Source organism: Phyllobates terribilis, unplaced genomic scaffold (genome assembly GCF_046119375.1).
Source record: "Phyllobates terribilis strain yellow unplaced genomic scaffold, ASM4611937v1 Scaffold_3__8_contigs__length_932513732, whole genome shotgun sequence".
NCBI lineage: Eukaryota > Metazoa > Chordata > Amphibia > Anura > Dendrobatidae > Phyllobates > Phyllobates terribilis.
In genome coordinates, this window is record NW_027362763.1 from 263,430,766 (window position 1) to 263,502,854 (window position 72,089).

Below are 72,089 nucleotides of genomic sequence, written 5' to 3' on the forward strand. Positions count from 1 at the left end.
TACCAGAAAGGGGCCCAGGATGGGGAACAGTATACCAGAAAGGGGCCCAGGATGGGGAACAGTATACCAGAAAGGGGCCCAGGATGGGGAACAGTATACCAGAAAGGGGCCCAGGATGGGGGACAGTATACCAGGATGGGGAACAGTATACCAGAAAGGGATCCAGGATGGGGAACAGTATACCAGAAAGGGACCCAGGATCAGGACATTATACCAGGAAGCGGCCCATAAAAGGGGAAATTATTATTAGGAGGGGCCCAGGATGGGAAACATTGCTATAGGATGGAGGACATAAGTAAATAAAGGGACCAAGATGGAGGATATTATACTAGGAAGGGGACCAGGATGGAGAACATTATACCAGGGTAGGGGACATTATTACTGGAAGGGGGCCAGAATAGGGAACATTATACCTGGAAGGAACATACTATAGCAGGAAGGGCGTCCAGGAGGGGGGACATTATTACTGGATGGAGCCCAGGATGGAGGACATTATTATAGGAAGGGGCCCAGGATGAGTAACTGTCAAGCGTTTGGGTTAGAACCCTTGAGCTTGTGCTTTGTGGCCAGCTTTTCTGTCCGCCGATCCACAGCAGATACACATTTTCTCTGCATTTTTAGTTTGTTATCCTTGCTTCAGTCTTTTTAGGGTAACAGGTGTTTTCATTTACTCATTTGTCTGCCCTATCACCTTTCAGGTGTTGCTTTATATACTTTCCCCCCTGCTGGTATTTCCTGCTGGTGATAGTCTCATTTGGATGTCGAGCCATACTGCTGTAGTTTAAGTCAGGTAGTTAAAGACCAGCTAGGGGTTTTCTCTCTGCTGTTTATGTTCCTTACCCTGCACCTATATTTTGTTTATTTTTAGGATGTAGGTGACACATTCTCTAACATTACATACTTAATCCTTTATTTAGTATTTCATGGTTTGTTTAACTCACTCTGGGATCTTTCTATTTCAGCACCCTTTCTCTTCTGTAAGTAATTTGCACTCTGCTCTGCCCTCCGGGTCATTAGAAGGAACGTGAAGCACTTGACGGCCTTTCAGGCAGCATAGGTCTAAGTGGTTAGGGCTATCTCAACTCACGCAGGAACCACTAGTGACTGTGGGGTCAAGATCTCTAGTCTGTACAGCAGTGTTCCCCAACTCCCATCCTCAAGGCCCACCAACATATCATGTTTTCAGGATTTCCTTAGTATTGCACAGCTGATTGAATTATTGCCTGTGCAGGTGATGTAATTATCACCTGTGTAATACTAAGGGAATCCTGAAAACATAGCCTGTTGGTGGGCCTTGAGGACTGGAGTTGGAGAACCCTGCTCTACAGGAACCAACAGTGTCAGTTGCAGTTTACAGTGTGCTACCTATTTTCCCGAGTGAGTTGCTACACTATCATAACAGCAACATTATTACTGGAAGGGGTCCAGAATGGGGGACATTATTTAATAAAACGGGCAAAGATGGAAGACATTATTATAGGATGGGGGACATTGCTATAGGTCGGGGGCCAGGATGGGAGACATTTTAACTGGAAGGGGCCCAGTATGAGGGACATTATACAGGAAGGGACCCAGGATGGAGACATTATTACAAGAAGAGGACCAGGATGGTGGACATTATTTAAAAAAAGGGGCTATGATGGAGAACATTATTATAGGAAGGGGGGCAGCTTGAGGGACATTATTACTGGAAGGGGTCAAGGATTAGGGACATTATAACAAGAAGGTGTTTCTGCTGTCATCACTGGTTGGGCTATTCACTATATAAACCCATAAGAGCCATTTCCCACAGCCAGTCAATGTTTGTGCTATTTGGCTTTACCTGTGCTCTGTGCATCTGGTTTTTCATCCCCATAGGTTCTGTTCCTTGACATTTTCCCTGCTTGACAATTTTGTACCTCCTGGATCTGACCTGGCTACCTGACTATTCTTATTGTCAGCTTGCCTTGCACCACCAAACAGCTGACTCTTTGGTCCTAGCCAAGGGACCCCTGTTTACGTCCAGATACCTATACAGGGGTTAAAGGGTGAAGCCCAGAGCAACCCCTGGGTTCTGGGAAACAGAATAGCTTGCACCAGACCATTTTGTGGTAGCCATATTGGAGTTGACAGATGATCACGAACAATGCCTGCGTGACAGAAGGGAGTCCAGGATGTGACACATTATTACTGGAAAGGGCCAAGAATGGGGAACATTGTTAAATAAAGGGGCCAGGATGCGGACATTATTACATGGAGCAAACACGCAAGTCTTTATAAGCTGTAGAACACCACAAGGGCCCAAACATCTGACCAACATGCAGTTGGGGGTCCAGACTCAAATTTTGTATCGGGGCCCATCGGACTCTTGTTATGCCACTGGTAGTAACCAGTCCATATAAGTTGTGAGACAGGGCCTCTATAAATACGACTTGTTTCTCCAGAACATCCCATAGATGCTCGATTGGATTGAGTAAATTTTGAGACCAATGTTTGTCAAGGAGCATGCAGTGTGGCAGGCTGTATTTACCTGCTGAAACAGGTACTGACCTTGGGAAATGCAAAAACACAGTAAGTATAATGCATTTTTATGTAGCATGCTTTGAGTATGGAGGACTATACAAAAAAAAATGCTACTAAATTTTGTGGGAATGAGACTTAACCCCTGATATATGACATGCATTTACATTATATGCTAGCTCAGAGTCTGACAATGTATCTTTGCTGGCAGATGATGACTGTTATTCAGCCATCATCTACCTCTAAACATCCTTGAGTGGAAGAGAGCTCTGCCCGTGCTGTTAACCTGTTAAATGTAACTGTCAATCTGTAACCGCAGCATTTACAGTGAGCAGGCCAGGGGGTGCGCGCTAATTTAACTGACCATCAGCATACCTGCAATGCTATGGCGGTATAATGAATGGTGCCATTCAAAACTTAATTTCCACAAAACAAAAGCCTTCATATGTGTAAGTGTACAGAAAAAGTTAAGGCTACTGGAAGAATAGGATAAAATGAAAGCACAAAAAAAGTAAAATTGCCTGGTCCTGAAGGGGTTAAACAAAGACGACGCTCACATTTTTTTTAAGTCAAAATGCTGACTAAAAGCTTGAAAAGACACCAAGGCATCTTTTTAACCTCCGAAATGACTTCAATTGTAAAGTATGGTGTGTTTTTGGAGACCTGAAGCAATTAAAACATGCTTAATAGCCTGAACAAATGAACAGCAAGTCTTATTAACAGACATTATTAAGAAAACTTGAGCGTTTTCCATGTGTTTTTTAAGGCAGTCGGCGGAGCGGTGTGAACATACCCACACACAGGTGTCAGTTCTCAGAGTTAGCTGCCCTCCCTGCATTTCTTTGTACCTCAAGGGAAGGTTGTACATATCTAAGAAGTTCCTTGAAAGGTCATATACATGATGGGGAGTTCAGCTCAGATTACACTGCACATGTGCTAGTTTCCCATGTGTGGTGAATTTACATAGGGGCTGCTGAGGAAGCGTCAGGTCACATTCCCTTCCATCCACAACCTTACTTACATTTTTGGATGGAACTGCGCAGTGAAGATAAATGTGACTGAAGAAAAAGTCGGCACTCTGTCTTCCAGGGTGAACTCTTGTTCTTTATTAAAAAAAAAAAAAAAAATCTTGTGCAGCAACGTTTCAAAAAAAATGATAATTACTTACCGGTAACTTGGTTTTCCTAAAACCAATGACAGCACATATGAGAGTAGGATCCCCCCCTATTACTGGGCAGGCAGGAGGCCCCAAGGACAACATAAAAAGGCAACGCCCACTTCCTCCTTCAATGTTGTTTCTAAGGAGTCAAGTAAGAGTCACCCAAATTATCATCAGTTATTATACATTCACTCAAGCCCATTCTTCATTGTGAGAAGATTGAGAACCATCATCAACCAAAAGCCAGAGGGAGGGAAAATTAGGGTGCTGTCAGGTTTCAGGAAAATCAAATTACCGGTAAGTAATTATCATTTTTCCCCTCACCCATGACAGCACACGAGAGACGATAACAAAGGAATCCTCTAATAGGGAGGGAGCACCCCTGTAGGAGCACCTGAAGAAAGATCCCCAGAATATACTAGTTCAAAGGATAGAGCTTCAAGAAGGAAGATTGAATGATATCTAAAACTTTCACAATCAAGATAATGTATCTATCAATTTGAAGCTTTAACAAAAAGCGCCAACAAGAGTAAACAAGAATTTTTGCTGTTTACAACTTTTTCCTCCTTCTCCCAGAGAAGGTCTATATTTACAGACTTCACTTATATGTATGGTTGAATATCTTCCTGAGATTTGATTATAAATTCTGTTCTCATCAAATCACCTAACCAACAACTGAAGTATTTAGGAACTGGTACTAAGACTCGGCATGTTAATGGAAGCAGAAGTTAATCGATTCAAAGAACCGGATAACCTTAACAAGGCTTTGACTAGGGTTTCTACCCTAATATTGTTGACATTATTAAATGAAGGACCCCCCCTTAAGGCCAAGATCTGGACTGTAAGAACCCTTTCTAGGGTCAATGATCACATAATTGTTCAAAATCTACTCAACTCAATGCTTTCAGTGTAGATTGAGCATCGCAGTATGCCAAAAGGGGTTCCAGAAACATTTAATACTTTATTATAACCCTTATGGTGTAACGTTAAGTCCCCCCAAGAAATGTATTTAAGCCAAATGGACACACAGTTTGAGATTTTCATCCTGGGGAGTTTCTGGTTACCACATCCTAGCCAAGTACTAAAGAGCTGATACAACTAAAATGGGCAAAACACAGATCTGAGCTATTCCAATAAAGAAAAGCCACAATCCACCATTCATGCAGAGATGATTGTATTTACGCTATTCTCAATAATGGCATCAATTCTGCAACTTAAATGGATGTGAATACAATCCAACCACGAAGATGGTTAGTTGAAATGAGTTCCAATGCAAAAGTTTGATTGAAAACTAATCTAAGAAACCCGAGTGATAACCATCACCTTTGATACACCACTTTTTTTTCTCTTCCCCATGGAAGTGACTCAGTCAGAAAGATATAGACCTCATATGGTATTGGCCAAACCTCAAATGGTCTTAAGCTAAGGTGCTAGTATTCCGTCCCGTTAAACATGTACCTATGTACCTTAAGAACGTATCTTCTTGTGCTTGAGAAATAATCAGAACGGTCTTACCTCAGTGTGAAGACATTCATCTTAACTAGCAAAGGAGCTTCTCCTTCTCCACCGGAGTCTTACAGGTACGGGGACATTTTAACTTATCCATCAATTCCTCCCTTTATAGGTTTATTGCAGTGTTGCCGCCTTATCACTCAAAGAGCGCACAAACTGGAAATTTAACCAACTTGCCACTTAGTTGAATGTATCAGTTTATGACTTCAAACCCAAAAATACTTACTTGGTATAATGGCTCCACTGACTTAATTTCCAATTAGTCGATTTTACCACTTTTCACTGGGAGGATACACTGGTCTTGAAATATTTTTACCAGATCCGGTATAACCATGTCTGTCGTGCAACTTCATTTATCAGAAGGATAGACAGGGATATTGCTGGTTCGTCACCCCCATACCAGCGAGTCCAGCTCGTACCTTCTTTAGGAGGGCAGACAAGTAGTGCTACCTAACTAGTCACAATCAAAATTTATCTTACCATTCCATACCAGAAGTGTAGATTGGTGGTTTATCAGCCCCCAATACCAGCAAGTCCAACTCACACCTCTCTTAAGAGGTCAGACCGGTATAGTGCCGCCCCCTTGGCACGATCAGCCCCCCTACCGGTGAGTCCACTCGCAGCTCCGTTAGGAGGGCAGACTGGTATAGTGCTGTTCACGGAGCAACGAAAACGTAACCCCCGAGCACGCTGAAAATAACAGATGCTCGCCCGAGCATGCTCATAAATCTCGAGCAACGAGCATGCTCGATCATCACTAGTAGTGAAGCTTTGAGTCCTTAGTGAAAACAGATCTACAAGCCGCAAGTTGGCTGGTTCACCAGGCAAAAGCCATAGCTGTACATACCACTGAAAGTCCTACTCCACCGAAGGCCCCATCAAGTCCCACCATGAGGCAGACAGCCAAGTAAAATCCTAGACGTAATGTAGCAGGCTCTTTCACAACTATGAAGTGGCCTGAAAACCTTCAGGCAATCCAACACGAGACCTGAGGTGGCACGTCAACCATGAGACATAAAAGCCCAGACTTGAATTGGCTGGCCAAACACTAGGCTCAATGCACGAGGCGAACCCTGAGGCTCAATGCACAAGGCGAGCCCTGAGGCTCAATGCACAAGGCGAGCCCTGAGGCTCAATGCACAAGGCACTAGGCGAGCCCTGAGGCTCAATGCACAAGGCACGAGGCGAGCCCTGAGGCTCAATGCACAAGGCACGAGGCGAGCCCTGAGGCTCAATGCACGAGGCGAGCCCTGAGGCTCAATGCACGAGGCGAGCCCTGAGGCTCAATGCACAAGGCACGAGGCGAGCCCTGAGGCTCAATGCACAAGGCACGAGGCGAGCCCTGAGGCTCAATGCACAAGGCACGAGGCGAGCCCTGAGGCTCAATGCACAAGCCACGAGGCGAGCCCTGAGGCTCAATGCACAAGCCATTACTAAGAATCAAACACAGGATCTGTTGACCAGACAGACTTTCTTGGCCAACTAAGCCACAGCACCTAAGCGTCAGGCTGCGTTACCAAACCACAAAGTCCAAGGCCAAACATCAAACATAAGTAGGTACTGAATCATTAAATGTAGATTCTCACAGACTGATATTAGCATTTCAGAGCCCAACTTGACCACTGTACTCACTGCCATTCTTACTAGAGGTTGCTATAGAACACAGCATGGTGTTCCATGATTCACGGTGGCTCCAGCCACGTGCTCAAGGCTCCTACATCCTGAGGACGGGAAACCACATTGAAGGAGGAAGTGGGAGTTGCCTTTTTATTTTGCGCTAGGGGCTTCCTGTCCAGTAATAGGGGCAGATCCTACTCTCTCATGTGTGCTGTCATGGGTGAGGGGAAAATACGCATCGGAACATCTTATGCGTTTCGGAATATAATTCCTTAATCATAGCTGTTCAATACATGTTACCGTCACCATTAAAAAGTTGTCACAACCCTCATCTTTAACATTTCTCAAATCAGGTCACAGTTAATAGGTGTGCATTCTCCACATGGAGATAATCTATATGTATAAACCACAAACTCAAAAAATACAGACAGAAAACACAAACTTCATTAAAAATTACTAAAAACAGATGCCTGGATCAACCCATCAATAACAGTAAATAAGACCTTGTCTCAACTTTAATACATGAGGCTGTCTAGTCTGTGAAACAAATATCCAGTGGGCTTCTCTGTTTAATAGCAGTCGCCTACAAATCTCAGGGCTGTGGAGTCGGTGCTCATTTTGGTGGAGTCGGTATAAAATGGACGACTCCGAAAATATATAATAAATTGGGTGCAGTAGATCAATGCAGTTTGTGGGGAATATTTTTTCATAGGAATTTGGGAAAGTTATGAAATGTCCTATAAATGGCTGTTCTATTCCTGATCTAAGGCTACATTCACACACAGCGTTTTTTTTGAGGATACGTTTTTCAGCTGCAAAAGCAGATCAGCTTTTTAAAAAAAAGCATCACCTTAAAGGTTTTTGAGCTCATAGATAATGTTTACAATAGCAAAAGCAGATTAGAAAAACGCCAAACTGACATGCTTATTCTTTGTGAGGATCCGTTTTTGAGCCCAAAAACGGATCCTCAAAAAACGATGAGTCTGAATGTCATATCTTGAAACCCATTGACTTTGCTGGGATGCCCAGAGACACTGCATTTTACTGCAAAAAACGGATCCGCAAAAACGCTGTGTGTGAATCATGGCCGTAGCCAGCGAGGGGCAGCTGCCTCCCCCCCTCCCTAGAAGCAGGGGCACGCACCTATCAAAACTCACTTGTATGCTGCAGTGCTCCCGTCCTGCACTGGCTCCAGACTGCAGGGGGCAATCTCCCCTCCTCTGTCCTGTCTTCTGCAGTCTTCACCACAGAGAGGAGGGGGTGGGGTGCTTGCCCTGCACAGGATCCGATTCCTGGGCCCCGAGCTGGAGAAAGTGAAAGTACTACTGCTCATCTCTGTCACAGGAAGGTAACTAATGCTAATATTGTAGGTGATTATTATGTGCTCTCTGTACAATGTGTGTGAACTATATGTGCGATATGTGCAATGTACTATTTGACGTCTGTAGCCGTCATCTGTCTATCACACTCTATCCCTCCATCTATCCATCATTATATTCTATCTAAATATCTTGATTATTGTATCATAAAAATGATTAAATGTATGATGTTCACATTGTACTACAATAAATTTTTCACTTAAATATAAGCAATATATGTGGGAGTCGGAGTCGTGGAGTCGGTGTAAGGGAAATTGAGGAGTCGGAGTCGCAGATTTGGCTTACCGACTCCACAGCCCTGCCTACGATCTCTCACATCCATTTTAACCCTTTCTATAACGTCCATGCCACAGACCTCTCCTGTGAGAACAAGGGAAAAATGCCAGTAAATTGAAGAAACACTCTTAAGATTTTTTTTTGTCACTGTCCAAAATATGCCTATAAATTTTAACTTTAAGAGGGTCTGTGGTACAACCAACATACTGTACTTTGCACTTATTGCAGTTTATTAAAATACAAAATTGCGGTTACCTCATTAAATCTTGTATCAATTGTATGTCTGACCCGTTTTGACAAATATTTTAGATACAGAAAAAATCCTGCATAACTTACACATATTATGCCCACATTTATAGCAACCTATGGTTTTAAGCCAGGAATCTCCTGTTTTATCTGAATTCTGAAACAGACTGGGAGACAATTTTTGTGATAAATTAGGAGCTTAGTTTGGAATAACACTCCTTTAGCAATGATCATACTCAACATTACACCTTGTTTCAGGATAGATAACCTGTTGCAAAAGGTGTTTTTGAGGTCATTAAATTCATTACTGAACCTGGCAGAAAAGAAAATTTCCCCAACGTTGTTACCCAGAGCAGATTGATCAATTTAATTTTTTCTTCTTTCTATATGTAAATAGTGGAACGAAAAAAAATAGGACGGACCTATTTTAATCGCTTTATCAATTGACCAAGCAGGGTAACCACTAGTCTAGTGCAAACTTTATAACGCTCCCTATACCAGATATCAGGAGCATAGCGATTTCTTTTAGCATTTGTTTTTATTAATTTTTGATGTTTTTATGCTGTCTGTATTATTTGTCCTTTGAGTTTGTAGTTTATACATATAGGTTCTCTCATTGTGGAGAATGCACACTCAATTACCTGTGTCCTGATTTGAGAAATGTTAAAAGGTGAAAAGTGTGATATAACCTTTTTAAGTGGTGGTAGTAACATGTATTGAACAACTATGATTAAGGAATTTTATTCCAAAACACGCAAGGTGATGTTCTGATATGTTGTTTTTTTTTAACGTAGTCTGGACATTATTTTTTGAATAAACAACAAGAGATCATCCTGAAGGACGGACTGACGACTTTATCTTCAGTTACATTAATCTTCCGCCTGCTCAGGCTGCCGAGCACCCGGAAGGTTATTGATTCAGGTGCGGCGCGCTGTTCTGTTTGCTTGTGAATTGCGCTGTGACTTACAAGATGGGAAGCTGTATGCATTATGTAAGTTACACTGGGCCGGGGAGTAAATCATCTTGGCGACAATAAGTGCGGGAGCTGGCATAATTTGTTATGCTGATAGTCGCCTGTGCCCAGCTGATGACCTAGTCTTCATTAAAGTAAGGCGAGGTGTCATACGAGGTAGAACATTTCGAAGGCTAATATGGAATACTAGTTACTGACACTGGCAGTGTACCACCCTGTTAAGGGCATTACTTTTCCTCAGTAAATTCAGTGTTCACCCATTACAGTTGCTCTTTCTAGAAAGAAGGCACTCACCTTGACCCCCAAAGTTGGTGCCATTAATCCAACCTGGCGTTTACAATACCCATTAGTGGGCTTACTTTGTGCAAGAAATTGGCACCAAAATTCTGGAAATTTTGGGGTAAATTAGGCTATGACCTTTTTTCAGTGATGCGTAGTCTCCTTGTTAGACAAGGTGTAGAAAGTGTTTAAAAGACAACCATGGTGCAAGTCACGACAGTGTGGCATAAAATACACCAGCGCTCTTCCACATAGCAGAATATATAGTCTGCTAATTTGCCTCATATATAGCCTGATACATACACCTCTTATACAGCCTGACATATTCCCCTCATTTTGTTAATTTGTTTTCCCAGCATGCAGTAGACCGTATTAATGGTGACAAAACCATTAACAATTAAAATATATTTATTTTGTCTGAAAAATATTCAATGACTAATAATCTCAAAAGAAAGCCGCAAACGTACTATGTATGTATGAACGTACGTAGCAGGGAACATTACACACAATTCATACAAGTAGTGCAGCACAGATTTGACTTTTCTAATTTATTTCCTAATAAAATACCATTTGTATACATGCAGACTAAAACCAATATGAAAGATTTCACACGTCTTTAAATAATCTTTAAATATACCAGTGTCTGCAGTCAGTTTATATAAAAAAAAATAAGACCTTTTACAGCAAACCATTCACATAAGCTGTGTTCATACAACTCAAGATCAATGTCCTCTGACTATGGTTCTTTAATGTCATACTGTGAAGGTATAATGTGCAAAAAGATAATACACTGAAAGAAAACAAAAAATATTTGATGAATGTCCATTTTTTGAAGTCAAATGTTTTATAGTTACAAAAACCTACTTACAAAGTCCTTACAAACACGTTTTCCTTCTGATCTTGGCATTCAGCGCCTGTGCCTGCCATGTCCAGAGTGACCACTACCATGATGTTTAGTTTTGTGTGACCTTTCAAATGAACGAGACCTCTCTCTCCTATCCCTGTGGTGGCCACGGTCATGTCTGTGCTTTTTGGAAGGATCACTGTGTTCCCTGGATTTGCCTGGGGTAGGCGAATGTGACTTTTTCCGTTTATGGGCATGTCTGTTTGAGCCCCGCAAATCATCCCCACGATGCTTTAGTTTGAGATGTGGAGATGCATGATTGTGATGTCTTCGTGGGCTTTCACTGTGACTACGAGATCTGCTTCTTGATCTTGAGCTGTAAGTTCCAGATCGACTTCGTCTATTGTTATAGCTAAAAAATATAGAAATGCAATGTTAGAAAATACCCTACATCAATAACGTAAGCCTGCATATAGTACTGGCACAACACTGCAGCATTACCGGAAGTATTGTTGTACACGGGCTGCCATCTTTACTCATTAGAGTCCTATTTTTCAAAGCTTTAAAAGGGAATGTGTCAAATTTTTTTTAAATGTTTTGAATTTATTATTAATAGGTGTATAAATTTACCTTTGTAATTTTTTTTTACTTTTTAAACTCAGCCACAAGGGGCAGCCATTTATAGTTGGTGGTGTGGAAAAAAAGAACACGATTCTTACAGCAAATGCGGCAACCCCAAGCAATATAATGATCTCCTATGCTGTGACTGCTTCAAACGTTAACTAGTCACATCCGCTGGGCTGCCCAGCGCCATTTTATTGCAGCCCAGCGCACAATCCCCACCACTTGTAATCGCTGATCTGAGCGGAGCCATCACGTCATTGGAGTGCCTCAGATCACAACAACTACAGCTGCACAATGAGCACAGTCCAGGCACCAGCACTGTGGAGAGGATTTCATTCAGTGATGGGTACTCACTGCTGGATGAACCTACTGCCATGGCGCTGGTGAGCACTTAACGGTAATTTCTGTCATCTGAGTGATGCACCCGCAATGATATGACTGCACCACTCAGATCCCAGTAATTGTCCACTGAGCCGTATATCTAATCCACTCATGTGAGATACAGTCCACTGAGCCATGTTTCTAATCCTATTATGTATGATACTGACTGCTGAACTGTCTAATTATTGTGATTTGAGAGCTGCAATGATATGGCTACTCCGCTCAGATCTTTGTAAAGACCGGTGAGCAGTGCAGCACTGACTAACTGCTCCCTTCCCCAAAGCCTCCATTTGTTACAGCAGTTAAAGATCCTAGTATCTGTTTCTGGGACCAACATTTTCAAGTTCATAACCTTCCCAGGAACAGATACGACTAACAAATATGAATACGTGGCTTCGCTGCACCCATAAAAGCCTGGTCTATCAAAATATAAAATGTATTCTCTTCTATGGAAAATGCAATGAAAAGGAAAACAATCAAACCCCCAGAACTGGATTTTTCTTGGTAAATAGACTTGTTAAAAAAAACTCTAAAAACATCTGAATTACAAGTTTGTTATCACTGACATCATACTAACCTGGAGAATTATGTTACAAAGTCATTGTTATTGACACTGTCCACATGTCAGCATCATATTGTAGTCACCAACAAAATAGCACTGCACTGAGACCCTAAACTTAATTCTCCCTTATCCTTTTGCAAACACCCAGTATGGGATGGGAGGATTGACATCACACAAATCCTGCCCACATTTACTGCAGTCATAAGGCAAGCTAGCAGTACCCTAGGTTTTCATGTCAAATGTCAGCAGCAGTCGAACATAATCAAGTTTAATATAAAAGAAAGTATTAGTGTAACTTTTTTTTTTAAGTGACACATTAAAAAGGTACCCAAAGATCAAAGTCATACAAACAGAGTTCGGTGGGACTACCTGATTGATTAGACAGGTATGGGGTGCCCATTTCCCCCCCATGCCAGTAAATAGAACAAAGGAGGGCAGGGTATAATGCAGTTGAACATGTATCATCCTTTGTTCTCATAGAAGATAAGCTGCCACCAACAATACAGAATACAATACAGGTAGAGGTACTTAGTCCTGCTATAATGTGATAAAAATTTATTTTTACGTTAAAATGAAAAAAAAACAAATCGGAAACTTAAATTGAATTATCAAAATACCTGTAAATAGTGTCAAGTTTTTAAGGGAAAACAATCCCAACTCAGATGATGGTTAATGAACATAGAGGTCTCTCCGAATTATGGCTCATGTTAAAAGGAACCAGATATGTTAAAAAACGCTATTAACATGCAGATAAGGTGTTAACCCCTTAACATCTGACGTACTAATACGCGTCTGTGCCCTGGGACTTAAGAGCCAGACCCGTATTAGTACGTTATGGTGATCGCGCGCGCACACAGGCTGTGCGGGCGCGATCGCCGCCGGGTGTCAGCTGATTGTCACAGCTGACACCCGGTACTATGTGCAGGGAGCGGTCCTGCACCGCTCCCAGCACATTAACCCCCGCGATGCTGCGATCGAAGTCGATCGCAGCATTGCGGGGGCAAAGGGAGGTGATCGCAGATACTCACCTCCTCTTCCGGCTTCCAGCGCTGTCTGCAAAGGCTTCCCGGGTGTTGCCATGACGACCCGATGTCGTCACGACAACATCCGGGTCACCAGACAGCAGGAAGATTGTTTGGACATGCGCAGTGCATCTCCAAACAATCTTCTCCCTGTCCAGCGCAGACAGCCTGCATGACACAGGGATGGTGCTGCATTCCTGTGCCATGCAGGCGATCAGAGAAAAAAAAGTGAAAGTCCCAGAGTGGGACAAAGTAATAAACTATATAAATTTTCAGAAAGTGAAAAAAAAAAAAAAAAAAAAATAAATAAATAAAAAAATAAATAAAAAATAAATCACCAAAAATAAAAATATAATGTACCCATCAATAAATATTATTATAAAAAAAGATACAAAAAAAAAACAATAAAAGTACACATATTTGGTATCGCCGCGTCCGGAACAACCTGACCTATAAAACTGTCCCACTAGTTAACCCCTTCAGTGAACACTGTAAAAAAAAAAAAAAAAAAAAAAAAAAAAAAAAACCGAAGCAAAAAACAATCCTTTATCACCATACCGCCAAACAAAAAATGGAATAACACGCGATCAAAAAGACAAATATAAATAAAAATGGTACCGCTGAAAACGTCATCTCGTCCCGCAAAAAACAAGCCGCCATACAGCTCCATCAGCCGAAGAATAAAAAAGTTATAGCTCTCAGAATAAAGCTATGCTAAAAAATATTTTTTTTTCTATAAAATTGCTTTTATGTAAAAATGCAAAACATAGAAAAACTATATAAATGTGGTACCGCTGTAAACGTACTGACCCGAAGAATAAAGCTACTTTATCAATTTTACCACACGCGGAACAGAATAAAAAAACACAAAAAAAAAATTCCTGAATTGTTGGTTTTTGTTTATTCTGCCTCCCAAAAATCGGAATAGAAAGCGATCAAAAAATGTCACGTGCCTGAAAATGGCACCAACAACAACGTCAACTCATCCCGCAAAAAAAAAGCCGTCAAATGACTGTCTGCCAAAATCTGGAAAAATTATAGCTCTCAAAATATGGCGATGCAAAAACTAGATTTTACAAAAAATGCGTCTTTTAGTGTGCGACAGCTGTCAGTCATAAAAACCCCATATTATTCTGGTATCGCTGTAGTCTCACTGACCCGAAGAATAAAGTCGTCTAATTACTTATACCGCACGAGGAACGGCGTCAAAAATAAACTCTTGGGTTAGGATTGGGCTAGGGTTAGGGCTGGGTTTGTGCTAGGATTAGGGTTGTGCTAGGGGTTAGGGTTGTGCTAGGGGTTAGGGTTTTTTTCAAAAGTAAGAAAAAAAGATGACGATATGGCGACTAGTGTTGAGCGCAAGTGCTCGCTACTTGAGTTTGCATCGGGTGCTCTGGTATGCATTGAGTATCGTGGGTATTTGAGTGACATGCTCGAGTCTCTGCCCCATATGCTTCACGGCCAAAAAAACTTTACGGGGATTGCCTGCCATGCACGAGCGATCCCCGCATGTTTTTTTTTGGGTGTCTAATAACCGTGAAACATGCGGAGCAGGGACTCGAGCATGTCACTCGAGCACACGCTGTACATGGTGCATACCCGAGTACCCAATGCAAACTCAAGTAGCGAGCACTTGCGCTCAAGACTAATGACAACTTATTCAATATGATGACCTAATGTTATCAAATTCTGTGTCGTACCTCTGGGTTCAAAATGTTCACTATACACCTTAATAAAATCCTTGAGGGGTATAGTTTCCAAAATGGGGTCACTTGTGGGGGAGCTCCACTGTTTAGGCACATCACAGGCTCTCCAAACGCGACATGGTGTCCGCTCACAAATTGAATGGAAAATCGGCTCAAATTGTTAGCGCACGCCATATTGCATTTGGAGAGCTACTGGGTGCCCAAACATTGGAGCTCCCCCACAAGTGACCCCATTTTGGAAACTAGACCCCCCCAAGGCACCTATCTAGATGCATAGTGAGCACTTGGAACCCCCAGGTGCTTCACAAATTGATTCATAAAAATGAAAAAGTGTTTTTTTTTTTACTTTTTCAAATCAATTTGTGAAGCACCTGGGGGTTCCAAGTGCTCACTGTGCATCTAGATAGGTGCCTTGTGGGGTCTAGTTTCCAAAATGGGGTCACTTGTGGGGGAGCTCCAATGTTTGGGCACACAGGGGCTCTCCAAACACAACATGGTGTCCGCTAATTATTAAAGCAAATTTTACAATCAAAAAGTAAAATGGCGCTCCTTCCCTTCCGAGCCCTGCTGTGCGCCCAAACAGTGTTTTTTCCCCACATATTGGGTATCTGCGTGCCCAGGGGAAATTGCACAACAAATTTTGGGGTCCATTTTTTCTTGTTACCCCTGTGAAAATAAAAAAAATTGAGTCTAAAGTAACATTTTTGTGAAAAAAGTTAAATGTTCATTTTTTTCTTCCATATTCAAAAAATTCCTGTGAAGCACCTGAAGGGTTAATAAAGTTCTTGAATGTGGTTTTGAGCACCTTGAGGGGTGCAGTTTTTAGAATGGTGTCACTTTGGGGTATTTTCTGTCATAAAGACCTCTCAAAGTGACTTCAAATGTGATGTGGTCCCTAAAAAAATGGTTTTGTAAATTTTGTTGGAAAAATGAGAAATCGCTGGTCAACTTTTAACCCTTATAGCTTCCTAACAAAAAAAATGTTGGTTCCAAAATTGTGCTGATGTAAAGTAGACATGTGGGAAATGTTATTTATTAACTATTTTGTGTGACATATCTCTCTGATTTAAGGGCATAAAAATCCAAATTTTGAAAATTGCAAAATTTTCACCAAATTTCCGTTTTTTTCACAAATAAATGCAAGTGATATCGAAGAAATTTTACCACAATCATGAAGTACAATATGTCACGAAAAAACAATTTCAGAATCAGGGGAATCCGTTGAAGCGTTCCAGAGTAATTACCTCATAAAGTGACAGTGGTCAGAATTGTAAAAATTGGCCTGGTCATTAACGTGCAAACCACCCTCGTGGCTTATGGGGTTAATCTGCACGTTGATAGCATTTTAAAGCCGTGCAGCCGCCGCACTTAAAGCCTGGCTACTGACCGACAGTCGTCTCATCAGTGCAGGGTTGTGGTTACAGCCACCACTCACTATAAACTGAGCGGTGAGTGACTGAAGCTGCGCCTCTATGACTGAAAGCCAGAGGCTTCCCAGGGGAATAGAGTTCATTTCCTCCAGGCTGCCGGGCTTTCAGTGCACCAGCCACACAGATTTAGGATGCTATTAACCTGCAGATTAACACCATATCCCTGGTTAATAGTGTTTTTTCCCATGACAGGTTCCCTTTAAAGACACACTCCCATCAAAGTTTTTATCCTCTTAATATATTGCAGTCATATTATATAGCACTGTGTATTTATAATTGCTCATTTTGTCTTTCTACCCAGTTAATTTTTCTCTGCTCTATGTAGAAACAGCAAGTGTCTGGCCCCTGCAAAAATCACTCCCCTCTTCAACTCCAGATCCAGCTGCTCCCTTCTCCCCGTTCCAGGGACTCATAGGCTATGTGCCCACGTTGCGGACCTGAAGCATATTTTTTACGCTTCTCCCTGGCGGGAAAATCGCATGCGGATATTACATGCGGTTTTCCCGCCAGGTAGAAGAGTTTGTGAGGCGTCTTTGCATGCATTTCCGCATGCGGGTTATCAAGCACTTCTCCAAGCATCACTTGGAAAAGTGCTTGACAACTTGTTCAGAATGGTAAAAAATAAAAAAATAAAGTTTATACTCACCTTCTGATGCATTCTCTGCCCCGTCCGGAGGCTTGAGCGGCTCACGCTGTTGTGTGCAGGACCTGCGGTGACGTCATTGAGTCATGTGGTGGGTCACATGACTCAATGACGTGGCAGGTCCTTCAGACAACAGCGCGACGGAGGGAAAACATCAGAAGATAAGTATAAACTTTATTTTATTCTTTTTTTTACAGGTTCTTTGGTACCCAGGTCTGGAGGAGAGTCTCCTCTCATCCAGACTTGGGTACCATCCGCACATTGATTCCGCTGCGCTTCCGCAAAATTAATGAACATGCTGCGGATTTTTGACCGCAGCATATACGCTGCGGAAAAATCCGCAGCATGGGCATTGACATTGCGGAATGCCATTGGGGACCATGGGGTGCGGATATACATGCGTTTTTCAAGCGTTTACGCTGTGGAAATTCCGCAGCATATACGCTTGAAAAACGCTACGTGGGCACACAGCCATACAGGGAAAATAGACTTCCTGTTTCTACATAGAGCTTAGAAGGATTCAGCTAGTCAGTTTTTAATCACATGATGTCATGGACCTAATGGAAAAGAGAAGAATTAGCTGGGTAGAGAAGAAAACGAGCAATTGTAAGTACACAGTGCCATATAATATGATGATTGCAATGTATTAACCCCTTTACAGCCTGTGAAGTATTAGTACGCACAGGCTGTAATCCCCCGGTTCAGTGAGGGCTGCTGCGCTGAGCCCGCACTGAACAGAGCACATGTCAGCTGTAATAATCTGCTGACATGTGCCCGCAACAGCCGTGTGTGGAATCGCGATCCACCCGCGGCTGTTAACATGTTAAATGCCGCTGTCAATCTCCGACAGCAGCATTTAACGCACGCTTCCGGGAAGCGCGTCCTAAGCCCCGCCCATCGGCGACCCAGTCACGTGATCGCGGGTCACCGATGGGTGGGCATGACAACCCAGGGTCTGCAGCAGACGCCTGCGGTTGTCATGAGCTGGTCGCTATGAGCGCCACCTAGTGGTCGGCGCTCATAGCACAGGACCATTTCTGCTACAGAGGTGATCTGCTGATCCCCTGTATGTAGCAGAGGCGATCGGACAGTTGCTACTTCTAGTCTCCTAAGCAAAAAGTGAAAAAAAAAAAAAGTTTTTAAAAATATAAAAGTTTAAATCACCCCCCTTTCGCCCCATTCAAAATAATATAGAAAAAAACCCCTACATAGACATATTTGGTATCGCCGCGTTCAGAATCGCCTGATCTATCAATATAAAAAAAAGAATTAATCCGATCGGTAAAAGGCGTAACGAGAAAAAAATTCTAAACGCCAGAATTGCGTTTTTTTGATCGCCGCAAAATTGCAATAAAGGGCGATCAAAACATCGGATCTACCCCAAAATGTTATCAATAAAAACGTCAGCCCGGCATGCCAAAAATAAGCCCTAACCCAGCCCCAGATCCCGAAAAATGGAGATGCTACAGGTCTTAGAAAATGGCGTTATTTTTTTTATTTTTACCAAATTTTGGATTTTTTTTTCACCACTTAAATAAAAAAGAACCTATACATGTTTGGTGTCTACAAACTTGTAATGACCTGGAGAATACTAATGGCAGGTCAGTTTTAGCATTCAGTGAACGTGGTAAATAAAAATAAATAAAAAACAACTGTGGTATTGCACTTTTTTGAAATTTCACCGCACTTGGAATTTTTTCCCCGTTTTCCTGTACACGATATGGTAAAACTAGTAATGGCGTTGAAAAGTACAACTCGTCCAGCAAAAAATAAGCCCTCACACGGCCATATTGACCAAAAAATAAAAACGCTATGGCTCTGGGAACAAGGGGAGCAAAAAATGAAAATTCCCAAGGTTGCAAAAGGGTTAAAAGGATAAAAACTTTGAAGGGAGTGCTTCTTTAAAAAACATGACAAACTTCTGGTCCTCCTAGATCACTACACACATTTATATATAGCTTGGCTGAACTTTAACATGAGGAATACACTCTAAGTCTGCACAGTTATTAGTAAATCTTGTGTAATTACTCACTGTCTTCTTGGAGAGCGGGATCTTGATTTTGTTCGTGACCTTGATCTGCTTCCACTTCGACTTCTTTTGTTTTCTTTCCGCAAGCTAAAACGAGAAAAAGTTAGATAGGGGACACCTTATTATTGGCCTTGGCAAAAGCAACCCGGTTGTTGCTGCAGAAAACCTTGTGTCATTATTTACACAAAGGATCAAAGGATGGCCTTCAGCTCATCCATAGCCTCTGCAAAATTTAGCAAATAGACCTTTCAGAATATAGCAGTGGATAAACCATGAGTGTATGGGCAATGATTCATTAGATCACATGACTGTTGGCAAAAGAGAATGGGAGCTCCCTTGTGCAATACTATTTGTTTTTGTGTACATTGGTGAAAAGCACAGAGACAAGGTTTACCAACATGATACAGTTGTGCAATTAATTAAGGACTACATTGAGGAGAGCAGGATCAAGCTGGACTGCACTGGTACATAGCTGCCACTGCTGCCCTGCTCCAGAGCTCCTGCTGGATGCGACAGAGGATACATATCACATGGCTGAATATTTGCTACAACTTAACGATAAAAACTAGACTTATAACATAATTGATTTAATTCCTCTCATTTAAAAAAAAAAAAAAAAAAACTTTAAAAAATAAATATATGTATTGTATACATTGACAGTTCGGAAATAATGTATAAAAAAAGTGAACAAAAAGCCCAATGGAAGCAGCACACTGATGAGTACATACTAATAACCCAAAACTACTTACCCATTATAGGGACTCTTCAATGACTGCTTTTCCTCTGGTTCACGCTTGACTTTTGTAGGTACTGGAGATTTCTCCTCTGCTTTTACTTCTCTTGGAGATGCTATACAAATAAATATCAAATACATTGCTGAAAAATATATTTTGTACAGAAACAGTCTATCATTAACTAGCTTATATAAAACTTGCAGAATATGTTTCACATTGTAACTTCTAATCTTGACTGACAAGAAATTAAACTAAAAAAAGACCATAAAAGACTTTTTGGTGCCAATAAAAGGGTAAAGGCTTAAATAATGTATAATACAGAACAGTAACTGAAAACGTACATGGTTTAGATGCTGGAGAGAAACCACCCATTGTAGAAAGGGCGGGGGTTCCATCAGGATTCAGCCCCTTAGCTTTAAGTTTTGCTTCCTGCAGGGCAACTTTCCTCTTTTCCACTTCTTTCTCCAAAAAGTCATAGTTTGGCTGTTGAAAGAAATCATGAGCATCATATTTTAAAATTAACTATATTCACTGAGAGAGAAAAAGTAAAATAACCCCTACCACCAATCCTAAACAAAGTACTCATTTTTCTTTTATTAACCCTGTGTATCTTGTGAACCAGAAGACAAAGCAGCGCTGAAATGACATGGATGACAATACAACTTGCCTTTTTTCGGCTATAGAGTCTAAGCGTTGAGACACTGATTTCTTGAATGCTTTCTTCAGTAGCTCCAAAAAGTAAAAACCAGTGTGGTTTATTTGGTAATGGAATCTGAAGAGAAATAGAATGAGGTTTAGACAAGGACAGACTGTACAGCTTGGAACATTGGACGTAACCTTGCATAAGGAAACCAATTTCTTTAGTTGGGCAGGGCACCTGAGGATGCCTAATTAACTAATGCTACAGAATTATAAGGCAGCACATTCATCACTATTTTTGATGTAAATATCTATGCAGTATTCCCATCATAACCAGTTTTATGATGGGAATACTGTATAGCTATGTACACTTGCCCCATTCTGCAGAGTACTTGCTATTACATTAAATATATAATTACTGTGACCTGCAGATGGCAGCATTACACTGTGAAATGGGATTTATCCATGTCCGGAAACTCCAGACTATTCAGAAGTGAGTCCTGACACAGACATGCGACAATGCGTGTAATATGTATGTACATGCCCACAAAATACATACTGAGCTGTTTAGTAAGCCCAAGAGGAGAAAAAAAAAATTTCCTAAGCCATCACCTGTAAAGCTCTAGCAGCGAGATAAATACAAGCACACGCAATAGCTTCTGCTTCAAATCTGACAAATACGTTGGTTCGAAGGCAATCATTCATGTAGTTCCTAAAAAAGAAAAAAAAACAATTATGACACATTACTTTGCAATCAACATATGGTTATATAAAAAAAACACAAGGGCCAAACAATATTAAGGAAACTTTGGAGACTCAGTATACTTTGTTTTTTCTTCTCATTTTGGTTATACTTAAAATAATCATGTAAAATTAAGGTGAAAGAAAAATGTGTCAGTTACAACATTAGGTTTTCCTTAACATAGCTAAAGAGAAAAACCTAGAAGGGTGTAAGAACACAGGGCAGATGTGTAGCAGACATATGTGACTGTCACTTCATCTGATGGACCTAGTTGTATGGAGTGGAATATTCAGGAGCTGAAGTTTCTGCCACAGCTCTATCACACGTGAACTTGCCCTGAGTGTGTAATGGTAAATGGTACCAATACTTTCGGCAGTTCTTATTTCTGCAATGTCCACTCAATTATTTACAAAAGATCAAGACTGGGACATTTAAGTTCTCATGGTGGACTTCATTCTACAATCAGTAAGACATAGTACAGGATGATGGAGAAACATTACTATAGCATGAAGTGATTGTATGACCCGCTTAAACCAAGGTCTGAAGCACAGTATGTGCACATATATGTTGCATTCAGCTCTCCTCTCATTTAATTGAGTGTGTATAGAACAATTAGCAGTACCCTTGTTGTGTAAACCTTAAACTTAAAGGGCTTTTCCACTTATTATATAAAAGCCAAACAGTTGAATAATGAAAAGTGAACCAACTTTTGAATATATTTTTGTATTTTATAAACTTCAAAATCTTTGCTTGCTGACAGTGAATGAAAGGATTTTGCATCTTGACACCCTTCTGCTTCCAAGATAGCAGCAGCTTTTTACAAGATACACTTTATGAGCTTTGCACATACCATTTGGACATGACCAGGACAGGCTTTTTGCCTCTACAAATTATTATTTTTTATTTAATAAGTGCTACAGTTACATACCCCTGTAGAAGCTGGTCATGTGGTGAAATGTAACGGGAGCTATATGTATGGATATATATTATCTGCAACACATTAATCCCAATGGGGACCATGCCGATATGGTCTGTGAAGCGCTGTGGAATTAATGGAGCTATATAAGTGAGTAAAATAAATAAATATATAGTGTAATGACATGCCCAAGCTAAACAAGGTACTGTCTATTGCCTCAGGAAAATCATCTTATGTAGCAAACATAAGAGTGTTAAACAACTTGCGGGCAAACATGAAACTAGTGACCAAGCTGGCTGGCTAAACACTTCAAATATTTCAGTTTGTCCCATGACAATTATTTAGCAATTTACATGCCTCATTACTGATTAAAATTAGGAAGCATTTGCCATTATGTTTATCTTATGGTGTGGCTACAGTAGTACTTTTAGAGTATGTATTCTAAGGTGAATACAGTAAATATATTACAATACTATTTATTTTATCACCAATCACAGGTCCTCGTTTATTCATGTATAGTTTTCATTTACTCCCAGCAAGCGGAGGTCTTAGTTGTTGAGAGATCAATACTCAAAGTATATTAGAAAGTTGCAAAACATTACACAATGTTAAAGCTATGTAAAATGCCAATAAAACTATCATTGGTAAGTTGCATCATTACTGGCTTATAACTCACCTTACAATTTACAATAGCAGCATTACCTCCAATGCATACCAATAATGTATAGGATGAGTTTAAAAGATGCATTACAGAACTGTAAGGACAGCAAGTATTGTAAAACGAAACATAACATTTCCCTTTTGTGAACAGCACATTACAAAAAGATTTCTGAAAGCAAATATACAAATCCTTTGGACACCAGCACAGAACTAGAAGATGCGACCAGATGGATATGGACCACTTCAGTGAGTCACGGATGAGAGCTCGCACTGCATTGGCTGAAGAGAAGGGCAGCCAATCAGGCCATCCGGAGGTTGGTGTGGTGCAGAGGGCAGAGTTCTATGACTTACCATCATGGACTACCCTTTAACCAAAGAGTAGAAAAAAGAACAAAGTTAAACAGAGATCTCCAATTAATTTTTTGCTCATGCCATGAAAACAGTAAGCAGAAAATCATGTATGTGTACACGTGTTAAAATGATTTACAATCTAAGTCTCTGACTATGCCACTAACGCATTTCTGCTACCTCTAACTGGTTAGCGAGAAACAAAAACATCTTTGAATACAAAAAAACTTACCAGGCGGTCTGAACGAGTGTCTGATTCCTTTCACATTCTAGGACCTGGAGGTACATTACTATTATCTAAAAGGCATAAAAGAAAAACATTGAAGTACTAAAAGCAGCAAGACCAAACAAAGGCACTTTAACATTTGGGGTCTACTCTATACAACCAAGTCCTAGTTCACACCACACTTTGAGCCTTCCATTGGAGACATACCGAGAGGGCTCAATGTGTACATCCAACAGAAGACTGATACTCTATAGCTATACAGGGAAATATGTATTACTAAAACCCCACACATATGCATTTGAGGTAGGACAATAGTGAATTTAATGAGTGATTATTGGGAGGATAGTCATTAAAGGGAATCAGTCAGATCATTTTTGTGTACCCTATTAATCATATCCTGAAATAGGGATTGGGCAACCCTTTCAGGATATGTAACTTATTAGTGTACGTTACCCCGCTGTGTTGCTATAAGCCCCGGAAAATTTATTGTCGCAGAAAGTCAAGCATATGTAAATTTAAAATGAATATTCACTCCTTCCCCCGCGCCAACGTCACTGATTGACTGCAGTCAGACGGCCGTATTACTCGCTCAAGGATGGCATCACAATCCTAAGACTGGCTGTCTGCTCTCCTGACCTGAGCGTGACAGCATGTATTTCTATGCAGCTATCAAGGTCAGGTCAGGAGAGCAGACAGCCAGTCCTAGGATTGCGATGCCATCCTCGGGCATACAACAGTGTGACTGAATCGCTGATGCCAGAGCAGAGGGGTGAGCGGAATTATGGGTGGAGGAAGGGGTGACTATTTATTTGGCATTAACATATGTTAGACTAGCCAGCACGAGACTATACATTTCAGGGGCTTACAGCAACACAACGGGGCTCGGCACAAGTGGGTCTGTACCATTGCAAAGTAAGGTTGCTCCATATGGTTTTATTTCCCCTTTCCTAATTCAGCGTTTTTTTTTTTTACTGTAATACCACAAAAACTATCACTAGTGTAATACAGAGGTTTCATGAACTAGCACTTTATGTATCTACCTCATTTATTTATTGTTATTTTCACTGGGAGCTATATGACTGTTGTTGTACCTTATATACTCTGCAATATCAGTACATGTTATGGTATATATGAGATGGGTTTGAGGCCACTTTCTTTGACCTATTTCTAGTTACGCATGAGTCATTTGAGATATAAACAGATATATTATAATGCTCACTAAATATATAAGCATGATTTATATTTCACAGCGTGCCCAATATTACCCATTGCATACTTGGATATCTATCCTAAAATATATAGGGGTTTATACTTCGATGATCCTCATTAGATATTTATTGGTCTTGATACCATTGTTTGGAATGGTTGCTTTTCATTATTATATTTTAAAATATTCAGAATACATTTCTGATTTTAGTTTGGAGTTGTATTGCACCTTGTTTGTCTCCTTTGCTTCCCAAGGGAGCCCAGATTTTTGGTTCCTCAATTGAGTGCATCCATATTATTATGATTAACATGGATCTGTATAAGGATTGATGTCGATACAGCAAAGTAACACAACATTTGTACTATATGGTATGAAAACATGCATCAATTTTATAGACCTAAATCTAATATTTTCCTAAATGGTCTATTCAAATGTCAAGTACCGTGGATGAAATAAATCTATGCTATGGATTTTCATTTCCTGTGTGTTGCAAAGGGTGAAAAGGTGCAACAAAATCCTAATCATTATTTTGTGAGAATTTTGCTGCAACAGATTTCAGGTTGAAAAATCCCATGTGGACATACAGTACCTTAAACAATACTGTGCTGAAATGAAAGCCAATTAGTGCACTTTCTAATTTCACGTTAGCATGAATTAGATGACATGTTCCCACTAACATTTTTTCCTATACCTCCAGTATGATATAGGCTTAAAAAGTTTGTTTGGCCCACAATTCACCATAATGCATCTGCTCACCTTGTGAGGATGTTTCACGTGAACACAAAATCCCAGCTCTTTTAACACTCTTCTTTCTGCCTTGATTACTTGATTTTTGGTGTTTATGTAGCTTTGATCAAGTATCAGTGGACTTGGGCTCCTAATTTATGGGAAATAAAATTCAATATTGCTTTGAAAACAGAAAAATGTTTTGAAGGTATTTTTTCCCCTTTCAACTGACTAAACGGCAACAGAAACCAAAGTTTTGGCTTCCTGCAGGCATGTCCAAGACTTTAACCTTGTGCTGTCCAAGTTTAATTTAAATGACTCTTGGTGGATGTACGCTACAATACAGCAGCATCTACTGCGGTTTAAGTGGTCACTACTACATCTCCATCAGGTGGCTTAGTAACTATGCAACAAAAATGTTAGAAAATAAGTAAATCACCCACCAATACATTGGAAGTGTGACAAAAACGTAATTGCTTAATGTGTCTAGTGAATATCCACACTTCAGCAGAACAAAAAGATCAAGAAGCACTAAGTAACATCTACAAAAGCGGTTATCCCTTATGGTGGCCATACTGTCGGGGTAGGCTAGTACAGCTCACAGCTGTTCCTTCCAATCCCCCGCTTTGGTATGTGTTCTCAGTGGGAAGAGGATAAAGTCATTGCCAGACAAACATCTCATAAGAACTGAAGGATGTGATGTGTTGAAAAACAACATAGCTAAACATTTTTCTCAGCCTCTGACATCAGGACAGATACAGCAAACCAAACACATTAGATGGTCTGCCAACAGTCTTCTACTTTGTATGACCATCTCTACTGCGACAATGAATCTGCAGTCTTATTCATCACAAAATACCATAGTTCTACAAATAGAGCTAATGTACATTACAATCAGAAGAGAGGCTTTTAATTGAAACAGGCACCAGGAGCCTTAATCACACGACTGAATGAACTGCAAGGTAATGACTGCTTTATTTACATCCTATGTTTAGTGCTAAAAATGGGATTGGATTCAGGTATTTATGTGCAAGAAAACTTTGTGCGTGGTTTTTTTTTTTTTTTTTACAGCTTAGAGGAGTCTAGAAAAATAAAAGAATTATAGAATGGAGATCTAAGGGCCTGGGTTATTGGGACTTTGACAACATAAAGGGTATGTGCACTTGGCTTAAACACTCAATTTATGGATTTAAGGAAAAAACAGGTCGACAGTCCGTACAAAAAAGGTGAAGGTTTCCTTGCCTTAGGCAACAGTCACTTGGTCATATTTTTTTCCGAGAATTACTTCGTGTGTAACAAAAAAGGACAGTAGCTCAATGAAGGGGATCAAAAAACAAAAAAAACATCATAAGGTCCAATACAGCATGATGAGATACATATAGGGACCCAATCTGATTTCAGTGTTAAGGCCACAGTCACTATCAGTATTCGGTCAGTATTTTTTCTCTGGAGGGGGAGCCAAAACCAGGAGTGTGTGATAAATGCAGAATTGGTGACTTGTTTCTATTATACTTTTTCTCTGATTGTTCCTCACCTGGTTGTGGCTCCCACTCCTGAGAAAAAATACTGACCGAATACGGATAGTGGGGCTGTGGCCTAAAAACAGTTCTTGCAGGAGACTGTATGAGGCCCAATGTACTTGCATAATAAAGAAGTCTAAAAAGGTGCAGTTAACTTGTCACCACGTGTTTTACTAAAACACAAAAAAAGTGTTTGTAAAGGTACTGCTGGCTCTGTCAGACAAGAGCAGATTACTGCAAGTGGCAAGTTGCACTGACTGTTCCTGCTGGTACCATCAGCAATAAGGAGTAGTGGGTTGATCAGTGGACTTTTCAGGAACAAATTGGTGTGCAGGATTTTCAGAGATTAGTAGACAAACCATGGGAATTCCCATAACTGTACATAATATAACATGAGGTGTCGCTTAGGAGAGCCCTTTTACAGAAACACCAGATGCATTTATCTACATAGTAAGCTCAGCTGCAGGAGACAAAATTGCCTTTAAGTTTAGCCCCAGTGGAAAGAGCTATTGTAATCACTTCCTTGTGCATAGGCTACCTTCAGACAGACATACTTAAGAGTAATTATTACAGCCCCGAAACACAGATTTCTTTGGACAAATGAAACAGACAAACATTAATTATAAAATCTATGGCGATCCAAGTTCAGAGTTGAACCCAGAGAAGTCTTTATTTTCCTTTCTCCACACCGGCAGGTGATGGGCAAACCTCCTTGTGAGAATTGTCACATATCTTGCAGGAAAGGTTTTCAGAATTTTCAATAACTATCCATGTTCCTTAAATACTTTAGCACCAAACACAAATATGTTGCTGTCTTGCCATCGACATTCAGCCTTTAAACATTTCTTTTTGTTAGATTTTACTGTAAAGGCCACGTTCACACATCTTGTTTTTTTCAGCTTTTTTTCTGCAGCAAAACCTGATCTCTTGCCAGGAGGTTGTTCAGGGTTTTTCTTGCTTTTTTGGTGCGTTTTTTCACTGTCCTTGTGTCTCTTATGCGTGTACATAAAGTTCAGTGTAAAAAGAAAAAAAAAATACTCATCCTGGTTTGGGCACAAAAAAAAAAACATGCTGAAAAACCTGACACCTTCGTTTTTTTCACAAGCCATTACTTCCAATAGGTGAAAAAACGCTAAAAGAAGCGACGTGCTCTATTTTGCAAAAAAAAAAAAAAAACAAAGCATAAAATCCTGAAAAAAAAAAAACCCAAAAAACCATGTGTGCATGTGATTTCTGGAATCTCAGACTTTGCTGGCGCTGTAAAACGCAGCTGAAAATTTGCATAAAAAGAGCATTAAAAAAACGCTGAAACAAACGTGTGAACATAGGTCGTTTCAATCACCTAGTTTTTTTTTTTTACATTTTTTTACACCAATTAAAACAGGATAGTAAAACCTTTTTTTTATTCTAGGTCCTGCACTTGATTACAGGAGCATCCACCTTGCCAAAGCTGCTATTCATTATATGAAGGGCTCGTTCACATTTTTTTGGTCAGAGTGCTATCCGGGGGTAAAAAAAAAAAATGGACCACACTCGGCCCAACGTAATTCAATGGGGCCTTTTCTGGATGAAACTATTTTTTATGTGCTCGTGTGATGAGAAATATGCTTTACAGCAGCCACATGAACTGTAGGAAACCGTAGTCTGGAGATGATACTTATGCAAGCTTTCGATGCATGCCCTGTGACCGGTAGAGAGGCGATTGTGCAATAAAGGATGACTGACCCTATATTATCCACGTAAGCAATATATTTCACCAAAATCCTGCCTGTGATGTAAAGATTACTGAAAGCAAATTTCTACATGACAAAAAATATAAATATTGGTCTAATATTCAGCTTAGTGGCAAGTATAAAAACTGCAAGATTTCAGGATATTCATTTTTAATAGTAATATGAAAAATTAAAGAAAAAAAAACACTTTTTTTTTCAGATGGCACATTTCCTTTTAACAGATTGTTGTCAAGTCATCACACATGGGGGGGGGGGGGGGGGGGGGGGGGTCATTAAGCTGGCCGCACCATAGGAAATCGTGGTGTAATCTACAAGAGGCATAAAAATCATTAAATACTAGTCAGTATTTGAAGGACTTCATAAAAATGATGTTCAGGCAGGGTTGTGAAGTTGCAGTTGGGGGGGGGGGGGGCGACAACGACAACTATTGATTAATAATTTTTATAGGCTTGTGGACAAGTTTAGAAATGTTAATATAAATTTATTTTCTGTCCTATCAATCTACGGCCCATATTTATCAAAAGCACAATGAGGTTACCATTTTATGACAGTAAATTTGTTAGAACTAATTACTGGCCATTTATGAAGGCAGCAGAGAAACTGATTATGGAGAAATATAGGATTCTGAATCCTGGCTCACGAGTCCACAGCCCTGTGTTCAGGTGGATCGCTACCAGAAAACCTGCATAAAAGCTATGAAAAAACTCTTCATGATGGTTGGTCAGGGGTTTTAGTCACAATCTAGCAGCCAATTGTTGTATCAAGTGGTCAGTATCAAAGTTTCTATGTACAGGAAACAAGTGTCTGGCAGAGCCTAAAATAACTGAAGCGTGTTCCTAAAGGTACAATGAGAAATCTGTGCATGGAGATTGAAACCACTGTGCACAACTAAATGGCAGTCAATCTGTCTACCTTTGTAAGTAGACAAGCATACTTGATCCTAACACTTGACCATTTATATAAGAGAAGCCCCTCTTTCCGAACAGTTAATATATTTTCTTTGTGCGCTATCTTAAGGCATTCTCTCAACCATATTGTAATACTGCAGCTGTTTGCGCAGCAAATAATCATGGTTTTGTGCCGCGATTCACCACATTCAGAGGACCAGGAGGTTAAGCAAAAGCAATAACATCCATATTATGAAGTTGATTCCTGGGTTACTTGGTCACACACTGAGAAAGGATTTTCTGAAGCGGTCTCAGCTCAGGATGTACAATTACCCATAATACATTTCTCACTGGTGTACAGATGTGCAGCTCTTAATCATTGTATTTCCATCTGCTCACTTCCTAGAAGGGCTTATGCCCACCCACAATAGATAAGAGTGAGCTGATGCCAGACTCCTCTAGGGGTTTATCTCGCAGAGAACCAAAAGCATAAGTTGTGGGAAATCCATTGTGCCAGAACCTTCTCTCCCGAGACGGAGGACCCCCATGCACAGACTGTTGGCCGATCCTGTTCAGTTGACGATAGTATAATGTGTATGGGGCCTTAAAAGGGCAGCCATCAGAAAATGACCTATTGCTTAAATCAGGTTTGTGTGTGAAATGTTTTTCCCCCATATATCAAAAATAAAACTCTTGCATTTTCCACACTGGCCACTATTTAACCTCCTGTTTCAAGAAATCTACATGCACATTAGCCACAATGAACAGACAGCAGCCCTGACTTTTGTATTAAAACATCTAATGAGTGTGTGCAAAGGTGACTGATGGGAGAGGGAGCAGGGACAGCTGAGACATTGCATATTGGGAATGGTGGATCCTGTGTTATCAGCTGTATATAGAGGTAATGTCTGTTATTGTAATCCGGTCTGGTGATAAGGATCCTTGCTGTAAACTCTTCCTGAAAGCATAGTAGGTACGAGTGTAAAAAAAAGCCCCAGTGGCCAATGTACAAATTGCAAGATTACCTCCTCCAACCGCAACTGCTCCACTAACTCTGGAACAGTTTGTCTTTTTCATGTGCCCCTTCATTCCAAATAGTTGCACATTTTCCCTTCAACCAACTGGGCATATACTACAAAACATCTCTGTGGGCATTTTCTTCTTCAGCCCAGATGGCCAATTTAAACATAGCCACTCTAACAGAGTTCTGCGGTACATGCCAAGGGTTGAAGACAAAAAAATTTAACAGAGGGGGAAAAAAAAAAAACAAAAAAAAAAACAAAACACTAAAAACTGTTGCAGAATCAATGCAGCAGCAACAGGAAGAACTATTCAGCTTAAGTTGGAAAATCCAGAAAAATGAAGACTGATCTGGAAGTAAAAAAGAAAAAAAAAAAGAAAGAAGAACATTGCCAAAATGTAAAAATAAAAAAATACAAAAAGATGTTTTAAACAATAGGTTATAGTCTGATAAGAGCTTCCCTTTAAAAGCCTGAGCCTCTGACAGGAGACAGAAGTCTGAAATCTATTAGGTGATGCAGTGAAGTTGCAGTTCCCTATCAGAACTGTGCATTAATGGATGGGTCACTAACATATCCTGCCCCAGAAAGGAAAACAACTTATGAAGTCAGGTCCACTAAGCCATTACACCAAGTGGTAAACATACTGTAGACTAATGCTTACAAGTCAGCCCTATTTATAAGGAAGCTCGTACCTGAACTACATTGGTCACCCATGTACATACTTGTAGTTATCACTCAGATGATAACAGATTAATGTAGATGACTAATAGATACATCGTTTATAAGGCCGAAAAAAAAGACAAGCGTCCATCCAGTTCAGCCTATTTCTTGTGCACTGCAGCTATTCCGCAGCGTTGATCCAGGGGAAGGCAAAAAAAACATGCGGTATAGGCCAATTTACATCATTGAGGAAAAATTCACTTCCCGACTCCAATCTGGTAGTCAGATTAAATCCCTGGATTAATTAACCATCACTAAGCATAAGATGTAATTTTATTGTTCTCAAGAAAGGCATCCAGGCCTCTCTTGAACTCATTAAGTGAGTTGGACATCACCACTTCCTCTCCCAGAGAGTTCCAGAGTCTCACGGCTCTGACAGTAAAGAATCCCCTTCTATGCTGGTGCAGAAACCTTCTTTCCTCCAGACGCATAGTGTGCCCCCTCGTCTTTGTCACCATCCTTGGTATAAACAGGTCATGGGAGAGATCTCTGTACTGCCCCCTGATGTATTTATACATGTTTAATAACCCACTGTATGCTTTTGAATATATATTTCGGTGCAGCTTCCCTTACAGGAGCACGCCAGCAGTCACAGCTATGCCTACTGTGAAGGTGCACTACATGACTCAATTGTCATTGTGGTGTTTTGAATCTCTGCCCCATCAGGATCTGGACTAGCAGGTAATGACCGATCTAGTAAATGGAGCAAAGATAAAAAGTAGACTAGGCAATATAAGTTACAAGTTTAATACTAGCAACAAGAATTTTTATTCCAAATCAATGTTAAGAGCAGAACTGCCTTAAATCTGGAATAATATTTTAGGTCTTTAGTGCCAGATAATACTGGACCATATGTCCTACACTTAGTGATGCAGCAATTCTACAAATGTAATCAAATCATGTTTTTGCTTCAATCAATTTAAAAAAAAAAAAAAAAAAAAAGTTATTCATTTTGTTAGTTACTATTTTTCCATGTAGTACCCCAATGCAAACTAGTAAAGTAATGGTTTGATACCAAGCTTTAAATAGTTTGGGCTTATAAAAAAATGGACATGACAGACAATACCCATCTGTTGAGCCTATGTGACCACAGTGTAGCAGTGATAGATAACACTGAATTCACATCTTTGTGTGCAAAGTTTAATTCCTGGGGGAACCTGATCCTCCGCCTGATGTGAGCGCTCACCTGTAATAGTACTGAACTTGTAGTAGACACAGTAACCCAGAGTGAAAAACATAAGATCCCTAGTGCAGAATATTTAGGCAAATTGAGTAATTGGTATCCGTTAAGCGGCAAGTGACAATGCTGCTAGAGACTGACGAACATGACAAAGCAGTCAGGCTGCATTCATGTTCCTAATTTATAACTTAATAGCTTTACAGATTAAGTAACATTTATGTATGATAAATTATCCCCGATAACAGCTTACAATATTTTATATACTCTACAGGTGTATCTCGTGGCGCCTGAGTGTTGTCCTAACACTGATGCGCTCAGAGATATAAGCTTCTGAGGCTAGATTCACATTTGTGTGTCACTTTCACAGACTATAGGTCTCCTGACTAGAACTCAATAGCCCCAGTCTGCAGAGTCGGGCTCAGGAGACCTGCGGCCGCTCCATGCATCATGGTCCGTGTCTAGATTGTCACAGATGGATGTGTGAATCTACCCTAAGGTAAATGCCTTTAGTGGAGCACACTGCCAATTTTACTGTGGAATATGACAGAGAAAAATCTATGTAAACTAATGCATGAAATGTATATAGTAGGAGTCCCATGCATCTTTAGGGCAGCCATATATCATGGCTCTATACAAAACTAAGTATTATTGGGCACAAGTGGCCTCATGTATGATGGAAAAGGTCCTCTTTGGAAATGGTCTTAAAATAGAATGTGTTCATTTTGGTTACAAAACATCATGTAACAGCATGCCCCAAAATCTGCACAGATTATTTGTGCATATAAATGGGCAATCACTTATACTGTATTATATTGCAGATTTTCTTAGCAGAATTCCACATTCACAGTGCTCAAATGTGCCATGTGCAAACAAAACATTCAGCAAAGTGTGCAAGAGACTGAGTTCAGGGAAATATCACACTGTGACCTTTGTTATATTACATAGTGGACTCAATCAGGCTACCAATTGCCTTAATGTACATGAATAAGTATGACACATTTTTCTATTTGTTAGTGTTGGGCTATGTGCTGCGTATTTATCTTTATAAAACAAAGTAAAAATCAGGATTTGCTAAAATATAGTCACATATTATATAACTTTGAGAACAAGAAGTGCTAGTCTAAATATTGTTTTGGAAATGTTGCAAATATTAACATTCAGTTAAATCAAACTTGGACAGCAAAGAAAAAGGCTTAACATGATACAGGAGTTTGTCCGAATGGTTCACCAGTGGCCAACCTGTGAGTCCCCGATTCCAGTGACCTATTCTCAGAGCACTGGCTTCTCCATGGGGATTTTCGACACTTCACTCACTGTTGCCAAGACGACAGCTTCATCTCTATGTACCACTCCACATCACCCAGGCATTGGTAAATGTAGCTGGTTGCTGTATAGTCGGTTGCAAGGGGAAAAAAATGTAAAGTCAATACAGGCATCTAATAGACATAAGGCAACATGTTCATGTATTGATTCACTTAATGTAAATGGGGCCCTAGTAAGGATTCGTACAAAAGCACATTGAATAAAAAGTATTTAGGAGTTCACATAGTACATGCTAAAATGGGTAAAATATTTTCTACAGAGATTACACAATCTGACAGATCAGCTACTACCCCACACCTGAAGGAAGATGCACATTTAGCCATGTTTCACCGTGGGTGTGCTGCTCACCTCAGGAAAAACAAAGTCTGAACAGGTCTGGAAAAAGTGCACCATGCCACAAAGGCAGTCTATAGAGTATAGGCGGCCAAAAGCCCAGGACTGTTGATGAATACTTCTAAAATTAACAGAATTCACCAGAATCTGAGCAGATTTATTTTGTTAAGGCTGGTTTCAGATTTCTGCAAATCTCGGTGTGAGTACAGACTGGTCTCTTGGAATATATGAGGCTAGGAGTTAGGTAGGGTCAGGAGACCTTGGGCCAATCTGCACCTACACCATGATTTTCAGATGTGTGAAACTAGCTTAAATAGAAACAAAACTTGGGAGTCTCAAAGACCTATCCCAAGAGTTTAAGAAAGCATGACGCTGGTATAATACTATATACTTCTTTCCTACTAGTCTGCATTACAAAATCATAGTAGCCATGTGATCAGAACGTCCCGGACCACTCCTGACGCGTCGTCTTCAGTAAACACTCGTTTTCCCCATAAATACTAATCTGAAGCACCTTATCTCAGAAATCAGCATTGTGCCATCCATGTTATTCTTCCTGCAAAAGTGGATGATAAACTGACAGCTGGGTCTTACCATCTCCACTGTTAATGCCGAGAGTCCCTACAATATCTGACTGAGCACTGACCATTGTCAGTGAGAAAACAGTGACAACCCACAATAACAGGAAGAACGGTAACACCCAGTTAGTTTATAAATCGCAGTGATCGCACAATGCAGAATGTAAATGATATTGAAGGATAATTATTTTATGTGGAATACAAGTATTTCCCAAAGCCAACACGTCTGGAGTGGTGACAGGTTCCCTAAGCGTTACACCACGTCTGAGAACACACTGATGTGTATAGTAGACTACATATACAAAATACACTCTAAATCGGGTACTGTTCTTGAGATACAGCATAGATTGATGTGAACTCTTAATACCGTCCTCTTAGCTCTGAACGCAAATATCTCAGCTACCTACACAGGATTATAAAGAAGTTTACGACCTCCCTATAGTACAAGTGGTAACTGGCCTGTGTCGCCATATGACGATGTTGAATACATTACTCTGGGCTATGAATGCTGTATCTCAGGATCAGTAATACATCTATAAACCGGAGTACGTACAATACATACTTGACATTTTTATGCAGCTTCTAATTATGCAAACTGGCAACTGATGTTCAGAAGCTGAACCTACGCCTCAAGGGGTCAATTAGAAAGTAATTCTAACATGGAGAAATACATCATATGCATTGCATGCAATACATTTTATGTAATTAAGAAAATCCCAAAAGAAGTTATCATTACAAAGGACACTTATCCCAGCTAGGAGCCCCCATCACCAGAGGAGAGGTGAATGAGCCCGATATTCCTCTTCATTACGTGACCACAAGAAGAAATTGAGGATAGTGGTGACATGAGCACCTCTGATTCATTCACATCTATAGGGCCGATGAAAACAGCCAAGTGACGAGGTAGCTCAGCCTTCGCTGCAGTGTCACCGTGTGATCCTCAGCTTAATTATTCCTATGGTGTTGCAATGTGACCTACCAGAACTGCAATGCAGAGTCACAAATGTTTCCAAAGCAAGTGACTCACTTACCATAGACTTCTATGTAAGTTACAAGCATGTGCAACTTGCATGCTACTTGCAAGTGATTTGACTACATTTCATTTTGGCAAAAATCGTAACTCTAAAACTGTTGCAAGTTGCACAGATGTTTTTGGTCACGCAACTTGGCTAAGAATTGCTGTTGTCTGACACATATCGCCAGCCTTACAAACAATAGATCGGGGAGTATGGGGCATGACCACCGCCCCGTTGAATCTCCGCTTTAAGGAGCTCATGCAGTGAGGGGAGCCAGGTCAATACTAAGAGCTCAAATGGCCAGCTAAAGGCCTAAACCGGTCTTAAAAAAAGCCTCTGTTCACACTAGTGCTCAGAGCCTCTACTGGAGTTTGTTGCCCTTTATGGAAATTTTTTGGTGTGAAGAATTGTACAATATTGTTGCTTTAAAAAAAACCCAAAGACCATAGTTCACCGTGATTTGCTGGCTTTGTATCCATTTGACAATGGATCCCCCACAATTCATGGCGATGGCGCCTCAGTATCCGAATTCTATTTTGATACATGAGGCCAAATGAGCAATGCATAAGTGATAAATATACTCAATCATGTAAAAGGACAAACATTAGCAAAACTCTACTTTTACCCATTGCATGGCCACATTCTACAAAATTTCACTGGCTAAAGATTTGAGAAGCAGTCTCAGGTATTTTCTATTGGACAATATGACCAATCATTAATTTGATATGATAAAATGAGCATCCTTTTACGATCAAGCCTGTGGCAGGCCTCCGAGTTGCAAGGCATCTATTATAAAGGTTTGGCCATTCCATACATAGCTAAGTGTTGAAATAAGTTCCCAACACAAGATCTTACTCGGAAAATGAAGAAAGATATTCACACGACATCATGAGGGTACTTTTAACACAACAACGATGCACAAAGAACGCAGGAAAAATAGGTATGAAAGAGGCAATAGCAAATAAGAGCACCAAGATGTAGTGTTATCGAGAACTCTGCATGGCCAATGGAAGCAAAAATATCATCACGACACAAGAAAACGTACTTTACTAATACGGGCTCTTCAAGTAATGATCCTGCATCCGGGGTGAAATAAAAAAAAAGTAGTAAAAGGTAAAACGACCCCTTGTGCACCACTTTTGTAAGTTAAAACTCTCCATCCACCAATAAATGGGATCATCACAATCTGCAGAATTGAAGGAATTGCTAAGAAAAGCCACATATAGAAACATACCGTTTTGCTCTCAACTGGCGCAGGTGATGAAAGACATTTATCACATCTCTAATTCGTCTGGGAGATTCTTCGATTTTGGAAGCGAGATTTATACAAGCCATCGCAACAATCTGAAAAGAAGCCAATTTGATGAGAGTACCATATATCAATGTCTGACAGCACAGGTCTATGAAAAGCTGTACAGGAAAAAGTGGTCAATCTACTGTAAGAGCTGGAAACATGTTGGATAATCAGACAGATAATATAAGTAACAGTCATTACATTCTCATGTCTTGTCAGGAAATTCCATACATCTGTATGGGATGTAACTAGTGATGAGCGGGCGTGCTGTTAACCCTTTCTGTGAGCATGCTCGGTTGCTTGCCGAGTATTTGCAGCGTGCTCGAATGTTATGTTAGAGTCACTGTGTGTGCATGATTTGAAACAGTTTGAGAGCTTTAATACATGTGATGAATGCCTAACAAACAGGCATTCCTCACATGTATTAAAGCTGTCAAACAGTCGCAAATCATGCACACATTGTGACTAACATAACATTTGAGCACGCCGAAGATACACGGAAAACACCTGAGCATGTTCGATCATCACTATGTAACCTATTAAAGGGAATCCCCCTAAAGGCAAGCCCCAAACTGCCTATATGGACACACTGGTCTCTGAAATAAATCCATTGATACCTTTATATCGTCTATCTAATGCCTCAATACCATGTAATTAAGTGTTTTCATTCATATGCAAGTGAGATGTCAAGTGCCCTACACATGACTGATCTCTCACTATCTGTGTGGTATCAGGAGCCAGGCAAGGAAATCAGATAGTGAGCTATCACTGAGGAGGAGAGGCTTGGGAAGTGCTCACTCACGCCCACAGCACTTAACACAATGTTTGCATGTGACACAAAATATGCTAACTGCTCAAGAATGAAGCAACAGACAGAAGATATAGTTGCAAATGGATTTACATTTTAAAGACCAGCATGCTTATAGAGGTGCCTGCAAGAACGAGTGCACAGGCCCCAGGTATGGTACGCGCCTGTCTTAGTCATTAGAATAAGACACGTGAGTCAGGACATCTTTAAAAATACAAGTATGTTAGCAAGATATAAGACGTCACCACCTATCCACTGGACAGGTGATAACTTCTAGATTGAGGAGAGTATGACCACTGAGGTGTCAACTGATCACCAAGATGGAGGACTTCAGTACTAAATCTGTCACAGGAATTACCCCCAATGAAATAATTCTAAAGGCATTGCTCACAAGTGTATCTGGACAAGGTCTGTTCTGAGAAACAGAATTACTATGTAACTGCTGAGACGGAAGCAGACACCGCACACCGATATCTGGGCTCTGTTACGTGTCAAGTTTTCGAACAGAAGAAAAGTTTTCTTCAGTTCTACAAACAAATAATGTAATCCAAATGGACCCCGTAAAATCAAAGAGATCCCTCTTTTGTTTGGACAATTCGATGTCTGTTTAGACAGGAAGAGTGGACAAATGGACTTGAAGGGGTTGTCCAGTGAAATGGAGTTATCACAGGATAGGCGGTAACTTGCTGATCAGTGGGTGGGTGGGTCTGACCACTGCCGATCATCAGAATGGAGAATTCTTATCCCCATCACATAATAGAGAGGCAGGTCGCACGCCCGACCATTGCTCCATTCATTCTTTATAGGGCCTTGGCAGCCCCATTGGAAATGGATGGTGCAGAGGCGCTATATCCTAACAAGGATAAAAAGTTCCCTGTTCTGCTGATCAGCACATTATTGCCTATCTTGCAGACAGGTGATAACTTCATTACATCAGACAACTCCTTTAAACGCACAACTGATGTGTGAAAGTCGTCTTAGACATCGGCGTTTTGCAGTTTCGCCTGATGAAAAAAAGTAAAAGGAAGGCAATACCTGCCCTAACACAGTCTGATCCTCTCCAACAGACCAGTAACACGAAGATTTCAGCTTCTCACATTTCCAGGAGAACGGCACAACATAAAGATCTACAAGCTCCGGCATTGCTGCTTGGTGGGGACACAAGCATTTTGTGCATCAGGCGAGGAGACAAGTGTATCTGCTACAAATGATTGCCTTTCCTCATAATAGCAGTTAGATGCAGAGGGCGGAGGTCAGGGGGTTCCTAGCGGTTGGACCTACACCAGTCGTCACACGTGTGTCCCCCCTTCTCTCCTGGCTGATCAGGTCACACGTGATCTCCAACTACATGTAGCCTATGGCACTGACGACAGCCAAGCACAGCGCTCAGTGACCACCACATCCCAGGGACACAGACTATGGATGGTATCGGCCACACAGGGACACATCCTAACTCACTGACGCAGAACAAGGGCACAGCAGGCCCCTCCAGGTATCTACAGGACGAGTCACCATGATCACCGCACACCGTCCTCACCTCAAAGCTGTGCTTCACAAACGACTTGGAGAAGAAGAAGCGGTGGAACAGCACCTGCCCGGTCGCCATGGCCACCTGAGGAGACAAGAAGGAGAAAGACATGAGAGAAGCCGCCATCTTGTGCGCCCCCGGCCCAGACCTGACACCGCCGGGCCCGGCACCCCCGTACCTGCGGCATTCGAAGTAAAATGCCGGCTGACTGGATGAGCTCGCAGCCCAGAATGCGGAGGTCGGTCTCCGAGTTTAGGTCCAGGCCGTCCAGCATGGAGGGTGTCGGCGAAAGCCGCTCCTCGGGGATGATGGAGTTATCAATGGTGAGGTAGACTTCGGAGTACAGCCGGTCGCCGATGAGAATGCCATCGTTAGGGCGAGAGGGGGCGGCGGGAGCGGAGAGGTGGGGAACAGTCGCCATTACTGTGACGAGGAAACGTATGTGCAACGAACAAGTCAGGCGGAGAGCCGATGGCTGCGCACAGATCCGTCCGCCAGTGTCAGGAGTCAGACGCGAAATAGTGCGCAGTGGCCAGTGTGAGGAGTCTGGGAGCTAGTGTGTTACATCACACTGGTGTACAAGGAGCAGTATATATTGTGAGCGGTGTATATACTGGTGTACAGGGAGCAGTATATATTGTGAGCGGTGTATATTGGGAGGTGTATATACTGGTGTACGGGGAGCAGTATATATTGGGAGGTGTATATACTGGTGTATGGGGAGCAGTATATATTGGGAGGTGTATATACTGGTGTATGGGGAGCAGTATATATTGGGAGGTGTATATACTGGTGTATGGGGAGCAGTATATATTGTGAGCGGTGTATATACTGGTGTATGGGGAGCAGTATATATTGTGAGCGGTGTATATACTGGTGTATGGGGAGCAGTATATATTGGGAGGTGTATATACTGGTGTATGGGGAGCAGTATATATTGGGAGGTGTATATACTGGTGTATGGGGAGCAGTATATATTGGGAGGTGTATATACTGGTGTACGGGGAGCAGTATATATTGGGAGGTGTATATACTGGTGTATGGGGAGCAGTATGTATTGGGAGGTGTATATACTGGTGTATGGGGAGCAGTATGTATTGGGAGGTGTATATACTGGTGTATGGGGAGCAGTATATAGTGGGAGGTGTATATACTGGTGTATGGGGAGCAGTATATATTGGGAGGTGTATATACTGGTGTATGGGGAGCAGTATATATTGGGAGGTGTATATACTGGTGTATGGGGAGCAGTATATAGTGGGAGGTGTATATACTGGTGTATGGGGAGCAGTATATAGTGGGAGGTGTATATACTGGTGTATGGGGAGCAGTATGTATTGGGAGGTGTATATACTGGTGTATGGGGAGCAGTATATAGTGGGAGGTGTATATACTGGTGTATGGGGAGCAGTATATAGTGGGAGGTGTATATACTGGTGTATGGGGAGCAGTATATAGTGGGAGGTGTATATACTGGTGTATGGGGAGCAGTATATAGTGGGAGGTGTATATACTGGTGTATGGGGAGCAGTATGTATTGGGAGGTGTATATACTGGTGTATGGGGAGCAGTATGTATTGGGAGGTGTATATACTGGTGTATGGGGAGCAGTATATAGTGGGAGGTGTATATACTGGTGTATGGGGAGCAGTATATAGTGGGAGGTGTATATACTGGTGTATGGGGAGCAGTATATAGTGGGAGGTGTATATACTGGTGTATGGGGAGCAGTATATAGTGGGAGGTGTATATACTGGTGTATGGGGAGCAGTATATAGTGGGAGGTGTATATACTGGTGTATGGGGAGCAGTATATAGTGGGAGGTGTATATACTGGTGTATGGGGAGCAGTATATAGTGGGAGGTGTATATACTGGTGTATGGGGAGCAGTATATAGTGGGAGGTGTATATACTGGTGTATGGGGAGCAGTATATAGTGGGAGGTGTATATACTGGTGTATGGGGAGCAGTATATAGTGGGAGGTGTATATACTGGTGTATGGGGAGCAGTATATAGTGGGAGGTGTATATACTGGTGTATGGGGAGCAGTATATAGTGGGAGGTGTATATACTGGTGTATGGGGAGCAGTATATAGTGGGAGGTGTATATACTGGTGTATGGGGAGCAGTATATAGTGGGAGGTGTATATACTGGTGTATGGGGAGCAGTATATAGTGGGAGGTGTATATACTGGTGTATGGGGAGCAGTATATAGTGGGAGGTGTATATACTGGTGTATGGGGAGCAGTATATAGTGGGAGGTGTATATACTGGTGTATGGGGAGCAGTATATAGTGGGAGCAGTATATACTGGTGTATGGGGAGCAGTATATAGTGGGAGCAGTATATACTGGTGTATGGGGAGCAGTATATAGTGGGAGCAGTATATACTGGTGTATGGGGAGCAGTATATAGTGGGAGCAGTATATACTGGTGTATGGGGAGCAGTATATAGTGGGAGGTGTATATACTGGTGTATGGGGAGCAGTATATAGTGGGAGGTGTATATACTGGTGTATGGGGAGCAGTATATATTGCGGAAAAAAGTATTTAGTCAGCACCAATTGTGCAAGTTCTCCCCCTTAAAAAGATGAGGCCTGTAATTGACATCATAGGTAGACCTCAACTATGAGAGACAAAATGAGAAAACAAATCCTGAAAATCACATTGTCTGATTGGGAAATATTTTTTTTTCTAATTTTGGTGGAAAATAAGTATTTGGTCAATTAGAAAAGTTCATCTCAATACTTTGTTATATATCCTTTGTTGGCAATGACAGAGGTCAAACGTTTTCTGTAAGTCTTCACAAGGTTGGCACACACTGTTGCTGGTATGTTGGCCCATTCCTCCATGCAGATCTCCTCTAGAGCAGTGATGTTTAGGGGCTGTCGCTGGGCAACACGGACTTTCAACTCCCTCCAAAGGTTTTCTATAGGGTTTAGATCTGGAGACTGGCTAGGCCACTCCAGGACCTTGAAATGCTTCTTACGAAGCCACTCCTTCTTTGCCCTGGCGGTGTGCTTGGGATCATTGTCATGCTGAAAGACCCAGCCACGTTTCATCTTCACTGCCCTTGCTGATGGAAGGAGGTTTGCACTCAAAATCTCACAATACATGGCCCCATTAATTCTTTCATGTACACGCATCAGTCGTCCTGGTCCCTTGGCAGAGAAACAGCCCCAAAGCATGATATTGCCACCCTCATGCTTTACAATAGGTATGGTATTCCTTGGATGCAGCTCAGCATTCTTTCGCCTCCAAACATGACTGTGTTTCTACCAAACAGTTCTACTTTGGTTTCCTCTGACCATATGACATTCTCCCAATACTCTTCTGGATCATCCAAATGCTCTCTAGCAAACTTCAGATGGGCCTGGACATATCTAATGACTTAAGCAGGGGTACACGTCTGGCACTGCAGGATCTGAGTCCCTGGCAGTGTAGTGTGTTACTGATGGTAGCCTGTGTAACGTTGGTCCCAGCTCTCTACAGGTCATTCACTAGATCCCCCCGTGTGGTTCTGGGATTTTTGCTCACCGTTCTTGAGATCATTTTGACCCCACGGGGTGAGATCTTGTGTGGAGCCCCAGATCGAGGGAGATTGTCGGTGGTCTTGTATGTCTTCCTTTTTCTAATTATTGCTCCCACAGTTGATTTCTTCACACCAAGCTGCTTGCCTATTGCAGATTCAGTCTTCCCAGCCTGGTGCAGGGCTACAATTTTGTTTCTGGTGTCCTTCAACCGCTCTTTGGTCTTCACCATAGTGGAGTTTGGAGTGTGACTGTTTGAGGTTGCGGACAGGTGTCTTTTATACTGATAACAAGTTCAAACAGGTGCCAGTACTACAGGTAATGAGTGGAGGACAGAGGAGTCTCTTAAAGAAGAAGTTACAGGTCTGTGAGAGCCAGAAATCTTGCTTGTTTGTAATTGACCAAATACTTATTTTCCACCAAAATCCGAAAACAATTTCTTTCCAAATCAGATAATGTGATTTTCAAGTTTTTTTTTATCATTTTGTCTCTCATAGTTGAGGTCTACCTATGATGTCAATTACAGGCCTCTCATCTTTTTAAGTGGGAGAACTTGCACAATTGGTGGCTGACTAAATACTTTTTTTCCCCACTGTATATTGGGAGCGGTATATATTGGTGTATGGGGAGCAGTATAGATTGGGAGGTGTATATACTGGTGTATGGGGAGCAGTATATATTGGGAGGGGAATATACTGGTGTATGGGGAGCAGTATATATTGGGGGATGTATATACTGGTGTATGGGGAGCAGTGTATATTGGGGGATGTATATACTGGTGTATGGGGAGCAGTATATATTGGGGGATGTATATACTGGTGTATGGGGAGCAGTGTATATTGGGGGATGTATATACTGGTGTATGGGGAGCAGTATATATTGGGAGGGGAATATACTGGTGTATGGGGAGCAGTATATATTGGGGGATGTATATACTGGTGTATGGGGAGCAGTGTATATTGGGGGATGTATATACTGGTGTATGGGGAGCAGTATATATTGGGAGGTATATATACTGATGTATGGGGAGCAGTATGTATTGGGAGGTGTATATACTGGTGTATGGGGAGCAGTATATATTGGGAGGGGAATATACTGGTGTATGGGGAGCAGTATATATTGGGGGATGTATATACTGGTGTATGGGGAGCAGTGTATATTGGGGGATGTATATACTGGTGTATGGGGAGCAGTATATATTGGGAGGTATATATACTGATGTATGGGGAGCAGTATGTATTGGGAGGTGTATATACTGGTGTATGGGGAGCAGTATATATTGGGAGGGGAATATACTGGTGTATGGGGAGCAGTATATACAGGTGCATCTCACTAAGTTAAATTAACTTTTTGATGATATTCTATTTCAGTTCTTCAATACAAAAAGTGAAACTGATATAGAGTCATTACAAACAGAGTGATCTATTTCAAGTGTTTATTTCTGTTAATGTTGATGATTATGGCTTACAGCCAATGAAAACACAAAAGTCATTATCTCAGTAAATTAGAATACTTTATAACAGCTTGAAAAATGTTTTTAAAATCCGAAATGTTGGCCTCCTGAAATGTATGTTCAGTAACATAGTAACATAGTTTTTAGGTTGAAGGAAGACTAAGTCCATCTAGTTCAACCCATAGCCTAACATGTTGATCCAGAGGAAGGCAAAAAAAAACCATGTGGCAAACACTAAGCTCCGCATTGGGGAAAAAAATTCCTTCCCGTCTCCATACGACAATCAGACTAGTTCCCTGGATCAGCGCCCTATCAAGGAATCTAGTATATATAACCGGTAATATTATACTTTTCAAGAATGGCATCCAGGCCCTTCTTAAATTTTAACAGTGAATCACTCATTACAACATCATGCGGCAGAGAGTTCCATAGTCTCACTGCTCTTACAGTAAAGAATCCCCGTCTGTGATTATGATTAAACCTTCTTTCCTCCAGACGTAGAAGATGCCCCCTTGTCCTCGTCTCAGGTCTCAAAGTAAAAAGATCAGTAGACAGGTCTTTGTACTGTCCCCTCATATACTTGTACATAGTAATAAGATCACCCCTAAGCCTTCGTTTTTCCACAGTAAATAACCCCAAGTGTAATAACCTGTCTTGGTATTGCAGACCCCCCAGTCCTCTAATAACCTTGGTCGCTCTTCTCTGCACCCTCTCTAGTTCAGCTATGTCTTTCTTATACACCGGAGACCAGAACTGTACACAGTATTCTAAGTGTGGTCGCACTAATGACTTGTATAGAGGTAAAATTATGTTCTCCTCATGAGCATCTATGCCTCTTTTAATGCATCCCATTATTTTATTGCCTTTGCAGCAGCTGCCAGACACTGGCCACTAAACTTGAGCTTGTCGTCCACCAATACACCCAGGTCTTTTTCAGTTACAGGTTTGCCCAGTGTTTTACAATTAAGCATATAATTATACATTTTATTTCCTCTGCCCAAGTGCATTACCTTACATTTATCCCCATTAAAGCTCATTTGCCATTTATCAGCCCAAGCTTCTAGTTTACATAGATCCTCCTGTAATATAAAATTGTCCTCCTCTGTATTGATTACCCTGCAGAGTTTAGTGTCATCTGCAAATATTGAAATATTTCTCTGTATGCCTCCTACAAGGTCATTAATAAATATGTTAAAAAGAAGGGGGCCCAATACTGACCCCTGTGGTACCCCACTGTTAACTGGGACCCAGTCTCAGTGTTTTCCATTAATAACCACCCTTTGTTTCCTTTTACTGAGCCAATTCTTAACCCACATACATATATTTTCCCCTATCCCCAATGTTCTCATTTTATGTATCAACCTTTTGTGTGGAACCGTATCAAAAGCTTTTGAAAAGTCCATATACACAACATCCACTGCATTTCTTTGGTCCAGTCCGGAACTTGCCTCCTCATAAAAACTGATCAGATTAGTTTGACAGAAACGGTCCCTCGTAAACCCATGTTGATATTGGGTCATGAGGTTATTCTTCTTCAGATAGTCTAGTATAGCATCTCTTAGAAAACCCTCCAGGATTTTACCCACAGTAGAGGTTAAGCTTACTGGCCTATAATTTCCAAGTTCAGTTTTTGTCTCCTTTTTGAATATTGGCACCACATTTGCTATACGCCAGTCCTGTGGTATTATGGAATCTTTAAAGATTAAAAATAATGGTCTACCTATGACTTTACTTAATTCCTGCAGTACTCGCGGGTGTATCGAATCCGGGCCCGGGAATTTGTCAACTTTAGTGGTTTTTAGATGCCGCTGTACTTCCTGCTGGGTTAAGCAAGTGACATTTAATGGAGAATTTTTGTTATCACTAATCATGTTTTCTGTCATGCGATTTTCTTGTGTAAATACGGTTGAAAAAAAATCATTTAGCGTACTGGCTTTTTCCTCATCCTCATCCACCATTTCACCCAGACTATTTTTAAGGGGGCCAACACTATAATTTTTTAGTTTTTTACTATTTATGTAGTTAACCCCTTAATTACCGGGGACGTATTAGTACGCACATTTGCGTACTGCCCGTTCAGTGAGGGCTGCTGCGCTGAGCCCTCACTGAACGGAGCACATGTCAGCTGATTCTTACAGCTGACATGTGCCCGCAACAGCCGCGGGTGGAATCGCGTTCCACCCGCGACTGTTAACATGTTAAATGCCGCTGTCAATCTCTGACAGCAGCATTTAACGCGCGCTTCCGGGTAGCGCGTCATAAGGCCCGCCCACCGGCGATCCCGTCACGTGACCGCGGGTCGCCGATGGGTGGGCATGACAACCCAGGGTCTGCAGCAGACGCCTGTGGTTGTCATGATCTTGTCGCTATGAGCGCTACCTAGTGGTCGGCGCTCATAGCACAGGACCATTTCTGCTGCATGCAGGGGACCTGCTCGTCCCCTGTATGTAGCAGAGGCGATCGGATAGTTGCTGCTTCTAGTCTCCTATGGAGACTATAGAAGCATGCAAAAAGTAAAAAAAAAAAAGTTTTTAAAAATATAAAAAAAATATAAAAGTTTAAATCACCCCCCCTTTTGCCCCATTCAAAATAAAATAATAAAAAATAAACCCCACATACACATATTTGGTATCGCCGCGTTCAGAATCGCCCGATCTATCAATATAAAAAAAGAATTAATCCGATCGGTAAACGGCGTAACGAGAAAAAAATTCTAAACGCCAGAATTACGTTTTTTGGTCGCCGCAAAATTGCAATAAAATGCAATAACGGGCGATCAAAACATCGGATCTACCCCAAATGTTATCAATAAAAATGTCAGCCCGGTGCGCAAAAAATAAGCCATCAACCAGCCCCAGATCACAAAAAATGGAGACGCTACGGGTCTTAGAAAATGGCGCTATTTTTTTATTTTTTTTTTTACCAAATTTTTTTTTTTTTTTTCACCACTTAAATATAAAAGAACCTATACATGTTTGGTGTCTATGAACTCGTAATGACCTGTAGAATAAGAAGGGCAGGTCAGTTTTAGCATTCAGTGAACGTGGTAAAAAAAATAAATAAAAAACAACTGTGGTATTGCACTTTTTTTGCAATTTTACCGCACTTGGAATTTTTTTCCCGTACAGGATATGGTAAAACTAGTAATGGCGTTGAAAAGTACAACTCGTCCCGCAAAAAATAAGCCCTCACATGGCCATATTGACCAAAAAATAAAAACGCTATGGCTCTGGGAACAAGGGGAGCAAAAACGAAAATGCAAAAACGGAAAATGCTACGGGGCTTAAAGAATATTTTGGGGTTATTTTTACTTTCTCTGGCAATGAGTCTCTCTGTCTCAATCTTTGCTGCCTTGATTTGGTTTTTACAGAATTTATTTAATTTTCTATATTTATTTAATGCATCATCACTACCTACTTGCTTTAGTTCTCTAAATGCTTTCTTTTTGTCACTTATTGCACCCCTTACAGCTCTATTTAGCCATAGTGGTTTCCTCCTATTTCTAGCATGTTTATTCCCATAGGGTATATATTGTGCACAGGTCCTATTCAGGATGCTAATAAATGTCTCCCATTTGCTTTGTGTAGCTTTATGTCTCAGGATATCGTTCCAGTTTATTGCACTAAGATCATCTCTCAACCGTTGGAAATTTGCCTTCCTGAAGTTTAGTGTCCTTGTAACCCCTCTACTACTCATCTTATTAAAGGTTACATGAAAACGTATTATTTTGTGATCACTATTACCCAAGTGACCCCCAACTCGTATATTTGATATGTGGTCTGGCCTATTGGTTAATATTAGGTCTAGCAGTGCCCCCCTTCTTGTTGGGTCCTGAACCAGTTGTGAAAGGTAATTGTCTCTCATAGTTGTCAAAAACCTATTACCTTTGCTTGAACTACAGGTTTCTGTCCCCCAATGTATTTCAGGGTAGTTGAAGTCCCCCATAATAATGACTTCTCCTTGAGTCGCTGCTTCATCTATTTGCTTTACGAGGATATTCTCTGCTGCTTCCATTATTTTTGGAGACTTCTAACAAACCCCTATCAGTAATTTATTATTTTTCCCCCTCCCCTTATCTCCACCCACTGGGACTCTACATTTCCATTAGATTCACATATATCCTCCCGCAAGATGGGTTTTAAGGATGATTTTACATATAAACACCCCCCCCCTCGCTTGTTTGTACAGTCATTTCTGAACAGACTATAGCCCTGTAAATTAACTGCCCAGTCATGGCTCTCGTCCAGCCACGTCTCAGATATCCCCACCATGTCAAAATTATTTTCCAACAAAATTAATTCTAATTCCTCCATTTTGTTGGTGAGGCTTCTGGCATTAGTGTACATGCATTTTATGTATCTCTCTGTACTTCTATTCCTTCTTACTTTATTGACTGGCCTAACCCCACCCCCAATTTCTTTATTTGTGCCCAGGTCACTATCTGCACTATCTTCCCCACCTATAAAATGAATACCCCCCCCCCAATCCCTAGTTTAAACACTCCTCCAACCTTCTAGCCATTTTCTCCCCCAGCACAGCTGCACCCTCCCCATTGAGGTGCAGCCGGTCCCTAGCGTTGAGTCTGTAGCCAACTGAGAAGTCGGCCCAGTTCTCCAGGAACCCAAATCCCTCCTTCCTACACCAGTTCTTGAGCCACTTATTTATCTCCCTAATCTCCCGTTGCCTCTCTGGCTTGGCACGTGGTACCGGTAGTATTTCAGAGAATACCACCTTGGAGGTCCTTGCTTTCAGCTTGCAGCCTAATTCCCTGAAATCATCTTTAAGGACCTTCCACTTACCTCTAACTTTGTCATTTGTGCCAATGTGCACCATGACCGCTGGGTCCTCACCAGCCCCTCCCAGTAATCGGTCAACCCGATCAGTGATGTGCCGGACTCGAGCACCAGGTAGGCAGCACACTGTTTGACGATCTCTGTCTTTGTGACAGATTGCCCTATCTGTTCCCCTAATAATTGAGTCCCCCACTACCAGCACCTGCCTGGCCTGCCCTGCTCTCCTATTTCCCTCCTTACTGGAGCTGACACTCCTCCGGCTTTCAGGGGACATGCCTTGCTGCAGCAGTGCTACCCCTGTACCGTCACCCCCCTCATCTGCCAACTTTGCAAACTTATTGGGGTGTGCCAGATTAGGACTAGCCTCCCTGGCACTCTTCCCTCTACCCCCCCTTCTGTCACCCAGCTAGCTGCCTCACTGTCCTGCAGCTCCCTACTACCACCCTCCACCACATCTACCCCAGTGAGCAGCTGCTCAATGAGCAGCAGACTCCTTTCCATATTGTCAATGGATCTCAGTGTTGCCAGCTGCTCATTTAGATCCAGTACCTGGGCTTCCAAACGCACAACGTGCACACATCTCGCGCAGCAGTATGCACTCACAGTATGCACTCAATACTTGGTCGGGGTTCCTTTTGCATCAATTACTGCATCAATGCGGCGTGGCATGGAGGCAATCAGCCTTTGGCACTGCTGAGGTGTTATGGAAGCCCAGGTTGCATTGATAGCAGCCTTCAGCTCGTCTCCATTGTTGGGTCTGGTGTCTCTCATCTTCCTCTTGACAATACTCCATAGATTCTCTATGTGGTTAAGGTGGTTAAGGTCAGGCGAGTTTGCTGGCCAATCAAGCACAGTGATACTGTTGTTTTTAAACCAGGTATTGGTACTTTTGGCAGTGTGGACAGGTGCCAAGTCCTGCTGGAGAATGACATTTCCATCTCCAAAAAGCTTGTCAGCAGAGTGAGGCATGAAGTGCTCTAAAATTTCCTGGTAGACGGCTGTGCTGACTTTGGTCTTGATAAAACACAGTTGACCTACACCAGCAGATGACATGGCCCCCCAAACCATCACTGATTGTGGAAACTTCACACTAGACCTCAAGCAGCTTGGATTGTGTGCCTCTCCACTCTTCCTCCAGACTCTGGGACCTTGATTTTCAAATGAAAATTGGAACTCTGGGACCTTGTGGAGTGTGTCAATGACTGCCTTCTGGACATCTGTCAAGTCAGCAGTCTTCCCCATGATTGTGGAGCCTACTGAAACAGACTAAGGGACCTTTTAAAATGCTTGAGAAGCCTTTCCAGGTGTTTTTTTTTTTTTTATTATTTTAATTTACTGAGATAATGACTTTTGTGTTTTCATTGCCTGTAAGCCATAATCATCAACATTAACAGAAATAAACACTTGAAATAGATCACTTTGTTTGTAATGACTCTATATAATATAGGAGTTTCACTTTTTGTATTGAAGAACTGAAATAATTTAAATTTTTTATGATATTCTAATTTAGTGAGATGCACCTGTATTGGGAGCGGTATATACTGATACTGGTGTATGGGGAGCAGTATATATTGAGAGATGTATATACTGGTGTACTGGGAGCTGCATATCGTACTGGGAGCTATGTAGGGAGCAGTATATATTGGGAGCGGTATATACTGGTGTACTGGGAACAGCATATGATAATGGTGTATGGGGAGCTGCTTATCATATCGGTGTACTGGGAAGAAGTTTATACTGGTTTACTGGGAACAGCATGTACTGGGAGCTGTGAATCATATTGGTGTACTGGTAACTGCATATCATACTGATGTAGCGAGAGCAGGGTATCATATAGGAAGCAGCATTAGGCTGGAAACAGACAAATGTATATGATATACAGTATATGCGATAAAATATATATACAGTACAGACCAAAAGTTTGGACACACCTTCTCATTTAAAGATTTTTCTGTATTTTCATGACTGAAAATTGTACTTTCACACTGAAGGCATCAAAACTATGAATTAACACATGTGGAATTATATACTTAACAAAAAAGTGTGAAACAACTGAAAATATGTCGTCTTATATTCTAGGTTCTTCAAAGTAGCCACCTTTTGCTTTGATGACTGCTTTGCACACTCTTGGCATGCCTTCAGTGTGAATGTACAATTTTCATAGTCATGAAAATACAGAAAAATCTTTAAATGAGGTGTGTCCAAACTTTTGGTCTGTACTGTATATGCGATATACATCTGAGTGCAGTGTGATGTTTGGCACTCACCCATAGACTTGTATGGGTACACATGATCTGATTCTCGTATACACCCCAGTATGCTGCCATTGTTCTCTCATGCTGAATCGGCATAAGAAAATAATCGCAGATCTGCTCTGCCCCATTGTATAACATTGGTCCAAGTGCAATGTGATAAAACATCGGATGGCACTCGGCCGTGTTATATGCTCGTGTGACCCCGGCCTTAGAAGGGCTGTCATACAAGATAACAACCCCCCACATACTTTTTATGGTCGGTTATACTTTTGCAATATCGTATGTAACGTGTCACTTCACAGTACATTTACACACCATGTCATGCCTGTGAAACTAAAAAAAAAACAAGTATTTGATTTTTTTAATTTTTGAATAGAACTATTTGCATCCCATCCCCCGCACATTGCTGATGGTTCAAGCACATACACCACCGGAAACTCCGGGCTTCCGGCTGTATGAATGATTGTGTTACAGCCTCAATCCCATCTGCTCTCATGACCTGAACATACAGCATCATATACACATACGAGTCTGGCCAGGTATGGCTGTTGTTGTACAGATTATAAAATCAGTCACAATATGGCAGCCTAAGTCCTTACTGAGCTGTTTCTATGTTTTCACACATACCGTAGTTGTGTGAGGTAGCACTGCCCCAGCCAAACTCCTCCATCCCATCATCGTTTATTGTGTACTCAAATAAAAACTCTGGGGTCTAAATAGAGAACTGTGAAGGTCCCAAACAGCAGGACCAGGGGCGGAGGCAGAAGAGGGCCCCTGCGTAAGAGCAGCATATGGGCCCTTTGCAGTCCAGTAGCTCATAATGCAGCCCTTCATGTGTCTGTGCCAGGAGCTGCTTCCTGCTGTGGAGGTAGAAGTGGCCCCTTACCTAAGGCCCTTGTGCGGCTGCACATACTGCACCTATGGCATGTCTTGCACCGAGATATGACCATAATGCAGATGTGAACAAAGCCTTAAAGAAGTATTGCAGCCAGTAAGTTTCTGTTTAGTCATAAGGCCATGAAACCTGACATAACAGCAGTGCTGGCTCCAGTACTTGTTGGACACCACTGACTATAATGGCCTCTGGTCTCTGTGGTGAGGGATTTTGTGCTACCTTTTGCATAATCTGTAATAGCACGTTCACCTGCAGCTTCACATCCCCACATACAGTGAGCTGTGATCCCTGCGTGTGTCCTGTCACCTGTCTGGCATAGCCAGCAGTAACCTTACAGCAATCTGTTCTGCAGGTGTCCACCCGCAGATAATGGTTTTCTTGTTATGTAGTTTCTTTTTCATGTGCTCGTATTACTACATATAGTTGATTATGATTTGCAATCCAAATAAAGGGATGTTTATGTGGGTTTCCTCCTGGTGCCTCAATTTTCTTCCACACTCCAAAGACATACTGATAGGGAATTTAGATTGTGAGCCCCGATGGGGACAGTGATAATAATATCTGTGAAGCGCTGTGGAGTATGTTGGCACTATATTAGCAAAGCATAAAAAATAACATGTCCCTTATTTCATCCTGGAGCCGCCTGCGGCCCCGACGCCGCAGGAGAGCCGCCTGCGGCCCCGACGCCGCTGGAGAGCCGCCTGCGGCCCCGACGCCGCTGGAGAGCCGCCTGCGGCCCCGACGCCGCTGGAGAGCCGCCTGCGGCCCCGACGCCGCTGGAGAGCCGCCTGCGGCCCCGACGCCGCTGGAGAGCCGCCTGCGGCCCCGACGCCGCAGGAGAGCCGCCTGCGGCCCCGACGCCGCAGGAGAGCCGCCTGCGGCCCCGACGCCGCAGGAGAGCCGCCTGCGGCCCCGACGCCCAGGAGGAATTGACATGATAGGGCCTGGAAAGACGCGCCGCATGTCAGTTTCCGCAGGTGCACAGAGACGCATAGTGGACATGAGATTTCTACAAATCCCATCCACTATGCTGTAACATCTGGACCCTGCGTAAGTCTACAGTATCAAACCCGCAGCGGCTCTGGATCGTCTGCACACAGCCTAACTATATCAATAAAGTTTTGTGAAAGCCAAACACAAGGAAGTATATCGTGTGTATAGCCTCGTGTATGTCCCTCCTATCTATGGCGTCCTGTGGTGCCCCAGTGCGTGATGTCACGTGCTCAGCCCTGCACAGCACTCCGTGCTCCCCCGCCCTATACTAATGCATGTGGCCGTAGTCCGCCGCTCCCTGCACTATGTATAGCCGGCCTCACACGTGACATAGCCGGCTCACATTGCTCAATCACAGCCGCTACGTTACGTCTATTACCCGGCACGTACAGCTGCATCACGGCTTCCGCAGCCGGATCTACATTCTGTTCTCGAACGCGACGTTCGCGGTGACGTCACATGCAGCGCTCCGTCCTATAGTTGGGAAAATTCCGCATTTTCTGGCCGTGGTTGGTTAACCCTCTCACTTCCGGTGTTGCTGCCGCAGTCCTTCCAGTTGACGTCATTGTCGTGCTCCTGGTGTGTGATCCTGTCATTACTGTGGGTCATCAGACTCCTCAAGTTACAGGTGTCCGGGTGTCTTCTGCAGAGAGCTGACACCAGCAGTGGGAAGGAGTGATTGCCCGGGGTGGTCACTTCCGTGTTGCACAGTAAAGACCATTCTGTAAACACCACAAAACACAGCCCCCTATTACAGGTAAACGGTTTTGTTTCTCACTGGAGCTGTTCCCTAGTAAACAGCAGCAATAGTCGTGTCATGGTGTGCTCCTGTATATACACCTGGAGTATACCCCACTATGATGATCCAGGGCCCAGATAGGAGCCACTCCATGACTCAGAGGAAGAATCCCGCACTCCTGACAAGCAATAGGAATCGCAATCCAAAGAGAAAAAGTGACATTTCAGTCAACAAGCCTTCATCAGACAGATGGCAGCAGGCACTCTGTAAGGGGATGTGATTAGCGCAACTCTCCAGGGCATCACATCTAGTGTTGAGCGAATTTGTTCTGCATTTCAAATTCATGTTCAGGGTTCCGGCTTGTTCGCGCCAAAAAATCAGCTCTGCCCACGAATATCCCTGATTTGCCACGCTGTCACACAGATGTTCACACAGCGCTGACTGTGTGCCTGGTGCCATCCGTGGTTACTAAAACCACAATTGCTTGCTATTCCAGGAGTTCCGGACTCTTATATTGTGCTGCTGTTGTGGAGCAGAAAAATGGACCTTCCCTTACAGATCTCAGCCAAAACCCTTACAGATCTCAGCCAAAACCCTAACAGATCTCAGCCGAAACCTTTACATATCTCAGCCGACCACTTACAGATCTCGGCCAACCATTACAGATCTCAGCCGACCTCTTACAGATCTCAGCCGACCTCTTACAGATCTCAGCCGACCCTTTACAGATCCTAGCCGACCCCTTACAGATCCTAGCCGACCCCTTACAGATCCTAGCCGACCCCTTACAGATCTCAACCGACCCCTTACAGAGCTCAGCCGACCCCTTACAGATCCTAGCCGACCCTTACAGATCTCAACCGACCCCTTACAGAGCTCAGCCGACCCCTTACAGATCCTAGCTGACCCTTACAGTTCTCAACCGAACCCTTACAGATCCTAGCCGACCCTTACAGATCTCAGCCGACCTCTTACAGATCTCAGCCGACCTCTTACAGATCTCAGCCGACCCCCTACAGATCTCAACCGACCTCTTACAGATCCTAGCTGACCCTTACAGATCTCAGCCGACCTCTTATAGATCCTAGACAACCCTTACAGATCTCAATCGACCCCTTACAGATCTCAGCTGACCTCTTACAGATCCTAGCTGACCCTTACAGATCTCAGCCGACCTCTTACAGATCCTAGCCGACCCTTACCGATCTCAGCCGACCCCTTACAGATCTCAGCCAAAACCCTAACAGATCTCAGCCGAAACCTTTACAGATCTCAGCCGACCCCTTACAGATCTCAGCCGACCACTTACAGATGTCAGCCGACCACTTACAGATGTCAGCCGACCATTACAGATCTCAGCCGACCTATTACAGATCTCAGCCGACCCCTTACAGATCCTAGCCGACCCCTTACAGATCTCAGCCGACCCCTTACAGATCCTAGCCGACCCTTACAGATCTCAGCCGACTCTTTACAGATCCTAGCCGACCCTTACAGATCTCAGCCGACCCCTTACAGATCTCAGCCGACCTCTTACAGATCTCAGCCGACCCCTTACAGATCTCAACCGACCTCTTACTGATCTCAGCCGACCTCTTACAGATCCTAGCCAACCCTTACAGATCTCAACCGACCCCTTACAGATCTCAGCCGACCTCTTACAGATCCTCGCTGACCCTTACAGATCTCAGCCGGCATCTTACAGATCCTAGCCGACACTTACAGATCTCCGCCTACCCCTTACAGATCTCAGCCGACCCCATACAGTTCTCAGCCGACACCTTACAGATTTCAGCCGACCCCTTACAGATCTGAACCGACCTCTTACAGATCTCAGCCAACCTCTTACAGATCCTAGCCAACCCTTACAGATCTCAACCGACCCCTTACAGATCTCAGCCGACCCCTTACAGATCTCAACCGACCTCTTACAGATCTCAACCGACCTCTTACAGATCTCTGCCGACCCCTTACAGATCTCAACCGACCTCTTACAGATCTCATCCGACCGCTTATCGATCCTAGCCAACCTTTACAGATCTCAACCGACCCCTTACAGATCTCAGCCGACCTCTTACAGATCCTAGCTGACCCTTACAGATCTCAGCCGACCTCTTACAGATCCTAGCCGACCCTTACAGATCTCAGCCTACCCCTTCCAGATCTCAACCGACCCCTTCCAGATCTCAGCCGACCCCATACAGTTCTCAGCCGACCCCTTACAGATTTCAGCTGACCCCTTACAGATCTCAGCCGACCTCTTACAGATCCTACCTGACCCTTACAGATCTCAGCCGACCCCTTACAGATCTCAGCCGACCTCTTACTGATCCTAGCTGACCCTTACCGATCTCAGCCGACCTCTTACAGATCCTAGCCAACCCTTACAGATCTCAGCCGACCCCTTACAGATCTCAGCCGACCCCTTACAGATCTCAGCCGACCCCTTACAGTTCTCAGCCGACCCCTTACAGTTCTCAGCCGACCCCTTACAGATCTCAGCCGACCCCTTACAGATCTCAGCCGATCCCTTACAGATCTCAGCCGACCTCTTACAGATCCTAGCTGACCCTTACAGATCTCAGCCGACCTCTTACAGATCCTAGCCGACCCTTACAGATCTCAGCCGACCCCTTCCAGATCTCAGCCGACCTCTTACAGTTCTCAGCCGACCCCTTCCAGATCTCAGCCGACCCCTGCCAGATCTCAGCCGACCCCTTACAGATCTCAGCCGACCCCTTACAGATCTCAGCCGACCCCTTACAGTTCTCAGCCGACCCCTTACAGATTTCAGCCGACCCCTTACAGATATAAACCTACACCTTACATAACTCAACTGACACATGCCTACTTCTACCCACCCTTATCTACCTCTGCTGATCCTACAGATCACAGCCAACCCCTTACCTATTTCAGCTGATCCCTTGCCGATCTCAGCTAACCCCTTACCGACCTCTGCCGACACATGCCTACTTCTACCCACCCTTACCAACCTCTGCTGAACCTACAGATCTCAGCCGACCTCTGCCAAGCCTTACAGTTTTCAGCCTACCCTTACAGACCTCAGTCAACTAGAGTTGAGAAAAATGATTTTCAGGACTGTTTTACTGGCAATGTCGGTTGTCTGTGTCCACTGGATGAGAGCGGTGTGGACCTCCCCTACCAACCGGCATCCCCGGCACCTCTTGATTAATGGGCTCAATGTCCATGACACCACAATAATGATGCGGGCATTTTTGTGGTGTGACGCACCCCACCACTGAGCACAACGCCCCCAGAAATGCCCGCAAGTAGGGGAGGTCCATGCGGCCCCTTCTGGTCAATTTTTTTTGATGAACTTTACAGCCAATGTTTCCCACAATAATGAATCTCCAGTTTTGTACAGGACTCCACCATTGTTGTGTTCTTGTGTGACATAATACATGCTGATACTGAGTAGACCGCTACTAACATTAAATAACATTAATAGGGGTTTCCAGATGGGATAACACATTTATTGGATGCTCATATGTGGGGTTGGTGGTGCCAGAGAAAGTCACATCACTGGGGTACCATGTAAAAACACAAAAAAAAAGATCTAAAGGGAAACTGACAGCTTATACAACCCCTGGCAAAAATTATGGCATCACTGGGCTCAGAGGATGTTCATTCAGTTGTTTAATGTTGTTGAAAAAAAGCAGATCATAGACATGGCACAAAACTAAAGTAATTTCAAATGGCAACTTTAGGGCTTTAAGAAACACTAAAAGAAATCAAGATTAAAAATGTGATACTCAGTAAGGGTATTTTTTTCAGACCAAGCAGAGGGAAAAAAATATGGAATCACTCAATTCTGAGGAAAAAATTATGGAATCACCCTGTAAATTTTCATTTCCAAAACTAACACCTGCATCAAATTAGATCTGCTCGTTAGTCTGCATCTAAAAATGAGTGATCACACCTTGGAGAGCTGTTGCACCAAGTGGACTGACATGAATCGTGGCTCCAACATGAGAGATGTCAATTGAAACAAAGGAGAGGATTATCAAACTCTTAAAAGAAGGTAAATCATCACGCAATGTTGCAAAAGATGTTGGTTGTTCACAGTCAGCTGTGTCTAAAATCTGGACCAAATACAAACAACATGGGAAGGCTGTTAAAGGCAAACATACTGGTAGACCAAGGAAAACATCAGTGTCAAGACCGGAAACTTAAAGCAATATGTCTCCAAAACAGGAAATGCACAACAAAACAAATGAACGAATGGGAGGAAACTGGAGTCAATGTCTGTGACCGAACTGTAAGAAACCACCTAAAGGAAATGAGATTTACATACAGAAAAGCTAAACATAAGCCATCATTAACACCTAAACAGAAAAAAACAAGGTTACAATGGGCTAAGGAAAAGCAATCGTGCATTGTGGATGACTGGATGAATGTCATATTCAGCGATGAATCGCGAATCTGCATTGGGCAAGGTGATGATGCTGGAACTTTTTTTTGGTGCCGTTCCAATGAGATAAAGATGAATGCATGAAGAGAACATGTAAATTTCCACAGTCATTGATGATATGAGGCTTTATGTCAGGTAAAGGCACTGGGGAGATGGCGATCATTACATCTTCAATAAAGGACAGTTTTCTTATCCCATCAATTGAAAGGATGTTTGGGGATGATGACATCATTTTTCAAGATGATAATGCATCCTGCCATAGAGCAAAAACTGTGAAAACATTCCTTGAAAGAAGACACATAAGGTCAATGTCATGGCCTGCAAATAGTCCGGATCTCAATCCAATTGAAAATCTTTGGTGGAAATTGAAGAAAATGGTCCATGACAAGACTCCAACCTGCAAAGCTGATCTGGCAACAGCAATCAGAGAAAGTTGGAGCCAGATTGATGAAGAGTACTGTTTGTCACTCATTATGTCCATGCCTCAGAGACTGCAAGCTGTTATTAAAGCCAGAGGTGGTGCAACAAAATACTAGTGATGTATTGGAGTGTTCTTTTGTGTTTGTTTTTCATGATTCCATAATTTTTTCCTCAGAATTGAGTGATTCCATATTTTTTCCCTCTGCTTGATCTGAAAAAAATTACCCTTACTACCACATTTTTTATCTTGATTTCTTTTAGTGTTTCTTAAAGCCATAAAGTTGCCATTTGAAATGACTTTAGTTTTGTGCCATGTCTGTAATCTGCTTTTTTTCCACAACATTAACCCCTTTACAACCCAAGGTGGTTTGCACTTTAATGACCAGGCCAATTTTTACAATTCTGACCACTGTCACTTTATGAGGTAATTACTCTGGAACTCTTCAACGGATCCCCCTGAATCTGAGATTGTTTTTTCGTGACATATTGTACTTCATGATTGTGGTAAAATTTCTTCGATATCACTTGCGTTTATTTATAAAAAAAATGAAAATTTGGCGAAAATTTAGAAAATTTTGCAATTTTCAAAATTTGAATTTTTATGCCCTTAAATCAGAGAGATGTGTCACACAAAATAGTTAATAAATAACATTTCCCACATGTCTACTTTATATCAGCACAATTTTGGAACCAAATTTTTTTTTTTATTAGGGAGCTATAAGGGTTAAAAGTTGACCAGCGATTTCTCATTTTTCCAACAAAATTTACAAAACCATTTTTTTAGGGACCACATCATATTTGAAGTCACTTTGAGGGGTCTTTATGACAGAAAATACCCAAAAGTGACACCATTCTAAAAACTGCACCCCTCAAGGTGCTCAAAACCACATTCAAGAACTTTATTAACCCTTCAGGTGCTTCACAGGAATTTTTGGAATGTGGAAGAAAAAAATGAACATTTAACTTTTTTCACAAAAATATTACTTTAGACCCAATTTTTTGTATTTTCGCAGGGGTAACAGGAAAAAATGGACCTCAAAATTTGTTGTGCAATTTCCCCTGGGCACGTAGATACCCCATATGTGGGGAAAAACCACTGTTTGGGCGCACGGCAGGGTTCGGAAGGGAAAGAGCGCCGTTTGACTTTTTGAATGTAAAATTTGCTTGAATAATTAGTGGACGCCATGTTGCATTTGGGGAGCCCCTGATGTGCCTAAACAGTGGAAACCCCCCATAAGTGACACCATTTTGGAAACTAGACCCCTCAGGGAACTTATCTAGATGTGTGGTGAGCACCTTGAATCCCCAGGTGCTTCACAGAAGTTTATAACATTGAGCCGTAAAAATAAAATTTTCACATTTTTCCCACAAAAAGCCCCCACTTTTTCATTTTTATAAGGGTAATAGGAGAAATTGCACCATGCAGTTTGTGGTACAATTTCTCCTGAGTAAGCAGATACCCCATATGTGTGGGAAAACCACTGTTTGGGCGCACGGCAGGGTTCGGAAGGAAAGAGCGCCATTTGACTTTTTGATTGTAAAATTTGTTTGAATAATTAGCGGATGTGCCCCTGATGTACCTAAACACTGGAAACCCCCCACAAGTGACACCATTTTGGAAACTAGACCCCTCAGGGAACTTATCTAGATGTGTGGTGAGCACCTTGAACCCCCAAGTCCTTTACAGAAATTTATAACATGGAGCCGTGAAAATAAAAAAAACTAACTTTTTCCACAAAAATTATGTTTTAGCCCCAATTTTTTTATTTTCACAAGGGTAAGAAGAGAAAATGGACCCCAAAAACGTTTGTGCAATTTCTCCTGAGTACGGCAATACCCCATATGTGGGGAAAATACAGTGTTTGGGTGCACGGCAGAGTTCAGAAGGGAAGGAGCACTGTGTGACTTTTTTAACGCAAAATCGTCTGGAATCGAGAGCGGACGCCATATCGCGTTTGGAGAGCCCCTGATGTGCCTAAATAGTGGAAACCCCCCACACGTGACCCCATTTTGGAAACTACACCCCTCAAGGATTTTATCAAGGGGTATAGTGAACATTTTGAACCCAGAGGTATGACACAGAATTTGATAATATTAGGTCATCATATTGAATAAGTTGTCATTAGTCTTGAGCGCAAGTGCTCGCTACTTGGGTTTGCATCGGGTACTCAGGTATGCACCATGTATCGCGGGTGCTCGAGTGACATGCTCGAGTCCCTGCCTGCATGTTTCACGGTTATTAGACACCCCCAAAAAAACATGCGGGATCGCTCATGCATGGCAGGCAATCCCCGCGAGATTTTTTTGGCCGCGAGGCATATGGGGCAGAGACTCGAGCATGTCACTTGAGCACCCGTGATACTCAGTGCATGCCCGAGCACCCGATGCAAACTCAAGTAGCAAGCACTTGCTCTCAACACTAGTCGCCATATCGTCATTTTTTTTTTTTTTTTACTTTTGAAAAAAAACAACAACTCTAACCCCAACCCTAACCCCAACCCCAACCCTAACCCTAGCCCAACCCTAACACCAACCCCAGCCCTAGCGTTTATTTTTTACGCCGTTCCTAATGCGGTATATGTGATTAGACTACTTTATTGTTCGGGTCTGTGCGATTACAGCGATACCAGAATCATATCGGGTTTTTATGATTGACAGCTGTCACACACTAAAAGACACATATTTTGTAAAATCTAGTTTTTGCATCGCCATATTTTGAGAGCTTTAATTTTTCCATATTTTGGCCGACAGAGTCATGTGATGGTTTGTTTTTTGCAGGACAAGTTGATGTTTTTATTGGTACCATTTTCGGGCACGTGACATTTTTTGATCGCTTTCTATTCAGATTTTTGGGAGGCAGAATAAACAAAAAACAACAATTCAGGAATTTTTTTTATTTTTTATTTTTATTCTGCTCCGCGTGTGGTAAAATTGATAAGGTAGCTTTATTTTTCAGGTCAGTACGTTTACAGCGGTACCACATTTATATCGTTTTTCTATGTTTTGGCGCTTTTACACAATAAAAGCTATTTTATAGAAAAAAATTTTTTTGCATCGCTTTATTCTGAGAACTATAACTTTCTTATTTTTTGGCTCATGGAGCTGTATGGCGGCTTGTTTTTGCGGGACGAGATGATGTTTTCAGCGGTACCATTTTTATTTACATCCGTCTTTTTGATCGCGTGTTATTCCATTTTTCGTTTGGCGGAATGATGATAAAGCATTGTTTTTTACTTCGTTTTTTTATTTATTTTTTATACCGTGTTCACTGAAGGGGTTAACTAGTGGGATAGTTTTATAGGTCAGGTCGTTCCGAACGCGACGATACCAAATATGTGTTTTTATTTTTGGTGGATTATTTTTTTTATTTATTTTTTAATATTTTTAATTTTTTTTTTTTCACTTTCTGACAGTTTTTTTATTTGTATACTTTGTCCCACTCTGGGACTTTCACTATTTTTATTCTGATCGCCTGCATAGCATAGGGATGGAGCACCATCCCTGTGCCATGCAGGCAGTCAGCGCTGCACAGTGAGAAGATAGTTTGGTCATGTACTGCGCATGACCAAACGATCTTACTGCTGTCTGGTGACCCGGATGTTGTCATGACGACATCAGGTCGTCATGGCAACATCCGGGAAGCTGCGGCAGACAGCGCTGGAGGCCGGAAGAGGAGGTGAGTATCCCGATCACCTCCCCTTAGCCACCGCAATGCTGCGGTAATCACCGGAAATGGTCTTCCAACAATCTTGAAGGAGTTCCCAGAGATGCTTAGCACTTGTTGGCCCTTTTGTCTTCACTCTGCGGTCCAGCTCACCCCAAACCATCTCGATTGGGTTCAGGTCTGGTGACTGTAGAGGCCAGGTCATCTGGCGTAGCACCCCATCACTCTCCCTCTTGGTCAAATAGCCCTTACACAGCCTGGAGGTATGTTTGGGGTCATTGTCCTGTTGAAATATAAATGATGGTCCAACTAAATGCAAACCGGATGGAATAGCATGCCGCTGCAAGATGCTGTGGTAGCCATGCTGATTCAGTATGCCTTCAATTTTGAATAAATCCCCAACAGTGTCACCAGCAAAGCACCCCCACACCATCACACCTCCTCCATGCTTCACAGTGGGAACCAGGCATGTAGAGTCCATCCGTTCACCTTTTCTGCGTCGCACAAAGACACGGTGATTGGAGCCAAAGATCTCAAATTTGGACTCATCAGACCAAAGCACAGATTTCCACTGGTCTAATGTCCATTTCTTGTGTTGTTTAGCCTAAACAAGTCTCTTCTGCTTGTTGCCTGTCCTTAACAGTGGTTTCCTAGCAGCTATTTTACCATGAAGGCCTGCTGCACAAAGTCTTCTCTTAACAGTTGTTGAAGAGATGTGTCTGCTGCTAGAACTCTGTGTGGCATTGACCTGGTCTCTAATCTGAGCTGCTGTTAACCTGCGATTTCTGAGGCTGGTGACTCGGATAATCTTATCCTCAGAAGCAAAGGTGACTCTTGGTCTTCCTTTCCTGGGGCGGTCCTCATGTGAGCCAGTTTATTTGTAGCGATTGATGGTTTTTGCAACTGCACTTGGGGACACTTTCAAAGTTTTCCCAATTTTTCGGACTGACTGACCTTCATTTTTTAAAGTAACGATGGCCACTCGTTTTTCTTTAGTTAACTGCTTTTTTCTTGCCATAATACAAATTTTAACAGCCTATTCAGTGGGACTATCAGCTGTGTATCCACCAGAGTTCTGCACAACACAACTGATGGTCCCAACCCCATTTATAAGGTAAGAAATCCCACTTATTAAACCTGACAGGGCACACCTGTGAAGTGAAAACCATTTCCGGTGACTACATCTTGAAGCTCATCAAGAGAATGCCAAGAGTGTGCAAAGCAGTCATCAAAGCAAAATGTGGCCACTTTGAAGAACCTAGAATATAAGACATATTTTCAGTTATTTCACACTTTTTTGTAAAGTATATAATTCCACATGTGTTAATTCATAGTTTTGATGCCTTCAATGTGAATGTACAATTTTCATAGTCATGAAAATACAGAAAAATCTTTAAATGAGAAGGTGTGTCCAAACTTTTGGTCTGTACTGTATATATATATATATATATATATATATATATATATATATATACACACACTGCTCAAAAAAATAAGGGGAACACTTAAACAACACAATGTAACTCCAAGCTCCAAGTCAATAACACTTCTGTGAAATCTACCTGTCCAGTTATGAAGCAACACTGATTGTGAATCAATTTCTCCTGCTGTTGTGCAAATTGAACACAAAACTGGTATAAATGATCGGCAATTAGGAAGACATCCCCTATAAAGGAGTGGTTTTGCAAGTGGTGACCACAGACCATTTCTCTGTTCTCATCCTTTTTGGCTGTTGTTTTGGTCACTTTTTCATTTTGCCATTGCTCTCACCCCTAGAGGTACAGTAGCATGAGGCGATGTCTACAGTACAACCCACAGAAGTTGCTCAAGTAGTGCAGTTCATCCAGGATGGCACATCAGTGCGAGCTGTGGCAAGAAGGGTAACTGTGTCTGTCAGCACAGTGTCCAGAGCATGGAGCAGATACCAGGAGATGTGGAGGGAGCCATAGGAGGGCAACAATCCAGCTGAAGGACCGTTACCTCCTCCTTTGTGCAAGGTGGAACAGTAGGGGCACTGTCAGAGCCCTGCAAAATGACCTCCAGCAGGCCAAAAATGTGCATGTGTCTGTACGAACGGTTAGAAACCGACTCCATGAGGGTGGTATGAGGGCTCGACGTCCACAGATGGGGACACTCTGCAAGACGCTTGGCATTTGCCACAGAACAGGATTGGCAAAGCCGCCACTGGTGCCCTGTGCTCTTCACAGATGAAAGCAGATTCACACTGAGCACATGCGACAGAGTCTGGAGACGCCATGGAGAGTGATCTGCTGCCTGCAACATCCTTCAGCATGACCGGTTTGGCAGTGGGTAAGTAATGGTGTAGAGTGGCATTTCTTTGGAGGGCCGCACAGCCCTCCATGTGCTCGCCAGAGGTAGCCTGACTGCCATTAGGTACCGAGATGAGATCCTCAGAACCCTTGTGAGACCATATGCTGGTGCGATTGGCCCTGGGTTCCTCCTAATGCAGCACAATGCCAGACCTCATGTGGCTGGAGTGTGTCAGGTGTTCCTGCAAGATGAAGGCATTGAAGCTATGGACTGGCCCGCCCGTTCCCCAGACCTGAATCCGATTGAGCACATCTGGGACATCATGTCTCGCTCCATCCACCAATATCACGTTGCACCACAGACTGTCCAGGAGTTGGCGGATGCTTTAGTCCAGGTCTGGGAGGAGATCTCACAGGAGACCATCCGCAACCTCATCAGGAGCATGCCCAGGCATTGTAGGGAGGTCATACAGGCACGTGGAGGCCACACACAATACTGAGCCTCATTTTGAGTTGTTTTAAGGACATTACATCAAAGTTGGATCAGCCTGTAGTGTGTTTTTCCACTTTAATTTTGGGGGTGACTCCAAATCTAGGCCTCCATTGGTTAATAAATTTGATTTCCATTGATGATTTTTGTGTGATTTTGTTTTCAGCACATTCAACTTTGTACAGAACAAAGTATTCAATGAGAATATTTCATTCATTGTAATGAAATGAAATGGTAATGAGGGGCATTCAGCAGACGGCCCTCACCCCCATTCCTGGCATGCATGGCCTCCTCATCCCCAATCCTGGCATACATGGCCCCCTCATCCCCAATCCTGGCATGCATGGCCCCCTCATCCCCAATCCTGGCATGCATGGCCCCCTCAGACCCAATGCTGGCTGGCTTGGTCCCCTCAGACCCAAGCCTGGCTTGCATGGCCCCCTCAGACCCAATCCTGGCATGCGTGGCCCCCTCAAACCCAATCCTGGCATGCGTGGCCCCCTCATCCCCAATCCTGACATGCTTGGCCCCCTCATCCCCAATCCTGGCATGCGTGGCCCCCTCACCCCCAATCCTGGTATGCGTGGCCCCCTCACCCCCAATCCTGGTATGCGTGGCCCCCTCACCCCCAATCCTGGCATGCGTGGCCCCCTCATTCATCCCCAATCTTGGTATGCGTGGCCTCATCAGACCCAATCCTGGCATGCATGGCCACCTCATCCCCTGTCCTGGCATGCGTGGCCCCCTCATCCCCAATCCTGGCAGGCTTGGTCCCCTCAGACCCAAGCCTGGCTTGCGTGGCCCCCTCAGACCCAATCCTGGCATGCGTGGCCCCCTCAAGCCCAATCCTGGCATGCGTGGCTCCCTCATCCCCAATCCTGACATGCGTGGCCCCCTCATTCATCCTCAATCTTGGTATGCGTGGCCTCATAAGACCCAATCCTGGCATGCGTGGCCCCCTCATCCCCAGTCCTGGCATGCGTGGCCCCCTCATCCCCAATCCTGGCATGCATGGCCCCCTCATCCCCAATCCTAATATGAATGGCCCCCTCATCCCCAATCCTGGCATTCCTGGCCCCCTCATCCCCAATCCTGACATGCATGGCCCCCTCATCCCCAATCCTGGTATGCATGGCCCCCTCATCCACAATCCTAGCATGCATGGCCCCTCATCCAATCCTGGCATTCATGGCCCCCTCAGATCCAATCCTGGCATGCATGGCTCTTTCATCCCCAATCCTGGCATGCATGGCCCCCTCATCCCCAATCCTGGCATGCGTGGCCACCTCATCCCCAATCCTGGCATGCGTGGCCCCCTCATCCCCAATCCTGGCATGCATGGCCTCCTCATCCCCAATCCTAATATGAATCGACCCCTCATCCCCAATCCTGGCATTCCTGGCCCCCTCATCCCCAATTCTGACATGCATGGCCCCCTCATCCACAATCCTGGCATGCATGGCCCCCTCAAATCCAATCCTGGTATGCATGGCCCCCTCATCCACAATCCTGGCATGCATGGCCCCCTCAAATCCAATCCTGGCATTCATGGCCCCCTCAGATCCAATCCTGGCATGCATGGCCCTTTCATCCCCAATCCTGGCATGCATGGCCCTTTCATCCCCAATTCTGGCATGCATGGCCCCCTCATCCCCACACCTGGCATGCATGGCCCCCTCATCCCCAATCCTGGTATGCATGGCCCACTCATCCACAATCCTGGCATGTATGCCCCCCTCATCCAATCCTGGCATTCATGGCCCCCTCAGATCCAATCCTGGCATGCATGGCCCTTTCATCCCCAATCCTGGCATGCATGGCCCCCTCATCCCCAATCCTGGCATGCGTGGCCCCATCATTCATCCCCAATCCTGGTATGTGTGGCCCCCTCAGACCTAATCCTGGCATGCATGGCCCCCTCATCCCCAATCCTGGTATGCGTGGCCCCCTCATCCCCAATCCTGGCATGCATGGCCCCCTCATCCCCAATCCTGGCATGCATGGCCCTTTTATCCCCAATCCTGGCATGCATGGCCCCCTCATCCCCAATCCTGGCATGCATGGCCCTTTTATCCCCAATCCTGGCATGCATGGCCCTTTCATCCCCAATCCTGGCATGCATGGCCCCCTCATCCACAATCCTGGCATGCATGGCCCCCTCAAATCCAATCCTGGTATGCATGGCCCCCTCATCCACAATCCTGGCATGCATGGCCCCCTCAAATCCAATCCTGGCATTCATGGCCCCCTCAGATCCAATCCTGGCATGCATGGCCCTTTCATCCCCAATCCTGGCATGCATGGCCCTTTCATCCCCAATTCTGGCATGCATGGCCCCCTCATCCCCAAACCTGGCATGCATGGCCCCCTCATCCCCAATCCTGGTATGCATGGCCCACTCATCCACAATCCTGGCATGTATGGCCCCCTCATCCAATCCTGGCATGCATGGCCCTTTCATCCCCAATCCTGGCATGCATGGCCCCCTCATCCCCAATCCTGGCATGCGTGGCCCCATCATTCATCCGCAATCCTGGTATGTGTGGCCCCCTCAGACCTAATCCTGGCATGCGTGGCCCCCTCATCCCCAATCCTGGCATGCGTGGCCCCCTCATCCCCAATCCTGGCATGCGTGGCCCCCTCATCCCCAATCCTGGCATGCGTGGCCCTTTCATCCCCAATCCTGGCATGCATGGCCCCCTCATCCCCAATTCTGGCATGCATGGCCCCCTCATCCCCAAACCTGGCATGCATGGCCCCCTCATCCACAATCCTGGCATGTATGGCCCCCTCATCCAATCCTGGCATTCATGGCCCCCTCAGATCCAATCCTGGCATGCATGGCCCTTTCATCCCCAATCCTGGCATGCATGGCCCCCTCATCCCCAATCCTGGCATGCGTGGCCCCATCATTCATCCCCAATCCTGGTATGCGTGGCCCCCTCAGACCAAATCCTAGCATGCGTGGCCCCCTCATCCCCAATCCTGGCATGTATGGCCCCCTCATCCCCATTCCTGGCATGCATGGCCCTTTCATCCCCAATCCTTGCATGCATGGCCCTTTCATCCCCAATCCTGGCATGCATGGTCCCCTCATCCCCAATTCTGGCATGCATGGCCCCTTCATCCCCAAACCTGGCATGTATGGCCCCCTCATCAAATCCTGGCATTCGTGGCCCCCTCAGATCCAATCCTGGCATGCGTGGCCCCCTCATTCATCCCCAATCCTGGTATGCGTGGCCCCCTCAGACCCAATCCTGGCGTGCGTGGCCCCCTCATCCCCAATCCTGGCATGCATGGCCCCCTCATCCCCAATCTTAATATCCATGCCCCCCTCATCCCCAATCCTGGCATTCATGGCCCCCTCATCCCCAATTCTGGCATGCATGGCCCCCTCATCCCAAATTCTGGCATGCATGGCCCCCTCATCCCCAATCCTGTCATGCATGGACCCTCATCCCCAATCCTGGTATGCATGGCCCCCTCATCCACAATCCTGGCATGCATGGCCCCCTCAAATCCAATCCTGGCATTAATGGCCCCCTCAGATCCAATCCTGGCATGCATGGCCCTTTCATCCCCAATCCTGGCATGCATGGCCCTTTCATCCCCAATCCTGGCATGCGTGGCCCCCTCATCCCCAATCCTGGCATGCATGGCCCCTTCATCCCCAATCCTCGTATGCATGGCCCCATCATCCCCAATCCTGGTATGCATGGCCCCATCATCCCCAATCCTGGCATGCATTGCCCCCTCAGACCCAATCCTAGAATGCATGGCCCCCTCATCCACAATCCTTGTATGCATGGCCCCCTCATCCCCAATCCTAGTATGCATTGCCCCCTCATCGCCAATCCTGATATGAATGGCCCCCTCATCCCCAATCCTGATATGAATGGCCCCCTCATCCCCAATCCTGGTATGCATGGCCCCCTCATCCCCAATCTTAGCATGCATGGCCCCCTCATCCCCAATCTTAGTATGCATGGCCCCCTCGTCCCCAATCCTAGTAAGCATGGTCCCCTCATCACCAATTGTATGCATGGCCCCCTCAGACCCAATCCTGGCATGCATTGCCCCCTCATCCCCAATCCTGGTATGCATTGCCCCCTCATCCCCAATCCTGGTATGCATGGCCCCCTCATCCCCAATCCTGGCATGCATGGCCCCCTCATCCCCAATCCTGATATGCATGGCCCCATCATCCCCAATCCTGGTATGCATGGCTCCATCATCCCCAATCCTGGCATGCATTGCCCCCTCAGACCCAATCCTAGCATGCATGGTCCCCTCATCCACAATCCTAGTATGCATGGCCCCCTCATCCCCAATCCTAGTATGCATGGCCCCCTCATCCCCAATCCTGATATGAATGGCCCCCTCATCCCCAATCCTGATATGAATGGCCCCCTCATCCCCAATCCTGGTATGCATGGCCCCCTCATCCCCAATCTTAGCATGCATGAACCCCTCATCCCCAATCTTAGTATGCATGGCCCCCTCATCCCCAATCCTGATATGAATGGCCCCCTCGTCCCCAATCCTAGTAAGCATGGCCCCCTCATCACCAATTATTCTATGCATGGCCCCCTCAGACCTAATCCTGGCATGCATTGCCCCCTCATCCCCAATCCTGGTATGCATGGTCCCCTCATCCCCAATCCTGGTATGCATGGCCCCCTCATCCCCAATCCTGGTATGCATGGCCCCCTCATCACCAATCCTGGCATGCATGGCCCCCTCATCCCGAATCCTGATATGCATGGCCCCATCATCCCCAGTCCTGGTATGCATGGCCCCCCATCACTGCACACATGAAAAAAATAAACACTTCTCACCTTCCTTCCTCCCCTCTGCTCCAGCGCTTCATCCTGTCTGTCAGTAGCTGATCTCAGCATCTGAGCAGCGCATGACCTCACTGCCATGCGCCCTCAGATGCCGAGCTGCGGGGATATTCACTCCTTTCCACGCCGGGACTATGGACGTGGAGAGGAGTGAATAGCCATTTTCCCTAATAGCACGCACTGTCAGCATTGGGCGCATCGCTGCGGCTCAGCGATGCTCTGTGCCCGCTACTAAAGAGAATGAATATTCACTCCTCTCCATGCCCATGGGAGTGGAGAAGAGTGAATATTCATTCTCTCTAATAGCGGACACACAGGATTTCAGAGCTGCAGCAGGAAGCCGGCGACTGTGACTGACTGTGTGCGCTATTAAGGAGAATGAATATTCACTCCTTTCCGCTCCCATGGGCATGGAGAGAAGTGAATATTCATTTTCTTTAGCAGGGGGCACACATGGTAGCTGCTCCACCGCCGCAACCCGCCCCACCACCCTCTACAGCCAGGAGAACAGCTGAGCCATGACGGGACGCGGGACTGAGCCCTCAAAGCGGGACAGTTGGTTGGGTGCTATGATTTTGGGGTTGACAGACCTCCTTTAAGTTGTGAATCACACTGTTTTCCATGTTATACATTGTGACACGTTATGTATTGATAACATTTACAGGTTGTCATTTGCAGTCTAGATCCCCTGGACTGTACAGTAAAAAGAGTCAGTCTATCAAAATTACAAAAACACTGTTACATATCAGCCATATGGAGCTCTAATTAATGTTTTCCTATAGAGGTTCCTGTAGCTGCGTGTGATGGTTTGTGATGTCAGATATCATCTGGTTGACATTTTTTTCCTACATAGAATTTAATACAGACTGAAAAGTCACATCCTTTACACTGAGTTATTTAAAAATAATCGAATACTGACAAGAAGGTCTGGTTTTAGATCAGTTATATTTCACAAATTATTTTCATTCTTTATTGGAAGCCAGAGAGCAGAATAAAGTGCTTCTAAATAAAAGTGCAGAGTGCCACACAAAAACTGGAGAGGGAGGTGGGCCCCGACCTGCTCTCTAATCCCAGCTGAAGTTTAAGCCCCCGTCTCACATAGCGAGATCCCTAGCGAGGTCGCTGATCGCTGCAAAGTGTCCTGGAACATTTTTTGGTCGTTGCTCTCCCGCTGGTCAGCACACATCGCTGTGTGTGACCAGCGGGAGCAGCGATCAGGCTGGTAACCATGGTAAACATTGGGTTACTAGGGGCACACGCGCACCTAGTAACCCGTTGTTTATCATGGTTACGAGCCTGCTAAAGTGAGCGGTAACCTCCCGCTCACCGTAGCAGAGTGGTAACCATGATAAACAGCGGGTTACTAGGTGCGCGTGTGCCCCTAGTAACCCGATGTTTACCATAGTTACCAGCCTGCTCCTGCTTCAGCAGGCTCGTAACCAGGAGTAGGACATCGTGGAAAGATTCTTTCCACGATGTCGCTGCTCCCCTGATCGCTGGTGAGCCTGCCTGTTTGACAGCTCACCAGCGACCACATAGCGACGCAGCAACGATCCCTGACAGGTCGTATCGTTGGCGGGATCGTTGCAGCGTCGCTAAGTGTGACGGGGCCTTTAGGAAGACTTGCCTGTGCTCTGACGTCTGCCCAGACTGGCACCGAAGCATGTCCAGAACTCAGAACCTTGCTTTGGTTCTCCCCAATACTTTGGAACTCAGCATTGGGGACTTATACTGTATACTGTATTTCAGGGCTTATATGTGCTGGCCATGCTTAATATAATGAAAACCTGGTGACAGGTTCCCTTTAAATAAATACATCAACTATTAAAAATATGAGCAAAGATGCATCATGCATATGGAAAGGATGGTATGGATAGCAAAAGTGGATCTATCAGCAGATTTCACAATACAAGCTGCATAGATTATTAAATGGATATGTTGTGAGGCTGGTGCACTTGGAATGGCTGTGCAATCCTGACATTAAGAT

At 43.5% G+C, this 72,089-nt stretch overlaps 1 protein-coding gene across 2 annotated transcripts; it reads right to left on the reverse strand.

Moving 5' to 3' along the window:
- Positions 1–10,330: 10,330 nt before the first annotated feature.
- On the reverse strand, positions 10,331–39,827 carry CCNL1 (cyclin L1). 2 transcript variants are annotated; one of them, XM_073674778.1, is made up of 11 exons: positions 39,500–39,824; positions 39,331–39,405; positions 36,926–37,035; positions 25,410–25,530; positions 23,453–23,517; positions 21,167–21,266; positions 20,583–20,687; positions 20,257–20,398; positions 19,931–20,030; positions 19,185–19,268; positions 10,331–11,196 (listed from the first exon to the last, which is right to left on the reverse strand). In XM_073674778.1, the coding sequence occupies exons 1-11, from the start codon at positions 39,740–39,742 to the stop codon at positions 10,848–10,850; spliced, it is 1,494 nt and encodes a 497-aa protein (XP_073530879.1). In that variant the 5' UTR covers positions 39,743–39,824; the 3' UTR covers positions 10,331–10,847. The 2 variants fall into 2 exon arrangements, 1 of the variants encoding a protein (XP_073530879.1); XR_012318380.1 differs by lacking the exons at positions 10,331–11,196; positions 19,185–19,268; positions 19,931–20,030; positions 20,257–20,398 and adding an exon at positions 23,224–23,237 and having other exon boundaries at positions 20,638–20,687; positions 39,500–39,827.
- Positions 39,828–72,089: the final 32,262 nt, after the last annotated feature.

Bases quoted from the DNA above. Each gene is read 5' to 3' on its own strand.
- CCNL1 (XM_073674778.1), bottom strand. From the start codon at position 39,742: ATGGCGACTGTTCCCCACCTCTCCGCTCCCGCCGCCCCCTCTCGCCCT. The intron at 20,399-20,582 runs GCAAGTTGTATT...TTCTTTCAACAG, and splicing joins GACTCTATAGCCGAAAAAAG to CCAAACTATGACTTTTTGGA. The intron at 19,269-19,930 runs GTAAGTAGTTTT...TTCTCGTTTTAG, and splicing joins TTGAAGAGTCCCTATAATGG to CTTGCGGAAAGAAAACAAAA.